The sequence below is a fragment of the Callionymus lyra genome, chromosome 13 (genome assembly GCF_982586985.1).
Source record: "Callionymus lyra chromosome 13, fCalLyr1.hap1.1, whole genome shotgun sequence".
Taxonomy (NCBI): domain Eukaryota; kingdom Metazoa; phylum Chordata; class Actinopteri; order Syngnathiformes; family Callionymidae; genus Callionymus; species Callionymus lyra.
The window spans coordinates 10866483-10938571 of NC_141830.1; the positions used below are offsets into that span (position 1 = coordinate 10866483).

At 38.0% G+C, this 72089-nt stretch overlaps 2 protein-coding genes across 2 annotated transcripts in view; one reads left to right on the forward strand and one right to left on the reverse strand.

Moving 5' to 3' along the window:
* Positions 1 to 549: 549 nt before the first annotated feature.
* kcnk3a (potassium channel, subfamily K, member 3a) lies at positions 550 to 41484 on the reverse strand. Its single transcript, XM_087806200.1, has 2 exons — positions 41154 to 41484; positions 550 to 3448 (listed from the first exon to the last, which is right to left on the reverse strand). The coding sequence occupies exons 1-2, from the start codon at positions 41434 to 41436 to the stop codon at positions 2538 to 2540; spliced, it is 1194 nt and encodes a 397-aa protein (XP_087662326.1). The 5' UTR covers positions 41437 to 41484; the 3' UTR covers positions 550 to 2537.
* Positions 41485 to 53975: 12491 nt separating this feature from the next.
* Positions 53976 to 72089, forward strand: part of enpp1 (ectonucleotide pyrophosphatase/phosphodiesterase 1) — a 21118-nt gene continuing 3004 nt past the window's right edge. The window contains exons 1-20 of the mRNA XM_087805996.1: positions 53976 to 54137; positions 58376 to 58442; positions 59870 to 59933; positions 61075 to 61172; positions 61237 to 61316; positions 62339 to 62458; positions 63119 to 63228; positions 63301 to 63366; positions 63456 to 63528; positions 65139 to 65247; positions 66072 to 66203; positions 66281 to 66312; positions 66387 to 66514; positions 67934 to 68003; positions 68062 to 68149; positions 68214 to 68395; positions 68464 to 68503; positions 69619 to 69779; positions 69850 to 69985; positions 71146 to 71220. Of these exons, the coding sequence (XP_087662122.1) occupies positions 54021 to 54137; positions 58376 to 58442; positions 59870 to 59933; positions 61075 to 61172; positions 61237 to 61316; positions 62339 to 62458; positions 63119 to 63228; positions 63301 to 63366; positions 63456 to 63528; positions 65139 to 65247; positions 66072 to 66203; positions 66281 to 66312; positions 66387 to 66514; positions 67934 to 68003; positions 68062 to 68149; positions 68214 to 68395; positions 68464 to 68503; positions 69619 to 69779; positions 69850 to 69985; positions 71146 to 71220 (1948 nt within the window). The 5' untranslated portion in view covers positions 53976 to 54020. The remainder of the gene's footprint in view (positions 54138 to 58375; positions 58443 to 59869; positions 59934 to 61074; positions 61173 to 61236; positions 61317 to 62338; positions 62459 to 63118; positions 63229 to 63300; positions 63367 to 63455; positions 63529 to 65138; positions 65248 to 66071; positions 66204 to 66280; positions 66313 to 66386; positions 66515 to 67933; positions 68004 to 68061; positions 68150 to 68213; positions 68396 to 68463; positions 68504 to 69618; positions 69780 to 69849; positions 69986 to 71145; positions 71221 to 72089) is intronic.

Consider the following 72089-nt stretch of genomic DNA (forward strand, 5'->3'; position numbering starts at 1 on the left):
TTTAATTTCTGGCTTAAAAAAGGTTTTTATAATATATAAAATAATGTCAGTTTTTCGTGAAGAAAGAACCTAAAAATAAATTTAAAAAGAATAAACAAATATTCACTTAAATACAGAAGAAATAATGATTAACAGGAGCTATAATGGAAACATAAAGTGAAAATAAAAAACAAGCATCTCTCGCTGTGTTGTTGAAAATGTCATTTTGTTTGGCGTAGCAACAGGAATCTCGAAGGGATCTGCTGTAATCATGTGATGGCAAATCAATAAGGAAAAGTGCTGCAAAATTACATCCAATCAGAGACCGGAAGACGCGTCTCTCGACATATGGCGGATTCGTGTTTCTTCCTCTGAGACCGACTCGCTGGAAACACGACACTGACGGAGTCGACCTGTCGATTAAACACTCAGGAGCCACAATTTAAATAAAGTTTATTTGATATTAAAGCAAATGGTTTTTTTCGACACAAACACACATCGAGACGAACATCAGAATGCTGCAGATGACTTGAGAATATTCCAGTGGGAACGATGTGAGTAGATCTTTTCCAAAATGAAACAAAGTCATCTTCAGATGAAGAATCATTACAACGGTTTAAAGAACCTCCGTTGGCGGAATCAACTGTGTCTCCTGAAGTGCATGAGGTACAAACATGGTCAGACAACACAGATGGTGTCGTTGTCAAACGGATCGATTGAAAAAGAAAAAGTCAGTGTCTTTAAGTTTGTATAAGGTGCAGCAGTGACGAGTCCGACCCTAAGAGTAGATCAAGCGACAAACAAAAATACAGAAAAGACGTCTGTGAGCGTTTGAACGCAACAATCAAACACGGAAAAAAAATGCTTTTCGAATGTCTTCAGAGATGGAAACACAAGCCCAAACAAACCTATAAACAAAATACTTTTAGATCCAGATAAATATCAGCTGTTTTGTTTTACTGTTGGCCAATAAATCTGGGATTAAAGTGAATTAATCTATGGATTAATCTTAATTGATCTACATCATTTAAAATGTAAATTCCTCCAAATGTAAAAAAAAAAGAAAAATAAACCGAAATACATTTTTTAATTATTAGAATGTAATTCGTTTGATTTGAGCTTGTAAATATGTATTTTTATTTAAGTATAAAAAAATTGAAATATTTATTGAAAAAATTCAATATCTAGAGAATGTGAAATATTATTTAAAGTATTAACTAACTAGCAACTGGTGATTTAAAAGGAAATAATCTATTTTAATCTACTATAGTCTTTTAAGAATTCACACCAGCAAGTTGCTGTACATTTTGCTTCAATAATTCAATATAACAACAACTCTTTGTGAAACTTCTCTTTCACACGTCTTGGGAATTGTGTCCATATTTTTGTTGAGCCAAGACAAAGTACATTAAAAGTTTTTTGGCCTAAAACTCTGAGCTTGACTCTGAACAGACACACACACAAGTCAAGACGGTCAAAATATTTCTTCTCTCAGTGAAAATACTCGAGTATGTACAAAGCTCCACTGATATGTTGCATGTGGACTGAAGCTCGTCGGATGAATAAATTATGTCTCTGAGGTGCTTTATATACAGCAAGACGACCCCCAAAACCTTGTCTCACAGTGAGTTCATCCCTTTTATAACCCGAGTAAAAACATGACTGTCCACAGTTCTTACTGAAGGTTGTTAAATCTCCAATCATTCCTTTGTTTTCCCGGCAGAAACGTCACCACTTCCACTCGCAGAGCGCTGATAGGAAAAGACAAAACAGATCATTTCCAGCGAGAGATTGTCACGTCGGTCACTTCAAGGCGACAGGACGGACGGATATCGCCGTGGCGACAAACGTGACGACGCTCGATACAACAATTTGCGTGTTTTTTTCACCGTCGATAATGTAAGAAAATTCCCCAATAACTGCCACTGATGCTGTTATTGTTGATGATGCGTTTGTACAACCTCGTTCAATCAAAAAATATCAAACTTTTTCATTGTCTAAAATAGATGTTTTTGGCATGGATGTGAAATGTAAAAAAAAAGGGATGGGATTTTTTTTTTTGTCCATAAACGACAAAAATCTTTGGTGAAGAAATTCAATATTTATATTGATGATATAATTGTCTGTGGTGCGTTCACGTGTGTTTTAAAAGTTCGTTAAAACAATTTTCATTCCATTTGATTCCATTCCATAAGTAGCTAAACATGCACGTCACTTCCTTCACGTCATATTGAGTGTTTCCTCTTCATTTATTTCAAGAGAGTATAAGTCAATTGAACTCTCATTGTCTCAAATGTAAGCATCACTGGTTTGACTTGAGATTTTGCAACTTGAATTGAAGAGTCTATTACTGTCTTGAATGCAGCACTGAACCAAACTTTTTTTTTAAGGACAGTGAGGCTGTCAAATTTACAACACGCGATCAGAGGTAGAAATCTGGGCAGTGACGGAAAGTTCGGGTCAGGCAGTCGGTCTCGTCTCGTCTCAAGAGTTCTGCTGCCTTTTCGGTGTTTTGGGCGGCTGCTACGGAAACAACCTTCATGTTTTTTTGTTTTTTTTTAAATGGAACTGCGTCGTTTATCTAGTCGTCTGTCCGTCATTATGCTGTGCAGACCCGTGGACACGGAGCTGATGCCCGAGTGGTGCTGGAGGCCGCAAACGCAGCCGTCGGAGTGCAGCGGGTTGGTGAAGGCCTCCCCCTGCTCCATGTAGGTGTCCGAGGACGAGAGGTCGCGGGGGATGATCATGGGGATGGAGTACTGCAGCTTCTCCCTGCTCTTGTACCACAGGCACGAGCACATGGACTGGAACTGGAGCACCTCGTTGTAAACGCTACGTAGGCCGCGGCTGGCCGGCCCGCCGCCGCTGCCGCCCACGGCGCCGCACCCGGACGGCGTGGAGGCGGCGGACGACGGGTCCACGGAGCAGTGGAAGTGTCCGCCCGCCTGCCCGTTGCGCGAGAGCAGCGCCCTCTGCTCGGCGTCGCGCTTCTCGTCCTCGGCGTTCATGGTCATGAAGCGGAGGACGACGAGGTTGAGGAAGGCGCCGATCACCGCCAGGCCCGTGAGGATGTAGATGAAGCTGAAGACCACGTAGTCCCGCTTCTTCTGGAGCGCCTCGTTGTTCTGGAGGGCCACGTAGTCCCCGAAGCCGATGGTGGTGAGGGTGATGAAGCAGTAGTAGAAGGCGTGGAAGAAGCTCCAGCCCTCGAAGTGATAGAAGGCCACGGCGCCGAGGAACAGCGTGCTCAGGCAGGAGATGGAGCCGATGATGACCATGTTGACCATGGAGACCTCGGTGCGCCTCATGCCCAGGCACTTCTTCAGCCGGTGGAGCAGGTACCTGACGCAGGTGTTGATGCGCTCGCCGACGCTCTGGAACATGACCAGCGTGAGCGGGATCCCCAGGAGGGCGTAGAGCATGCAGAACATCTTGCCCTCGCGAGTGCTGGGAGCGGCGTGGCCATACCCTGAGGAGGAGACGCAGAAGAAGCAGCAGGTTAGCCAGGCAGAACTAATTAACTCCACAGCAGAGAGGACCCGGGTCCCGCGGATCCTCCGGGCTCCGGCGATAGACCGACCTGGAATAGACAGATATAAACGATTTGCATGCTCCGAGCGTCCGCTCTGGTACCTTCGGAGACCCTTCATTTCACAGTGGCAGAATGCAATTGGAGATGCAGGGCGCTGTGGCGGCGGCGGCCGGTATTGATGCGGCAGTCGCGAGAGGAGAAGAGATGCTGAATAATTCATGGACGATTGTTCTCTGAGGAGTGGACCTGGCTAATGAGTACTTTTGTATATAATTAGCCGGCAACATTGTCCCAGATCAGATAAACAAGAGAGCGAGAGGCAGGGAAGCGATCTGGACGGGGGTTTTTTTGGAGAGTCCATCTCTTGTGCTTTTAAATGTTTGGGTAATTAGATCTCACTCTCATGTCTGCTGCTCTCCTCCGAGATGAACGAAAAACCGATAGTACTGATTAACATATATATTCCTTCTTCTGGTACATTGAAGATAAATCCACGTGTGAGCTGTGGAATCAGTCGGCACACGAGAAATATAGAACATGTCATTTGGAGAAAACGAAATAATGAACCTGTACAGATAAAGATAGGGGAAAAAAAGGGACTGAATATTGAACTTTCCAAGTAGGTTCTCATTCGTCCAGTGAAGGTTCCAAAATGAGGCAAGTGGACTATGTAGAGTTTTGGAAAGATGTTTCACCTCCTAACCTATAGGCTCTCTTTATTATGTCTCTCAGTTCGATGAACGTTTTAAGAATATTTCAACACCAGCAGTACTACAGTTTGGACTTGATGAAGGCCTCACAAATACAGGGATAGACCGGTTGAATGGATGGATGTTCAATAGATGATGGATGAAAGATAGATGGACGGTTGAATGAACTTATAATGGATGTATGGATTGATTATGTATTAATGATGGTTGAATGATGGATGGATGGGTGGGTGGGTTAAAGGATGAATGGATGATAGATGACAGATGATTAATAATGGATGTATGGATGACACATGATGCATTAATGATGGATGGATGATGAATATAGTCTTACTTCAACTGTATAGTGTCTTGAGATAACTTTGTTATGATAAGACACTTTAAATAAAATTGAATTGAATTGAATTGAATGGATGGTTGAATGAGCGATAGATGACAGATGAACTAATAATGGATGTATGGATGACACATGATGTATTAATGATGGATGGATGATGAATATAGTCTTACTTCAACTGTATAGTGTCTTGAGATAACTTTGTTATGATAAGACACTTTAAATAAAATTGAATTGAATTGAATTGAATGGATGGTTGAATGAGCGATAGATAACAGATGAACTAATAATGGATGTATGGATGACACATGATGTATTAATGATGGGTGGATGATAGATGGATGAGTGGGTGGGTTAAAGGATGGATGGATGATAGATGATGTATTAATGATGGGTGGATGATGAATGGATGGTTGAATGAATGGATGATGGATAAATGATAGATGACAGATGAACTAATAATGGATGTATGGATGACACATGATGTATTCATGATGGGTGGATGATAGATGGATGAGTGGGTGGGTTAAAGGATGGATGGATGATAGATGATGGGCAATAGATGATGGATGGATGTATTATTATTGATTAATGGTATCATTGATGGATAGTCGATTTATGATTGATCTATGGATTGATATCTACTGGATTGACGAATAATGAATGGATAATGGATGATAGATGGATGAATAATTTATAGTAGAATGGATGAATGTTGGATGTATGAAAGATGACAGGACATTAATAACGGAAACATGGATGATTGATGATGTTTTATGTATAGATGGATGGATGGATGGATGTATCATTGATGGATGGGTAGATGATCAATTGATGATTGATCTATGGATAAATGTATGACTACTGGATAGATAAATGGATGAAGGATAGATGGGTGAATGATTGATGGATGGATGATGGATGATTGAATGGCTCTAGGATGGATGGATGAATAATGGATGGTTACAATGATGGCTTGATGATGGATGCATGAATGAATGATTGATGGATGTGTGGGTGAAAGGACAGATGGATCTGAGATGTTGAGGGAAGAATGGATAGATGGATGAATGATTGATGGATGGATTGATGGTGGATAGAAAGATGAATGGACAGAACATGTAGTCACAAAGTCCTGAGATGTTTGAAGCACTTCTCCATGTCACAGGGCGAGTGTGAACTCTTGTTTTCTCTTCAATGTCCACTTCCGTCTCTTGTGTCCAGCAGTAAAAGCTCCACATCAATATGAGGAAACATCTCCCTCACATCTACTCTCGCCACTCGTCGACCCCGGCGGCGGAATAAAACGTGACGGACATTTAGAATGAAATCACTCTTCTGGCTGATTTAATTCCTCGTCTTCCGCCGCTATCGTCTCACCGGTGTGTGTGTGTGTGGTTCGACCATCTGTCCGTCTGAGGACAAATCTGTTTAAGACGGCGCTGGTGCTGAAACCGGAGCCGTTATCGCTGATATATATCTGTTGATGTCGGGAACGACGCGACCTCTCGGGCCTCAGACGTGGAGCTCGCCGACACTTTTAGCGCCACCAGGAGGTCGCGCTTTACAACTGTCTCGTCCCTTTTGTCGTCTATGGCCGCTGCGATTTATATTTCAAGACTTTTCAGGGAAACACAAACATCTTTGGAAAAGTTTGGGTAATTCTAAAAGAATAATCACAAACAAAATATTTTCTTTAGTGCTGGTGTGTAGGTGGAATTTATGAGGCAGAATCTCAACCTGAATAATCCATAACAGACCAATGGGTGATTTGGTAAGAAGCTCCAAAATATTCTACGTAAACTACAAATAGACCAACGACCTGAACCGACTTCTTAAACTCAAAGGACCAAACCTGGTAAACTGTAAAAGTTTAGAGTAGTCTATTAGGAATAGTCACAAAATAACTTTTAAGCTGTAGGAAATCAAGAGCTGGGAAATCCTACGTTGACTTGGATGTTGAAATTAGGATCTCCAAAATAAAATCCAAGGTAAATTAAGGTAAACCAGAACTGACTCTACGAAGACCATGATAGATTTAATCAGGTACAAAATACTTGTTCAATCAGGAAGCCCAAAATTGACTTGGTTACTTAGTCAGGCATAGTTTGGGTTTACCAATAATTCCAAATAAGGATTGGTAGACTAAGACATCTTAAAGACTGGACTAGTCTAGACTTGAACACCAGGATGTTTGGTGTTAACCAGGAGGTCCAAAAATAGAGGTGGTGGACTAGTTATAGACTGGTTATAATAAGTAAGACGATGAAGCCCTGATAAACCTTGTAAAATATTCCTGGAATAGAGATGGTGATAGAGGAAGTTGAAAAAAGACTTTACTGTTTCAAAATACTAGTCTTGTCCTTTATTCTAAACGATTAAAAAACACACTCAAAGACATGACATTTTATTGTTATTAATAAACCAATAATGACCAAATATACTTCGAACTGATCCAGTTGGTATCAACTGGTAAGTCTAAAGAAATGTGTCCAAAAAAGACATTTCAAATGAGACTAAAGAAAAAACTTGGTCTAAAAATACAGAGACTACCTTTAAAACTAGGAAATGAGTGAACTAATGAATCCAAATGGAGGCTGATGTGGAATAAAAAACAAACAAACAGATGAACATTCTCATCAGTGGAGTGGATGTTAACACGTATCCGTCCTCTGAATAACTCGTTTTCTCCTCATCGTCAGACTAAATGATGTCAGCGATGATGTCACCGCTCGTCTGGGACAGTCTCTCGTGGCGGAGCTGAGGGACCAAAGTGTCCTTGTATCATATCAACAACCTTCCAGGGTCAAAGTGAGCGTCTCGTCATAACATTTAACGACTGAGGCAAAGCGAGTTCATCACGATCGCTCAGTGCCGCGTCACAAGAATGAAAAGAAAGTGATCTCTCACCAAAATACTGATGCATGTTTCTTCATGAAGAATTCTGACAACATATTATGAGAATATATCCGTGCCATCAGAATATTACATTTTTGAATTTAACATATAAAAGGTTAACATTTTGACTTTGTTAGTGAAATGTTTTTAAGCATTGATTTGTGTTTTTTGAATAATTGAATTTAATCATTTTGATGTTGAAAGGTTGACTTTTTTTTTTATTGATCATTTATTTACAATAATCTGTCACTTGAAAGTTTATTTATTTCTTTAAAATAATTTAAGTAAACTATATGAATAACTTCATAATAAATGAATTATTTAAATGAGGTAAATTAATTTAAATAAATCAAAAATAAGTTATTTCAATAAAATATTTTTTAATTCTTAGCCTTTTAAATTCTATTATAAGCCAAAAAAATGATAATGGATTTAAACATCTATAAAAAAAATTAAAATGCCTCTTCCTTTTAAATTCAATATACAAATATTGGCACTATTATACCAAATGTGTATATTAAATTGAAAAGGCACAAAATATTTATTTTTTATTTTTTAATATTTAATTCCGATTGTTTTTTTTAAATCCAAGAATAAGAATTTCAATCTCTACGTGTAAAAAATAAAACATTAATTTGAAAAAAATATCAATTTTTTGATGAATTATTGATAGGAAAAAAAAACAACTTACAATATCGATTATTGAATTCAACTATTTAACAAATTACAATTCAATTTAAAAAAAACCAAACAACATTTCAAATTAAAAATGCAATATTTCAATTGTTAACTTCAACTATTCAACATTCCGAAGGCACTGATACACCTCCATATCTCTCCCCTGATGTTTAAAACTTTTGCAAGAAGTTATTTTAATAACAGATGTTATTGTCTGCCAATGCTTCGCACCCTGGAGATTAAACTCTGCGTCTGCACCTGCAGGGGGAAGTTCTCTATGAAAGACAATTTAAAGCTTCTCCTTGTCAGGTCCGAGCATCCTGGAGAGAATTATTCCTCGCAGGCTCATCCTTCACAGGCCAATGATGTGCTGCAGCGGGACGGAGGGCTCGGGTTCTGAACACACTCGACCCGCCTGTCAGGAAGCCTCAGCGGCGAGGAGGAGGACGTGGCGGGTGACCACGGCGACGGCGGCCTCTCGTCAACGACAGATGCCGACGCTGGAGGCGACAGGTCCAGCCGTCCCAGCACTAGGCAGGGAGAGCGAGGAGACCTGGTGCACTTGACGTGACACGAACCTTCTCCACACTCTGTTTACACGCATGTCAGTTTCTGCCACCACGTAAAAAAAGAAAAGTGCTGACTCACCCCTTTTGAAAAGGTTAAAAAGTGAGACCATGACAAGTCTGAAAGATTCAGTATTCATTCTACGTACAGTTTTCTTTGGAGATCTAGTATTTTACTTATCTGAAAATTGTAGGATTAATATTTAAGACATTAAAACATGCAGCACATCACATACAATTAACAGTTTTGACTTCTTAATATAGACAGCGAGAGCCTCCTAGTGGCAGTAGCAGTATGTAAGTAAGTAAGTAAGTAAGTAAGTAATTTTTATTTGTATAGCGCTTTTCCAGACCAGGGTCACAAAGCGCTTAAACAATCAAAACAATATTCAATAAAGTATATACTTTAAAGGTCAAGATAAAACTGATAACACAACAGGAGTTCCAGAAAATCAAGGAAAAGCCTGAACAAATAAAAACGTCTTAAGGTGTTTCTTGCCAATTGACATTGCCACAGATTGCCATCAGTGGCAGCGTGTCTCTGGCATCTCCTTGATTACCTCCAAGTTACCACCTTCCACTACCACTGGGAGGATCTCGGTGCTGCTATTTTTTCCAACCAAAACCCATGTCTGTCTTTTAGAACCTTCAACACCTCATTAAGCAAATGGAATCAGGTCAATCACGGTGATAAATTAAAACCTATTTTATTCCGATCAACCCTTCGTAATCCATATTACACGTTGTTTCTCGCACTCATTTTTCTGCTTCTAGAACCGTTAAGCTAACATCTGGCTAACAACGAACAAAGGTATATATATCTTCATTTTCATGGATGTCTTTTATGGTTTGTTTTTGATCAGGTTTGTTCCTTTTTTTGTAGTTGCTTATTAGAAAACACAACACAGGAATTTGTTGTGGCAACAGTACAAGATATAAAAATGAAATAAATTAAAAAGAGATTAATGATATAAAAATACAATAGATAAAAGTAAAATTACCAAACCAGGATTAGATAAAACTCACAAAAAAAGGGTTTTTTTTGCGTCATTCCGATTGAGTTATACACCTATTCTTAATTCCCTAGGGAAGCAATTAAGGTTGTTCACCTTGACTCGGTGACAACGCAAGGGATACCTCAAACACATTTGTTTTCAGGCCTTCGGGTCACCTTGACCCAAAGATAACACAAGGGTTACCATTGGCTATGTTTTCAAATGGCAAAGGTTTTTATAACTTTGTTCAATGTTAAAACAACAGTCAAAGCTCCATTATGCTGCCCCAGCGGTTTATCTTTAAGGCTAAATGTAGCAACATTTAAAGAGGTTTGAGTCCAAATACTAACTGTCAAATTTACCTTTTTTGAGAAGTTTGTATCGGGCGTGTGTCAACAGTAGCTGCATCATTTATAATAAACATAGTGTAACTGTTCTTGCCAAACAGAAATTGTTTTTTTTACACTTGCAGGATGTATTCAGAGTATCAATTGTGTATGTTTTAAGTGTAAACATAGGTTGAAAATTAACAACTAATAACAGTAGGTGTTGTGTGGTTGAGTTCGATTATCCGTAAAACAAGAAATCTACCAATGAAAACACATCCACGCACACCAGGGACGGAGATTACGAATCTCCGAACTGGATAAGAAATGAGGTGAAGCATTTTTTGACTGGCTGAAATTGAACTTGTAACCTCTAAACCTCTGATGCCTGCCACTCTTAGCACAATATTTCAATACATCCCACAGCCAGAAATGGAGGCACCGCCGCTAAAAAAAAAAAAAGACCAATCATTACATTTCCCGAGCGATTCTCATACAGTTTAATAGAACCTGAGAATAATTGTTGTGACACAGTGAGTTCACATTGGAAAGAGGCTTTAATGGGAACATTTGAGCAGGGCTGGCTTATAAACGTGGCACAGGTGCACTTCGCTCATCTGCATCTCTCTGCTTACTTTCATTAGAGAATGATCATTTGTAGGCACTTCAAAGCTTCCAAGAAATAAACACTGATATCCTCCACAGATCCTCAACAGCAGTCGGAGATTACATTCCAAGACTCCAAATGTTGCATTTTTCCAGCAACCCGTCAGTCATTACACAATTTTAATCCCCCCTGTATTGGTTTTTAGCAGATGAGGCTTAATTCGGTTCAGCGACACGTTAACCCTTCGCCGGGTTCAAAAATCATGCAGCACCCGCCGCCGCCCATCGCTCGGCGGTTCTGCCACTTGTCACGTTCACCTTCCACTCGGGTGATTGATGGCGCGCCGTGGAAGATGACAGGCGGTTTGTTTGTGCTGGCTGTAGAACAAAACGCCGCCACTAATGTCATCATTACACTGATTCATTAGGCGCGGATAAAAAAGCCCGCCTCGGAAATACATCAAAGAGTCACATAATGTGCCTGTTGAGGCTTCAGTTCTTCCGTCACTCAATTATATTTTCCATTGATTACCAGCCGCGGTTTGTTCTCAGCGCCGTCGACGGTTCATCAAGAGCATCACTTCAGAAGTGACGCAGCTTGAGTGTCGGTCGGGCTCTCGGTTTCGGAAAAAAATTAATAATTGAGGCGTCAAGCTATTGATTCAACTATTTAACAGTCATTAAAAACCAAAAAAGTGGAGATAAACGGAAGCGATAGTTTGTCTTGATATTTAGATGAAACAATTGTGCTTTGCATCTCTGAAACTGAAGCCTTCCAAATTTGGTCTTTTGAAAAAGCTTGTGGTTGAACGCCACGATTGTTTGGTTGAACTCATGTCCATCTTACCTCCATCCCTGATCGAACCTGGACACAAACCTTAAAACTACAAAGCTAGCTAGTGGTATACTTTATCAGAGCTAATACTTGAGTACTACTCAAAGCCTTGTCTCCAAAGAAATATATATATAAAAAAAAAAGGAAGAACATCGATAGACTGTTCAGTGAATATAGAGTTCAACTTCCTGGACTAACACATGTCCATATATCTCCCTCATGGAGCTGTACAATGACACCCTTCAGTCTAGTCCAACTCACAATCTCTCTAGGTTCTCCATCAGGTACTTGGTACTATAACGGCACCATTTCTGACATAACCAGGATCTAAAAGCCACAAAGATTTCTTAACCAGGCTGGAAAACGAGTTATATTCATAACTATATTCACCTTGTGATAGTGGTCTCGAACCCCCGTGTGAATGGATTCCTTTTCCGATGATGTGTTTAACCACCTCAGTGTCTTACCTTCACTATGTCTTTACGTACAGAGCTTCTCTTTTTCAACCTTCCTGTCTGTCCAGGCAAGGCTTCAGATGACATCAGTTCCAGTTTTCCCGAAATCCAAGCGTGGACCAGCTGTGTTAAATTGTCCAGCACCTGTTCCATCTGAAACATGGTCCCACAGCTGTGACTGATGCCAAAGAAACCCCACTCGAAGGAGGGCTGGACGAAGACTCTTGAGAGACTCATCATCGCACACCTGCTCCACTCACATCATGTTCTTTGATTTCTACGATTCTTTTAACACCATCCGGGCCACTCTGCTCATTGACAAGGTCATGCCGGTGTTGGACCAACTGACAAAGTGGACTTTGGTCTACATCAACCATCTTGTCACCTCCAGAAGTTCTCTGAAAACTCTGCTTTGGTCACTATCATCATCGTTGTGGACGTGATGATGTGTTCATGTCTTCTCTAATCGTTGTGATGAAGACTCATTATTCAAAATAATGAAACAACTTTTGACACGAGCAAGCTCTTGTCGACCTCTGGTAGGTTTGTACCTCGTCATCACTAATCCTTTTTTTTTTTTTTTTTCGGGGCAGGAGTCACATCATCGCTGCAACCTTCAGTTGAACGGCTCTACTGAGAGTAAGCTTCTTATCGCCCGCCTGCTGCCTGTTGAGTTTCACAATGGCTTCTGGGAGCTGCCGTGTGGAACTGGAATATGTAGCGTGAGACGGTTCTGGGGTGGGGGCTGCAGGGTCTGAATCTCTATGGATCCACCAGAACTTTCATAATTGCTTAGGTATAATTGAAGGATAGAACATATGTGTCTGCTAACACTGATGTGCATCACCACAGCAAGAGAAACTGAAACTCTCAGATATCTGCAGATAATCACAACCTGTGTAACACCAGAGGAAATTCAGCGTGAAATTTTCTCGGATTATTGAGGATTGAGAGAGAAAAACAAACGTGACTCTTTTACGAATGATTCTTATCGAAATGATCTACAAAGGGAATTTTTTTTCCATTAAAAAAAGCATCTTGGACTTCAGCACTTCCACATTACTATCGTCGGTGGGAAACTTTTCATGGATTTTAATATTCAGCCCAGCTAACATTAGCCGATCTTCAACAGTACACATTCTCAACTAGAAGAGCAACTAATGTGAAAACCAAACTCACGCTCACTCAAAAAAGCTGACTCACTCACATGTTTGATATGTTGAATTCTTGTCTCCAAGATGTGTAAGTCCCTCGTCATGACCATGTTTTGAAGTTATTCTCAGCGAACGAGAGGTTACGAGAGTGGAGTCCATTAAGACCAATGATAATGGCCAACTGTAGTCATGCCCCGCTTTGTTTACACAACGAGTGTCGTGTAGGTGGAGACTTCAGAGATTGATGACACACGGTGACAAACCTCAATGTGTGACCAATCACAGCTGAGTGGGTCTGGTTATTAATGAGATTTCATCTCCAGAAAAAAACAACATGTTTTCAGTGGGCGGGGCTTAAGATCAATAAAGAAAAGAGAGTTTTGTACAAACAGGCACACACTTATGAGTACAATAGAGTCCAACATATATTTAAGATACTTAAATCTACACGTTATTTTTCCTTTATTGATGTATCTCTCAACCCTTGCACTCTTTTAATGCATCCCCCCCCCCTCCCACTGCAAGAACTGACATTTAAGCAAGTGTTTTTTTTCGACTAAATAAATCATCTTGAAAAATACAGAAATTTAAAGATACAAAATGACATCTAAATGACTTGTTTTATATGTAGTATAAATGTAAATGTGCCAATGCCAAGACTTTTTATTTTAAGTTTCTAATTTTTTACTTTAGTCTCTTTAAATCTGACTTATTCTGGACATGTAAATCTGACTTAAATTGTAGTGTTATCAGACCATTTAGACTTACAACAAAACTGAAATACTAAATGATTTGACAAAAGTGTTGAAAAGACGCTGCTGATGATTTATTTTTACTATTTTCTGTTATTCTATTTTTTCGGGGATTGGCAAATTGGAAATATCTATTTTTATTGAATTCGATCGGATCAAAATCCAGATGAGCCCCTTAACCACTTTCATCAAAACAATTTCTCTGCACCTTTTTAGTATTTCTGACGACAGCGTTTCTGATTTAGTCATTTTCACCTCTTTGCATCAGATTCACTTGCACAGTGTGATCAGTATGCAGCTGATGACAACTGACTGGGATGAAAATGCTGCAGTGTCCAGACGACAGGTAGATTGGACTTTTTGTTTCAATATTTGGCTTCAACCTGAGGCGAATAAATGACTTCAGAAATTCAGGGAAAATGTTGTGTTCATTTTTAATTCCGTCATTGAGATGAAAGTGATTCTTTATATTTCTCCTCATTTTGCAGACGCTTTATCCGGTAGAGAAAAAAAAGACCTTGCCAAAGGGCTCTTGTGTTTACTGAACCCATGACTTGATTATATATTATTTGCTAACAGAAGAAAAAAAAGGAAATGCTTTTCTCGACCATTCTTGGCCCAGATGTGTCAAACTCAAGACACAGGTGCCACATCAGTCATTTCTTTTTCCCACCATTAAGTGAGTTTAATAGTCATGTTGATATTGTGGCATATACACATGCCAGTGTTCAACACAAGTTATGAAACGGAAATCATCAATTTCAACGACTATACAGAGACTTCCTGTTAGAGTTAAACTGATGTAAACAGAAATACATTTAATGGACAAGCACCGAGATAATACTTCCTTTTAAGGACAGTTTTGTAAATACACATTTAGTTTGGCTTATGAACTAGACTGCTTTAAGATAATGGCCCCATGGTTGCCTGGTTCTGTTGGCATGTTTCAACTTTTCATTTGGCAGCTTCCGAAGTAGAATTTTGCTGAAATTCTTATCATTGTGTTTTCAGTGAAATGGTTGTAGGGATTATGTCCTGAATTTACTGTTACTTGTCCTGCAACACAGACTATGTGTATAAGAAAGTTCAGAGTAGACTGTAGTTTCTGAGGAGGCTCCGATCATTTCAAATCTGAAGGAAGCTCCTCTGCATGTTCTACCAGTCTGTGGTGGCCAGTGTCCTGTTCTATGCTGTGGTGTGTTGGGGTGGAAATGTGTCCAAGAGGAGTGTCAACAGGTTGGACAGGTTGATCAGAATGGCTGGTTCTGTGGTTGGAATGAAGCTGGACTCACTGGTGACAGTTGCTGAGAGGAGATCATTGAACAAACTACTGTCCATCATGGATGGTGACAGTCATCCTCTGAACACTGTCATCAGAGAGCAGAGAAGCAGATGGAGCACAAATGCTCCTCCCATGATGCAACACTAATAGACTCAGGGACTCATTCATTCCATTGATATTAGGTTGTTTAATTCTGAGTTTAGGGGCAGGAGTGAAGTGAAAAGATGATTCTATTCTGTGTTTCTTTGTATCCTTTTCTTGTGTCATTTATCTTTGATCTATGTTCTATATACTTGGATTTATATTTTTGTTCTTTTTATGGCACTTTGTTCTTGTTCTAGTTTTTATAAAACTACGTCTACAACGTCTTTGTTGCTATGTGCTGGAAATCAATTTCCTGAAGGAGACCTCCAGAGGGATTCATAAAGTTTATCTATCTACATACTTGAGGAAAGAGGATGGCGTAGTGCTTCAACAAGAAGGTTTACTGATTTGAATCTCTAGGCAATCCTTTATTTAACCTGGTTCCCGCTCTAGATTTCCCATATCGCACATCCACTTTAACTTTCACTTGTGGTAATGTTCCAGTTGTGTTGGGAAATAAATAACCTACTGCTGAATCCATTAAAGAATTTTCCATTCATCATCCATTATTTCAACAAATATTGCCAGGAATAACTTCAGTTTGGATGTGAATCACAACACAAACATACTTTTCTGACGAGGTAAAATCCTTATCCGTAACGCTACGCCATCCCATGGTTCCTGGAAAAGCTACGGTGTTGTTATACCAGGGAATTCCAGTTTGACTTCCTAGAAATCTTTCATTGATGCCAGTTTAAATTTTGTTTAATGTCCAACTCAAGGAAGAGAAATATTCTCCCAGGGAAATCACTCTATAGAAGAGAAGTGGCTCGAACATTCTAGAAAATACCATTACCTTTTCTAGATATTCATAAAAAGAGAGGCATGATGCACGCTGTTCGGTGAAGTTATTGAGGGGATTTTTCCAGTTATAAATGGTTTGCATACAAATAGCAAAAGGACGAAGTCATTCTGAACCATTTCTGGAATCAGTGCTTGTGTGGAATGCAGACCTTTGACAGAAAACAGAGATCCCCCTTTTAACAAATACTTCTAGGGCACAACTTTTTCCCTGGTGAACCATCTGTATATTCACAAAGCACCAGCAGGGTTTTCGGTTCGTCTACCAGGAGAGCCAAGATTCCCAGAACCGTCTAGACTAAAGTAGTATTTTATATATCTGCGAGCATGCGTGTGTCCAGCAGCATTTAATAAAAAAAAAACTGCTATCACAATCATAGCGAGCCCTCAAACCATCACTCTATAATCTGACGAAGGGGGGAAGCTGAGACATCAGCGAATTGTAAAGAAGTTCAATTTCACGCATCATTTATTAAAAATGTCACCAAGAAAACAAACACGGAGCTATTATCATACTTCCTCAGTGGAAACACTTCAAACCGGAGGATTGATGAGCTTCGCAATCAACGTACGCCGGCTACAATTTATGGATGATGCTTTTAGATTTCCCTCAACACGGCTCGTGAGGAGTCGTTCACAGCCATCCAAGTGTATAAGACATAACAGAAGGATGCCAAGATCGAGAAAATGACAAGATTGAGAAATTAAAATGGCGTTTTGGCATCGTAAGCATGTCATCTTTGACATTATCATATTCCTAAAATATGTTGATTTAATCATTAATTTTCTCTAGATTCTCTAAACGTTTAAGACATTTTGTGGGATGGTCTACATCTGTTAGATGAGCTCTGTGGCATTAACTTGGGATAATTATTGATGCACAGCATCATAAACCTGTCATTGCTGACAATGGCATATGTACAACATGGCTTAAGTAATGTTGTTTTTATTAACAGTTTCGCAAAAAAAAATGCTACATTCAAAAGTGATAATATTTTGTGGTTTTTGTGAGTCCATCTTCTTAAAGAGATCTGAGGCAGTCATAGATCGTTACCAATGGAAAGTATTGCTTTATTGTATCTGAACTTGCCATTGCTTGACCACAGTATGTCGACAATGTTGTGTTAAAATGTCGTTACAAGATACGACAACTGTGTTTTATTATGAAAGACAGAGACGCCAAGACCTGCCCTTTGTGCAGCCTTCTGCAAGTAGCTAGATTTACACAAGAAGTACCAGAGTATTGAATTGGAAATTCAATTGGAAAATTGGAGAATTGGAAAATATAAGCGTTGAGGAATGTCAAGTGTGGCGGCGTAACACCAATAATAAATGAATAATTGACGAAAAAGTAAATATTATTTTCTGTTTGCATTGGGCTTCTCCTGGTTTCCTACCACAAAAAATCATAGAGAGTTGTGATAACCCTGACCCTAGCCCTAGCCCTAACCCTAACCCTAACCCTAACCCTAACCCTAACCCTAACCCTAACCCTAACCCTAACCCCTTAACACCCTAACCCCTTAACGCCCTAACCCTAGCCTTAACCCCTTAACACCCTAACTCTAACCCTAACCCTAACCTTAGAGCTAGCCCTAACCCCTTAACCCCCTAACCCTAACCCGAACACCCTATGTTAATTGATTGATTAAATAGTTGTCCAAAGGTGTTAATGGCTGTGTGTCTCTGTGTGCCCTGGGACACACAAAACACCCCAAAAAGCTTAATTTAAATCACTTTTTGAGTGGATAAAAACTTTATTCATTTAGAAATAAGAGAGAAACTACTTTCATGACATCATTATTGGTTATTTGTTTATCAAGTGTCTTTACTGTTGCTTTGTGTCTTGTGTAAGGGAGGTGGTCTCATATTTAGCATCATATTTAAGAGTGTAAATGTTTGTCAACTTAGCAACCTAGCTAACATTCTTGCGCTCACATATGAATAAATTCTAATGTATTTGGTGTTTTAAAGTGTATGTGACTCAGATATTTTGGGGAACTTTCCTATCATGAAGTGGAAAAGTCATTTCAACCTAGAGTAACTTTTGGAAATGGATTTGTGCGTTATTAATCCGAGAGCTTCGGGGCCGCTTTGGACTTTATCTATTTTTCTATCAGCGTTGTTGAAGATTAAGGGAAACATTTGGTTCAATTTAACAATTTTTTCCCAGCCTGCCTCAGTGGCAGTTAGCTTTCATCTCCATCTGGTGCGACGCGAGACATCCAACTCACGTACGCTCGCAGAGTGTCAAGCTTTTCCTTCAAAGGAAAAGTTTTATGACCATAGTTAATTTTCCACACCAAGTCCACTCTCACGGAGGAAGAAGAGTCACTTGCCATTTTCTCGTCGCAGACGCCTCAAACTCTGAATGACCCTGTGATTGTTTATCTAGGCAGTGCTGCTCCCCAAACCTCCTTCCATTACTGCGCCCAGAAACTGACCCTTCAGAGGTTATTCTAGGGGAACGACTCTAACCAGGATATGAAATGGACATAGAGCATTCCTTCGTTAAATTATATAAAAACAAAAAAAATCTGTAATATTTCAAATAAATTGCTTGTTTAAATATTTAGTTAGTTAGTTGGTTAAGGTCCCTAGATAAATACGTTTAAGTATATTGAAGGAGAGAAGGATGGAGATGGAAAGAACTTCTGTGGTGAGTCCTTATATGTCCGTCATTGTGAATAAAGAGCTGAGCCAAAAGATAAAGCTCTTCTTTCTTTTATTTCTGGACTGGACTTTCAGATAAAGGGCAGCAAATGTGTTGATATAAGTGTTTCTTAAATAGATGTTGGACTCTATTGTACTCGTAAGTATGTGTCTGTTTGTACAAAACTCTCTTTTTATTGAAATATTTACATTAGAAAATGTGTTTAATCTACGCCTGCTGGAAACTCTTTTTTCTGGATATTTAATCTTGTTTACCATAACCAAACCCACTCAGCTGCGATAGGCCACGCATGGAGGCTAGTCACCGTGCGTCATTAGTCCCGGAAGTCTCCACCACCGAGGGCCACGTTGTATAAACAAAGGGGGGCGGGATTACAGCTGGCTCGAGGAGGAGTGAAGCCATTATTACATCATATTGGACTCTCGTAACCACTCGTTCGCCCAGATTTCAGACAGGGGAGAACGTTATAAAGTGGTAAGTTCTAAACATGGTCATGATGAAGGACTTACTGCATCTTGTAGAGGAAGACTTTAACATTTGAAACATGTGAGTGAGTCAATATTGTTGGGTTTGCCCTTTAATATACTGCAGTAGACATTTTTAAGCTGGAAATTCTTACCCAGAGAACAAAATTAAAACCAACTTTCAATCAGATGTGTTATTGTTGTGTTGTATCTCAGGCCCACACTCTTTCAATCCCTAACAGATGTGTCTCTTATTTCAGCCGGCTAGCTTAGAACATTTGTTAGCACTATTCAAACTTTGATTGATCACAGGAAGTGAGAAAATAGACGTTTAATTGATATATACAACAGTTTTAAAAGGTAATAAAATGCTTTTATGTTGTGACTCTGATTCCCTTCCTTCCATGCTTTTGCTGACTCTCACTTCCTGTTCTCTTTCTCTATTTTTGTGTCATTTTATTTTCAACCACTAAGCTTTAACCCTTGCCAATGAACTCAAAACTCTGGAAATCCAGTATAACGCTTAACTTGTTTTGCTCAATGGCGCGGATCCGTTCTTTCATGTCAACTAAACTAGCTGAGCTGGGCACTTCCTTGAAGAAACTTAATATGAAGTTAAATAGCTGATCAAAAAGCCAAAACCAACAAATCATTGTCCTTAAAACGGGGTTAACAGAAGGTCCAAAAGTGGAGTATTTGGGTCATGTCCGAGTGTGGGAAACAGATGTGAAGTGGCGCTCTGACGCAGGAAACATCCATCAGACACCATGTGATGTAAGAGGAGGACGACACAGTGGCAGTGTTCGTCTGTGTTCGCTCTAACTCCAGGCTCAGGATCAGGCCCTGAGGAGGACAAGCTCACAGCTGAGGCCCAAATAATAAAGTGTCAACATCCCCGTTTGATTTAGAAGCTGTGCGCTCTGACTTCATCCTCCTCTGATTTCACGAAACACTCGATTCCCAAACCTGATGCTCACTTTCCTTTTTAGGGGATACGAGCGGAAACATTGGCAGGCAGCAGTTTCCATGAGGTCAGTGAGTGCAGCATTCCAGATGGAGTGTGAGATCTGTGGGAGCCAGATAATTAAATAAAGCAGGTGATTTATGTACCTGATGCACCTTCAACACACACTTGTTTTCACAAGAATAGTCCACAGAACAGCTGAAACACAGACTCCAAAACAGAAATATAGTTTGCTACGGGTTTTTGATGCAAATGAGTGGATTTTAAAATGTTTCAGACGACAAGAGGAAGGAGTGAAGATGACTGAGTGTACGGTATCGGCCCCTTAGGCATTTGTTAATGGGCAGCACAGGAAGTCACAATCATGTATATCATTTTTTCTTGATTATTACTGTATGGATGTGTTTTAGTATGAAAAGGTTCGGAATTTGTTTTCTGAAATAACTTACCTAAAAGAAATAAACATGTAACCAATCAAAGTTAGTGAAAAACAAAGGTTCTATGATTTGTTTTCACTGTTTTAATCTAAATGTTGGTCCGTGAATTAAAGGCCAACATGGAACAGATTTCTAAAGTAAAATAACATCTAATATTCTGTAAGAAATGTATCTTATTAATGGTTCAAAAAACAAAAATTCATATATGTATCACGATACAGGTGAAATGATACAATAAGTATACAATACGTATCATGATACAGGTGAAACAATATGATACATATCACGATATATGTATAATGATATGATACTTGTCACGATAAAGGTGCAACGATTTGATACGTATCACTATACTGGTGGAACGATACGATACATATCACGATACAAGTTCAATGATACTATACGTATCATGATAAAGGTGCAACGATACTATATGTAGCACAGTACAGGTGCAGCGATTCGATACGTATCACAATACATGTGAAACGATACGATACGTATCACAATAAAGGTGCAATGATACAATACGTATCACAATACATATGAAACGATACGATACGTATCACGATAAAGGTGCAATGATACAATACGTATCACAATACATGTGAAACGATACGATACGTATCACGATAAAGGTGCAATGATACAATACGTATCACAATACATGTGAAACGATACGATACGTATCACGATAAAGGTGCAATGATACAATACGCATCATGGTACAGGTGAAACGATACAATACGTATCACGATATATGTATAACGATTCAATCCGTATCACGATACAAGTACAATGATACTATAGGTATCACAGTACAAGTGCAACGATTCGATACGTATCACAATACATGTGAAACGATACGATACGTATCACGATAAAGGTGCAATGATACAATACGCATCACGGTACAGGTGAAACGATACAATACGTATCACGATATATGTATAACGATTCAATCCGTATCACGATACAAGTACAGGTACTATAGGTATCATTGTACAAGCGCAACGATACAATACGTGTCATGATACAGGTGCAAATACACAATACGTATCATGATACAGGTGCAACGATAAAATACAATACAATAAACATCACAATACAGGTGAAACAATACGATACGTGTCACGATAAAGGTGCAATGATGAGATGCATATTATGATACAGGTTCAACAATACGTATCACAATACAGGAGCAATGATAGATATATATATTGTGATACTTTTGGAACAATGATAAATTGGGTTTCTTTTAAATAATGTAATTTCAGAAAAAAAAACCTCTCATAGTAAACACACAATGTTGATGTTACATCAGCCTATTGAATTAAAAAAGAAGGATCTGTATTTGTCTTTTACAAGAGAAGAAATACAAGCAAAATACAGAAACTATTTGCATGTTTATTATTAGTTGAAATGGAAAGGACAAGCTCGGGGACACAGATCAGTTTTTTTGAGTATTGTTTTGATTGTTTAAGCGCTTTGTGACCCTGGTCTCGAAAAGCGCTATATAAATAAATATTACTTACTTACTTACTTGCATTGTTGTACCAAATAACCTCAGATGTGAGGGTAAATAAATACTTCTTAATTCATTAACCTCATTCAGTTTTCATCAGACCACAGACCTTGAGTTTGTCGTGGTTTTCCATTTCTTTGGCAGAGCAGCAGCCGCAACTTGGGTGACAGACGTATCAGTTCCAGCACCACAAGTGAGCCACGAGGGCGCGGGGGAGAAAGCCGGGGCGCCGAGGAAATGCCAAACTGCAATTTGAAGAAGTTTCTTCAGGGAACAGATGCTCTTTCTGCGAGCGTGACCCTCGCAGGAAGGCTGCCAGAGCTCTCACCGCCAGGAACAACAATATCCAGTCATCACAGATCCAAAGCTGAGAGTGGAAATGAATTCCTGAGCATGACTGAGAAATTAATGCTGCAGCTGCGGATCAGGCGTGCAGATGTTGCAGGGTTGCTGCTGACACGGGTTCAAAGCCTTTATTAGTCGGTCCTCGCACTTCTTCGATCGCAAAACCAACATTCTGTCAACAAGTAAATATTGCATAGGTAAATTCTGTTTATTAGAATCGACATAATTATTAATTATACTTCTAATAAAACTATGTAAGAAAGAGAACAGTTTTTTTTCCAGTACAGCCGGTATTTTATGTCACTCAGAGTCTTATTTATATTTGTTTTATTCTGTCCTAATAAGCATTTATTTTATCAACAAAACCACTAGATTATGTTGCAATTATTAAGTAATTCCACTGTTCATTTTTCCAGGTTCATGTCAATAGTTAACTCCATATACAAATATATACATTTATATGAATAAACAGGATTATATTTTTTATTAAGATAACGATTTCCTTTATTAGTCTCAGGTGGGTTGATTTACAGCAACAAAAACAAAAGACAACACACAATTCAATTGGATTAACGTATAAATAATATTTAATACTAATAATAATTATTAATTAAATAATCACAGTACAAAGTGTCTTATTTATTTATTTTTTATTCTTTCCTAATAAGCATTTATTCAAAATTATATTGAAATTATTAGGTAAAATAATAACAATTCTACTGTTCATATTCCAGGTTCATGTCAATAATTGTTATATTTGACCCTTTTAAAAATATCAATATTTGAGTCCAAAGTAATTTGGATTTTTGTTTTTAAAGCATATTAAAATTAGATTATAGTCATAATCATTAAATATCAATAGTATTACTAATTTGTCTTCTTCTTCTACATAATTGTTTTTGCTTTCCTCCCCTGTAAATTAACAAAAATAAAAGTATATAAATATATTTTCAACATCTCTTAACTCATCATTACTCAAGGTTTTTAATCATATTAGAGATGAGTCAATGAAAGAACCTCCGTCTGATCCGTCAAGGACGATTGAAGGACGCGCTGACCATCGTTAAGAAAAAACCGTCAGCGATGACAAACGCTCCTGAAGATGACGAACACGCTTTTGTGCGCCGGAAACTTTGACGAGCCGAGGATGACAAAGAGTATCCGTTGACCAGAACGAAACACTGATAACGACCTTCGTGCGAGTCATGTGACGTTTAAACGAATCCCAGATGTTCGCAGGAAAAGGAACGATACATCTACGAAAGCTTGAAGGAGAAAATTCGAGGATGAAGAGATGATAAGAAAACACAAAAGTCAGTGAAAGGAGTAGAAAAAACTAATCTTAAGAACCAAACTCCAGTTAGGTCCCTGTAGGTTCACTTGACCTTCTATACAAAATGAGATGGAGAGGGAGGCAGCAGAAAGAGGGGGATAGAATAAGTTAAACGTATCTGGGGTCAATCACCAAAGTATTAAGGGGTGGTGAAGAAGTGAGTGCAGGCAGGGTGGAACAGGTGAGAAACAACCACTAGACTCCGTAGTAGTAACTGTCATGATTGATTGATTGATTGATTGATTGATTGATGTTCCTTCATTCCTCCTCTCATAGGGACATACGACACACAACAAATATACAAATAAAAAAGCAATTAAATAATAGCAATAATAATAAATAAAACAAAAAATAATAACGTACAAATAATACTGATGAATAAAACATTGTAAATAATTCAAAATATATCAACAACAATTAACATGTATAACGACTGGTACTTCATTTTTATTTTTTGATTCACACACACACTAAAGAAGTAAAGATATATATACAGTATATATATATATATATATTTTATTAAAAGCGCTGTACGTTTTAGTTCTTTCAAATGTTTAATTCTAGATTAAATGTCGCTGCCATCAGAATTTGAATTTAAAATGTCAAACTAGTTTATTGATTTACTGATTTTTCCCCAAATATATATACAGTTTATATGTATTTAATAATTTATAGATTAAATAAATTCAATAATTCGTTTTAGATTCTCATACCAATACAAATACAAATCTATAAATTCAATATTTTTTAATTCGTAGCCTTTAAATAAATAACATTTTAGTGCAGTACTATTTATGTATTGTGAGCTGCCACTATTTTACCAACATTTTTATATTGAACTCCAAATGTATTTCACTCAGATTCAGACGGAGACGCTGATGTCGACCACAGGGCGTGACTCGAGCTTATTATTTAGATTCTCCTCAATGTTGACACTGCTACGACGCTGATGCAAGACCACATTCCACAATTTTCTTTCATATCATGTGATGTTTTTGTGGCAGCACCTGCCGGCGTCACTCGACTCCGATTCATGCTCACGTCCCGAAATGACAGTGAGGTCAACAGAACAAACATATCTATTCGCTCGACCCGAGGCGTCCTTTCGTCCAGACAACAAGCTTGAGCCGCCTCTGTCCTTCATGTTTCTACACTGAGTCCTTCCTGGATGACTGAGCTGCTGTTTCTAAGAAAAAGTCCAGACACCGAAGAGAAAAAAAAGAAGAATAAAGAAATATGTGATATTATCTCACACCTGGACAAGAGATCTGATGTCTTTGTTCGATGTCGCTGGTCGTCCACATAACATCTGACAACTACATGGATGGATCGTGTTACTGAACACCTGCAGGTGGAAATCAACATTTCTTTGTCACAACGATCTCAGCTGCAGCGTCGAATTAAAGAACAAATATCAGGACAATATAAACAAATCAAATACTGAGGTCGAGTCGTGCATGAATGTGAATTTGTTTAATCTCTTATTTAATATTGTAAAAATTGCAATTATTATTTTCTTATGCTTAATTGGATTCAGAAAATCTACTGTTATTTTAGTTAAAAACTCTTAACAACTCATGTATTTATATATATGCAACTATAAGGCCCATAAATGACCATCTATCCTCCCTTGCTCCCCTCTTTTCAACCTTGGGGTTATTTGGTAAAACAATATAATGTTTATTTTTCAGTTAGCTTTGCGATGACCTACTACTGTGTTTCAGGACATAAGTATGGAGGAGTATGAAGGAGTATGGGGGAGTATGAAGGAGCATAGAGGAGTATGGAGGAGTATGAAGGAGTATGGGGGAGTATGAAGGGGTATGGGGGAGTATGAAGGAGCACAAAGGAGTATAGAGGAGTATGGAGGAGTATGAAAGAGTATGGATGAGTATAGAGAAGTATGAAGGACTATGGAGGAGTATGGAGGAGCACAGAGGAATATGAAGGGGTATGGAGGAGTATAGAGGAGTATGAAGGAGTATGTATAAGTAAAGAGAAGTATGGAGGAGTATGGAAAAGCATGGAGGAGCGTGGAGGATTTTGAAGCAGTATGGAGAAGTATGAAGGAGTATGGAGGAGTATGGAGGAGTATAAAGTAGTATGGAGGAGTATGGAGAAGTATAAAGAAGAATGGGGGAGTACAGAGGAGTATGGAGGAGTATAAAGGAGTATGGAGGAGTACGGAGGAGTATGGAGGAGTATGAAGGAGTATGGAGGAGTACGGAGGAGTATGGAGGAGTATAAAGGAGTATGGAGGAGTACAGAGGAGTATGGAGGAGTATAAAGGAGTATGGAGGAGTACGGAGGAGTATGGAGGAGTATGAAGGAGTATGGAGGAGTACGGAGGAGTATGAAGGAGTATGAAGGAGTATGGACGAGTACGGAGGAGTATGGAGGAGTATAAAGGAGTATGGAGGAGTATAAAGGCGTATGGAGGAGTATGGAGGAGTATTGAGTAGTATGGAGGAGTATTGAGGAGAATGAAGGAGTATTGAGGAGTATGAAGGAGTATGGAGGAGTATTGAGGAGTATAGAGGAGTACAAAAGAGTATGGAAGAGTATTGAGAAGTATTCAGGAGTATGGAGGAGTATTGAGGAGTATGGAGGAGTATTGAGGAGTATGAAGGAGTATGGAGGAGTATAGAGGAGTACAAAAGAGTATGGAAGAGTATTGAGGAGTATTGAGGAGTATGGAGGAGTATGGAGGAGTATGGAGGAGTATTGAGGAGTATAGAGGAGTACAAAAGAGTATGGAAGAGTATTGAGGAGTATTGAGGAGTATGGAGGAGTATGAAGGAGTATAGAGGAGTACAAAAGAGTATGGAAGAGTATTGAGGAGTATTGAGGAGTATGGAGGAGTATAGAGGAGTACAAAAGAGTATGGAAGAGTATTGAGGAGTATTGAGGAGTATGGAGGAGTATGAAGGAGTATGGAGGAGTATTGAGGAGTATAGAGGAGTACAAAAGAGTATTGAGGAGTATTGAGGAGTATGGAGGAGTATGAAGGAGTATGGAGGAGTATTGAGGAGTATAGAGGAGTACAAAAGAGTATGGAAGAGTATTGAGGAGTATGAAGGAGTATAGAGGAGTATAAAGGAGTATGGAGTAGACCTTGTCTTGTGAGCGGCTGCTGAATCCAGTCGTGGATCTCATTAAGGTGTTCGTCCATCTCTCCTCGTCAGGATCACATTATCGATTACGGACCAGGGAAAGCTGAGATGATCAAATTAGAGCGACCTTCATCCTACTCATGACCTTGTGGTTCTGCTCTGCGTCCCTGTCCAGTCACCTCTGAGGAGGAAGTGCTGCCCGGGGGCGCCCCATATGTCTCCCCAAATCAAGCATCTGTCTCAGTTCCTCTGACTCTCAGCCGCCTTCAAGAATCAGGATATAATCGCAAATACAAACTGCAACATTTCCAGCTCGACTATCTTTTTGTGTCTAGTGTTTATACAGTATTTGTTTGTTTGTGTTGTTTATTTTTGTGTTTCTGACCACCTGTGTCTGTATGTTGGCGCTGTGTGTACTGTCTGTGTGTGGCTGTATGTGTGTGTGTGTCTGTATGTTTGCTTTAGTATGAGTGTGTGTAGGTGTGTGTGTGTGCGTGTGCATATTTGTGTCTTTTTAATCTTCCAATATATCTTGTAGTCTTTGACCGAATCAATTCATTCCATCACCTGAGGGACAATTTCTTGTTTCTTCCTGCGTCATCGTCAAACCAAAGAATCTTTCCCCTCGAAGCTCGAGTCTATTTCGCTCACACTTCCTCCGTGACGCGGTGCCAACGTCATCTCTTTATTTATTCACGCTCAACTTATCGACGTGTCAAACCTCGCGGTGCCGTGTCTGATAAACTCTCTATTCCAGGCATTGTTCCCCCAATTATCGCTCACAACTCTTCCTTTTGCAGGTCGGACAAGTGGGATTTCTTTTCCGAGCTTCATGCTGCATTTATGAGCTTCACCCGAGGGCCCGACCATGATTTGTGTCTCTGCAGGTTTTTGTTTAACTTCAGATGAAAAGTTAAGAGTCAGATTCCCGTCTGAAGTGAGAGAGAACGAAGCCACGAATGTTCACTTGTTCGCTTGATTCATTGTTACCTGAAATGTTTACAACCCAAAATAGTTTTTACCTGTTGGCTCCAATTATCTCAATTGTTTGTGTTTGTCCTCTTTAACCAAACACAATTCAGTTTAACTTTTACAATTGACATGTATAGTCTTCTTTCCTTATCTTATCTTAAACACGTCTTTATATGTAATTAAGGAAGAACGCCAGTGTCATAAAAATATGGAAAAAATTGAGTTTAACATGTTGAGACATTGAATTTTGTTGTTGTTTATTTGTTTTAACTTGACTTAAGACTTCAGTTCAGTCATTTGTATACTTATTTTATTTTTATTCAATAATTAAGATTCAACAATTTCTATAAGAGGTTAAATTTGTTTGCATTTTTAATATTTGAATCTAAAAAAATGCAAGGTTATTAACATGACGATGTCACATGATCATCTGCGCATCGCATGATTGGCTCAAAGTTTGATCGAGTAACTCTGTATTCTTTCACTAATGTCTGTTGATTCTATTACACCAACATTTTGGGAATGAATTGAAAAGGCTACGAATTAAAAACAAAAATTTAATTTAGGTGTTAGACTTGCCAATTTTGGAAGTTATTGAATTCTATCCAAAACACAGAAAAACTGAAGAAGCAAAATAGTTTTTTAAACAAAGTTTGTGTGTTTTTTTTATTTTTTATTATCCTTGAATCACAGCCGAATACCTCAAATGTGAATGAAATATTCAATCCACTCAACATCTTGTTCTCCCCGTGGATAATTCAATGTGTATTTAGCGGGAGGCATCAGATGAAGAAGTGCGTGAATCACTACTGAAATATTAATGTGCGGCCGTGTTTTGTTTAGCGAGTCAGGCACTCGTTCAACTTTCCATGGAGTCAGCCGAGAACCAAACAGACGTGGAATAAGTAAACACTGGCTGGTCATGTGACCCGGCTTCCATCTTCTCTCAGAGAACATCAACACTCTCCTGAGTTTTAAAATCCACATGAAGATGAAGGTCAGAGTTCAGGGCAGTGGAGCAGAAAAAAAAACTGCTGACATAAGCAATATTTTTTTTATATTCACCAAGAGACATGTTTACAATTTGTATTTGCTGAACCAGGGACGCCTGCAGCCGACGTCACAATGTCCAAATGCATGTTTCTTTGATTAAATGTAGACATTTAAGTATTTATAGTTTGTTCTAAAATACAATCCAACACAAGGGTCTAATTATTTCCGCCTCCCTGTTCTCTACTGAGTCTCAATTCAATCACTAAGGGAAAATGTTGGTAAAAGAATGTGCTATTTTCCTTCATCAGTGGTTTAAAACGATCCAAAAGAAAAAAAAAATTCAAATATATAGTTTAATTAGGTTTAAATAATGGGCCTATAAAATAATAGGTTATACTGATGAACACATGGAAGTAGATCGGTGGAATATTGAATATTGAATTTAACATTTGAAAGCTTGAAACTTGGATTGTTTTACTTTTTTTTTAAATAATTGAATTCAATAATTTCTGTTTTTATTGAATAACTTAATTTAACAAATTGTACATCGAAAGATTTGATTTGTTGCCGGTTTTTTAAAACAATTGAATAAAAAATTGGAATATTTTCCAAATTATTTAATATGTTTTTATACACTGTTTAATATTAGTATTTTAATGAATTATAAAAAAAGAAGTTTAAATTTAAAACGTTGGTATAATAGTGCCGCTATGATTGGCTGTCTTGTGTCACTATTATACCAACATTTGTATTAAAAATGAAAAAAAATATTACATTTACAATAGTTTAAATTAGAATATCAATATCTATGTGTGTATAATAATTTGAGAACATGTTTTAAAAGATGTAATTCAACAACTTAAAAAAGGAAAAATGCAACCCTTTAATATATAAATTATATAAATTAATTATTTAAAATATCTTATTTAATGCAAAAGAAAAGTTTCAACATTAAATTGTTATTAATGGATTAATAATTCAATGTAATAATATTTAACTATGTTATTGTTTTACTTGAAAAGCATGAAAGCTAAAAATAATGAACTTTTCTACTCCAGGATGATCCACCGCAGTCAAATAGTTACACACTTCAATCCCACTGATGACAAAACGTGATCGGACATGTAGTCGTGACCACAATCCACGATACTGTGGAAGCTTTTTAATATTCCGAGACGATCCGGGAGAAATCAAGCGCTCGCAGAAACCGACAGAAGTCCATCTGCTGGTGACATTTCTCTGTTTTCTTTGAACATGCATATGGGAAAATTCAAAAGCTTGTCATGTGTGACCTTCAGAAATAACTACACGTGTGTTCAAATGAGATTTTTTGCATGACGGCGGCTCAGTCATCTGATAAATTCATCGGAATTCCGCGGTGTCCGTTTTTTTCCTCTGTCTCTGGAGGACGCAGGAAGTGATGCGTCGCCGAGCGAGTGGAGCTGAAGATTCAACTGACAAACGTTCCAGATCGATCAACTTTTACGGCTGATTTGTGTCGTTGGCTTGTGGGTTTTTTAAGTCTTTTTTGATGGACTTCGAATCTCTCAAGCTACTATGCGTATATTACATACAGAAGATACATAGACGCTGGATCGACCATGACGGCTTGTTTTAACATCTCTGCTCTACTCTGAGTCTCTGGAAAACGACAGTTTGATTGACGACACATGGGTTAACACAGTCCAAGATGTTCTCTGACCAGAGGAGTTCAATTTGTCACGACCTGAACATCATTTTCAAAACAACAAGGTATGCAAGATAAAATCCCTTTGAGATATTTGGGCGGCTTCAACTGCACATTTTCATTGTGGCAAGACAGGATTCTACTCAGAGTCTGGCAGGAAAAAACTGTAAGAAAAGTCAAACCTCCGACAGATCACAGTGTCACTTGAATATCAATGAACGAGATCAGAGTTAAACTATAAAAGTCTCCATGAAGGGATGTTTGTACGGCTCTTTGCTTTTGTTTATTTAATAAAAATATAACTTATTGGAATTACAAGGAGGTCGGGTTTTAAACTTTCGTCTGGTTTTTATTTCTACGTAGCTTGAAATAAACGGTTTATTTAAGGTTCCCTGATAACATCACTGGAGAAAGAGCTTGTAAATGTTTTTTTTTTATTAATCTTTTACTTTTTTAAAACCTTATTCATATCTTTATATTGTAAAATGTATCGATTTAAAAAAAAAAATGTATACACAATAAAATACAATATTTGACATTATAATTATCTTCTAGTTTGTATGATTACTTTATATAACCTTCACTTAATTTAATCTTTTTTTTCCTGAATGTCTTTCTTCCTTTCATTTCATTGTTTATTCCTAGAATTACTTTTCATCTTTGCGATTGTGTATTATAAAGACAATATTATCTGACAGTATATACCGGTCCTGATAATAAAGGATCGATATCTAGTACCAGGTTGGCAGTGATTCTTACTTGAAAACCTTCATTTAAAAGTTGGATAAAAGATTAATTTAACATGTGTTTAGTGTCTAAAGGGTTCTTTTATGATTTCTGACTCATGTGCATGGGATTGAGTTTCAAAATAAAAGTGACAATAAGACGTTTAAATATATTTTGGTGAAGAAAAAAAAAAGGTTGTTGGATTATTTAAGCATCGATATTATTTTAAAAGTTATCAGTTATTAACATATCGGATAAAAATGACAAGCGCTACAATGAGCGCCGTGTTGTCCTCTGACAGGACCAGGGACTTTTAAAAAATGGTCTAGGGACTGGTTTCCAAAGACTGGTCCTCAAAAGTACCAGCCAGCTCCTCACTACTGGTCCTACACCGACATCATCGATTAGTATGAACCGGTTGAACACATCTGGTCTATTTTTTTTTTCTCTCTTTTCAGCGCCTCTCTAATGCCACTTTACGATCGGCGTCGGCCCAAATGATGTGCCGGTGCCGCCGGAGCGAGCGAGCTGGAGACGCTTCAGCTTTTCTGATCCAAGACTCTCTTAATGTGATGGAGGAGCGCCGCTTTCAAACCATGCAGCGGATTTTCAGCGCTCCACTGAGTCGAGAGGCGAGAAGCCAAAACCATTATACGGGATGTGACTCACAACAGAGGGAAGAAATCATGACAGAGCTCAGGAATATTTAGCCAACAGCGAACACATGTGAGGACCGGGGACGACATGAGGCTGCATGTTTTAAACAAAAGGTCAAAATGCTTTTGACTCGTGTCCCATCCATGTAAGTGACTTTACTTGACTTTCCCCAGAGACTCTCTCGTCCCGCAGTTCACCACACATGGTGGTGTGTTGTCCCTCTGCTTAAACGCTGATATCATATCCACCAGAGCGGTGAGGCACTAGCTAGCGGTGCCTCCTAGCACGAGGGTTGTGGGTTAAAAACTCACCTCAGTCAACTCAGAGTGAACCCGATTGTGGTCGTTCCAATGATAAGGGGATACACTGCACCTTCATTGGCATATTTTTTTTTTACCATTATATTATTTAGCTGCGATAAAATCTCATCATTCATTTCATCGTGTGAACAGATCAACATAAATAACAAAAAGATAAAATCAAGAAAATGAAACAAGTTGAAAAATACCCGATACACAACTAAATTACGTGGAAAAAGTAAATTAAAAAACATTTTATACACTCGATTAAAATTGTATTTTATTGCCCAAATGTAAAAAGACTGGGTTAATACAAAACCAAATATAAATTATCCCTCAAAAAACATTGAGTGTCAAAAACTGAGGCCTGTTACGAAAAAAGGATCAGGAAAAATGTACATTCATTTTCATCAATGACTAAATAAAGAATAAAAAACATTCTCCATTTCTTAGTCCATGTATTCTTGTATAGAATCCCTGCAGCCATATCTGCAAAGTTACACATACACACGGTATGAGTTTCCACTGTGATCCAGATGCAACATTCTTTTGGTGTAAAATCTGATTTGTTAAAATACTCTTTCCAGAAAGAAAAGTTTATTTTACTGCAGGATATGTGACAACTGGATCTGCTCGCCTTTATAGACACATCTTTAATTTGTATCATTTATTTGTTTGCATTAAATGTATTCATTTGTTTGATTTTGTGATACAAAGCTCAACATGAATAAAAATGGACAAAAGTTACCAAATTATGAAAATATAATTAAACTTTTACACTACGTTAAAGTCAATATGATTGAATATACTATAGAAATGTAAATACACTGGTTTAACACAAAATCATGCTTGAATTAATTGTCAAAAACTGTGATATAACAGGGGTATTACTAACATTTCTTTAAAAAACATATATATATACAGTAAATGATAAAATGATTTTCTTTAAAAACACGAACCCCCCCATAAAACCTACTTTTTTTTTATTTAAGTGCTAACTATATGTCTACTTTAACTGAAGCCTTTAATTTTGAGCAACATGTTTCTGAACCCACTCATCAAAAAGGCCACATTTTAGACTTAGTTTTTACTCTTGGCCTGAACATTTCTAATGTATCTGTACATGATGTCCATCTGAGTGATCATTCTCTTGTCTTGTTTAACCTGGACTTCATCCCTGAACCTAAGCCTTTGAAAGTTAGGTCTCAGAGGCGTGTCATCTCAGCCGATACTGCAGACAGTTTTTCTGCTATGTTTGACCGTCTTTCCTTTGATGACTGCCCAGACGTGGACAGTTTGATTCACTGTTTCACTGGTCATTGTGTTGAAATACTGGATCAAGTGGCACCTGTTAAATCGAACTTGAAAATTCTGAAAAAACGGTGCCCTTGGACAAATGAAGATCTCCTGAGTCTGAAGAGACTTTGTCGAAAGACTGAGCGTCTCTGGAAGTCTACTAAACTTGAGGTGCACAGACTTCACCTCAGGGATCTGTTGACTTCTTACAATGAGATGGTAGAAACTGCTAGATCTGATTACATCAGAAAACTGGTAGCAGCAAATAGGAAAAACCCCAAAGTTTTGTTTGACACGATTAATTCTCTCGTGTCTCCTGCTCCTCAAATCACGCCTGTCTTCTGTGAAGCTGACAGCAATGCATTGTTGAGATTTTTCATTGACAAAATTAAATTGATCAAAGAGAAAATCTCTCCCCCTTTGTTTGGAACCCCTACTGTCTCTGAGCCCATCTCCTCCTCTTGGTCCTCCTTCACTGCTGTATCTTTGGGTGATATTTCAGCACTAGTGAACAAGATGAAACCCTCCTCTTGCTCAGATGACGTCCTTCCTTGTAGGCTTTTTATCAAAGTATTTGATGTAATTGGCCTCTGGGTTACCAATATGGTGAACCTCTCCCTTTCCACAGGGGTTTTTCCCAATGCATTTAAACATGCCATTGTGGAGCCTCTGCTCAAAAAACCAGGCTTAGACCCAACTGACCTCAGTAATTTCAGGCCTATTTCTAAGCTCCCTTTCTTGTCCAAGATCTTGGAGAAGGTGGTGTCTGAGCAGCTGTCTTTGTTCCTGGATCAGAGCGACATCCATGAGAAGTTTCAGTCTGGCTTCCGTAAACATCACTCTACGGAGACAGCTTTATTGAAAGTGTCCAGTGACATCATGATGTCGGCTGACTCGGGTAAATTCACTGTTCTGGTTCTCTTGGATCTGTCCTCAGCCTTTGACACAGTTGATCACCAGATCCTGCTGAGAAGACTGAGGGATGAAGTGGGACTGTCTGGGTCTGTGTTAGAATGGTTCTCATCTTACCTTTCTGGGCGCATTAGTGTATCTGCCAATCAAATGAGGTCTGAATCGGCAGATCTGTTGTGTGGAGTCCCTCAAGGTTCTGTTCTGGGTCCTTTATTGTTTTTGCTGTACTTGATTCCCCTCGGTAAAATCATTCAGAGATTTCCAGATGTTTCTTATCACATTTTTGCTGATGACATCCAGCTCTACTGCTCTTTTGACCCAACTGAGCCCCAAAGGCTGAACAGCTTAGTCAATTGTTTGCTAGAAATCAAACAATGGCTGAGTGAAAACACTCTACAGCTAAATGTGGACAAAACTGAAACTCTGGTGATTGCTCCTGATGATAAGATTCCAGGATTGAGTCAGTACTTGGGTGACTTAGGTCAGTCTGTCAAACTGAGCCTGAGAAACCTGGGTGTTGTATTTGATAAAGACATGTCTCTTGTTCGACACTGCAGAAAACTGACCAGAAACTGTTTCCTTCAACTGAGAAAAATCTCTAAACTTAGGAAAATGTTGTCGGAACATGATCTGGAGCTTGTAATCCATGCGTTTGTTTCTTCTTGTCTGGACTATTGTAACAGTTTGTTTTCATGTCTTAACAAGAAGGATCTGTCTCGCCTGCAGTTGATCCAGAACTCTGCAGCGAGAATTCTGACCCGCTCAAGTAGGAGAACTCACATCTCTCCGATCCTTAAAACTCTTCACTGGCTTCCAGTTTCTTTCAGGATCAACTTAAAATTCTGGTTCTTACTTTTAGATCTATTCATGGTCAGGCTCCTCCTTACATCACTGATCTGATCCAGCCTTACACCCCAGCTCGGGCTCTGAGGTCTGTGGATCAGAATCTACTTATGGTTCCTCGCACACGGCTCAGGACCAGAGGAGAGAAATCTTTTCAGGCTGTTGCTCCTAAGCTTTGGAACGATCTTCCTCTCTCTTTGCGCTTGATGGATCTACTGACTCCTTTAAGAAACACCTTAAGACGTTTCTATTTGTTCAGGCTTTTCCTTGAATTTCTCGAACTCCTGTGTTGTTCTCAGTATTATCTTGATCTTTAAAGTATGTACTTTTTTGAGTATTGTTTTGATTGTCTAAGCGCTTTGTGACCCTGGTCTCGAAAAGCGCTATATAAATAAATATTACTTACTTACTTACTATGTCTAGAATCACTGCAGTCATGTCTGCACAATTACACATACACACAGTTTGACCTGCAACATTCACTGAAAAATCAGATTTGGTAAGAAAAAAAGTAAAAAGAGGGGTGTTTGATCGCACATGAAAATGTGCCAACTGGAGCTCTTTTGATGAATCAGCATTTTAGTCCGAACCATGTGTACTTCTGTGGCTCTCGGATGTATCAGACTCCACTCTGGGTTCCATTCCTCAAACGCTCTGGCCTTGATTAAAAAGCTCCGTGTCGTATTTGCTTTCATCAAACGTCAAACGCCACATCAGATAACAGACGGAGGATATGAACCTACAGACATGTTTCCACGAGACGTGACCTTGACCCGCAGATCAGAAGACCTCCCGGTGGTCTACCAGCTCCAGTCCATGCGGGCAGTTGATCTTCGCGCCGCTGCCTCGCCTAAAGATCGTCCGATTCTCTCGCTGACGTTCGCCTCCATGCCTCGCCCGCGGTGGGCCAGTAAACAAACAACTTCTTCTTCGCTTATGTGAAATTATTAGTGCAGCTCATTTGGTCGACGTCGCTGCAGGACGTTCCTCTCTTGCTTTTATCGTCGACAGCTCGATATCTTCACACAGATCACTCAAGTTTGAGGAGTGATTTATCTCCAAGTGTCCGTCACATGACTTTGAATGATGTTTGATAATTGTATTTGTTTGATAATGACAATTGTATAAATATTTAGTATTAAACTGTAGTAAAATTTTCAGAGTGAAATAAGTGAATAATTATTTTGAAGAGAATATAAATCTTCTCCAAACGAGAACCACGACTAAACCAAACCCAGAAATCAAATTAAAAAGGGGGATTTTATTTTTCAATTGGTACAATACGATTATTCTCTTTCTGCTCCTTTATTTGATTATGGTCGAAGCCTTGAAGCCACTGCTCATAACTCAGGTTACATTTATAATTGTGTTACGATAACTGGATTATTTACAACGTAGCGTCAATGAAATCACGATGTTGGATTTTCTCATGTCTATGAGATCATTTTAAATAATATACAAATATATTTAAGGAAGCATTTGTGTGTTAAACCATTATTAATAATTGAATGAAATTATAATTTTGTTTTTATATTTATTATTATTAAATTACAGCTTAATGTGAGACATGAGGGATAAACAGTAATGAATTAAAAATAAATCGAAATATAATTAAAAAAATAAATACAGAATTAATAAGTTGAATATGTATTTTGAGCTGCATGTACTTTGGATTTAAAAAGAAAATGAAATACTCATAAATAAACAAATAAATTAAAATTGTATTAATAAAATGTAAGTTCTGGTGTATTTAAAATAACAGGTATGCACTTCATTAAATACAAATGAAAATGTTAACTGTAATATTATTATTGATTCATTTAATTATTGATTAAGTAAACAAATTAAAGTTTGTATAATTATTAACATGTTGACTTGAGTTTTGACAGTAATTAAGAAAACTCTAAAAACAAGACACTGAAAAGCGAACCTCTCATCCGTCACGAGCCGCGGTGACTTTATCTACTGTAAGTCATGGCTGCAGGGTGTCGGTTGAACGCCACGGAACAGGCGAGCGCTAATGTTTTGAGCCAGCAGGCCAACGGAACAGCACAGCTCTGGTGTTCTCATGAAAAGTTAACGACAAGATTCAGGGCTTATCGTCGTGCTCGGAGAGGACTCGGGGTTCATTATTACAGGCCGGGGGGTTGGGTTAGTCTGCGATTAGTGTTCCATATCTGATAGGGTTACAAACCACAGGTCAGCACCGACAACTGTCCCGGTCACTGGATACATGAGGCGGTGGACATGAAGCTGGTGTGTTTGTTTGGTTGTTCGCCGTTAAAACTCTTGTCCGGGTCCAGATACGATCTGAATACGTGTCTCGGTTAGAAACTTCCATCTGTATCATTCCTAGTCTTCAACTTCTAAAAGTCCTGGTCTTCAACTTCTAATAGTCCTGGTCTTTAACTTCTAACAGTCCTGGCCTTCAACTTCTAACAGTCCTGGATTTCAACTTCTAACATTCCTGGCCTTCAACTTCTAATAGACCTGGTCTTCAACCTCCAATAGTCCTGGTCTTTAACTTCTAACAGTCCTGGCCTTCAACTTCTAACAGTCCTGGATTTCAACTTCTATTAGTCCTGGTCTTCAACTTCTAGCAGTCCTGGTCTTCAACTTCTAATAGACCTGGTCTTCAACCTCCAATAGTCCTGGTCTTCAACATCTAACAGACCTGATCTTCAACATCTAATATTCCTGCTCTTCAACTTCTAACAGTCCTGGTCTTCGACTTCTAACAGTCCTGGTCTTCACCTTCTAACAGACCTGATCTTCAACATCTAATAGTCCTGCTCTTCAACTTCTAACAGTCCTGGTCTTCGACTTCTAACAGTCCTGGTCTTCACCTTCTAACAGTCCTGGTCTTCAGACTATTAGTCCTGGACGTCAACTTCTAACAGTCCTGGTCTTCAACTTCTAATAGACCTGGTCTTCAACCTCCAATAGTCCTGGTCTTCAACTTCAAACAGCCCTGGTCTTCAACTTCTAACAGACCTGATCTTCAACATCTAATAGTCCTGGTCTTCAACTTCTAAGAGTCCTGGTCTTCAACTTCTAACAGTCCTGGTCTTCAGACTATTAGTCCTGGTCTTTAACTTCTAACAGTCCTGGTCTTCACCTTCTAACAGACCTGATCTTCAACATCTAATAGTCCTGCTCTTCAACTTCTAACAGTCCTGGTCTTCGACTTCTAACAGTCCTTGTCTTCACCTTCTAACAGTCCTGGTCTTCAACTTCAAATAGACCTGGTCTTCAACCTCCAATAGTCCTGGTCTTCAACATCTAACAGACCTGATCTTCAACATCTAATATTCCTGCTCTTCAACTTCTAACAGTCCTGGTCTTCGACTTCTAACAGTCCTGGTCTTCACCTTCTAACAGACCTGATCTTCAACATCTAATAGTCCTGCTCTTCAACTTCTAACAGTCCTGGTCTTCGACTTCTAACAGTCCTGGTCTTCACCTTCTAACAGTCCTGGTCTTCAGACTATTAGTCCTGGACGTCAACTTCTAACAGTCCTGGTCTTCAACTTCTAATAGACCTGGTCTTCAACCTCCAATAGTCCTGGTCTTCAACTTCAAACAGTCCTGGTCTTCAACTTCTAACAGACCTGATCTTCAACATCTAATAGTCCTGGTCTTCAACTTCTAAGAGTCCTGGTCTTCAACTTCTAACAGTCCTGGTCTTCAGACTATTAGTCCTGGTCTTCAACTTCTAACAGTCCTGGTCTTCACCTTCTAACAGACCTGATCTTCAACATCTAATAGTCCTGCTCTTCAACTTCTAACAGTCCTGGTCTTCGACTTCTAACAGTCCTGGTCTTCACCTTCTAACAGTCCTGGTCTTCAGACTATTAGTCCTGGACGTCAACTTCAAACAGTCCTGGTCTTCAACTTCTAATAGACCTGGTCTTCAACCTCCAATAGTCCTGGTCTTCAACTTCAAACAGTCCTGGTCTTCAACTTCTAACAGACCTGATCTTCAACATCTAATAGTCCTGGTCTTCAACTTCTAAGAGTCCTGGTCTTCAACTTCTAAGAGTCCTGGTCTTCAACTTCTAACAGTCCTGGTCTTCAGACTATTAGTCCTGGTCTTTAACTTCTAACAGTCCTGGTCTTCAACTTCTAACAGTCCTGGTCTTCACCTTCTAACAGTCCTGGTCTTCAGACTATTAGTCCGAGCAACAGTGGTGAGAAAACCTCCTTTTAAAAAGCACAACCCTCGAGCAGAACAGGACTCAAGAAGAGAAACATGGGGGTGGAGAGAGAAGGCGAGGTTATGATCAATGTTTGATTCAGTGAAGGTTATTATGCTTCATAACAATAGTTCAGCAGGAACTTTAATCAAACGTAAACAGTAAAAAACACATCCAGACAGTCTTGAATCTTTCAAAAACGTCTCATTACTGTAACACCTTGTTCTGCTCTGAGCCTGCACAACGTCACATGACATCATCATGAATATGACTTAATTGAGAGTGTCTGCTCCAATCTAGATCGGATAGTTACCTGAGGCTGTCTTTACTCTGTGGCGTTTCCATAGCAACCAATTAAACTCCACAAACAAGTCAATTAGCAGCTCCGTAATATCAGCAGATGGTTATTTAAAGCAGCATCATAACACCGTCAGAGACATCTTCCCTTTAATGGATCCAATAATATAAATATTATAAATAATAGTGATGGTATTATTGACGCACCAGAGAGACGGAAAGCTTTACGCTGCTATATTTTAATTTAATTTTGTAAAATTGAAAACATGAACAAATTCAAAAATGTATTTTTTATAAAAGAAATAATACACAAATAATACTGACAGAACATTTAGAAAGCTGTGATTCATCTTGGGAACAAAATGCTAAAAAGAAACATACATATTTTTGCCATTTTGTATTACTCTTATTATTTTATCAAATCATTATCATGAAATTATTATCTAATAGACAAAAAAAAAAATTCTAAGGATATAATGAACTTGTTTCCTGTTTATATGATTCATGTTTTAATAAAATAATAATCGAAGTAATAACGATTAATCTTTTAAATACAAATAGATTTAAAGCAAAAAGGGCAAAATTACATAAGTAAGACATACAGTACATAATACAACACTTAATGTTAACGGAAACGTGCTGATGAAACAGTATGTTTTAGATTAACAAAAAATTAAATTGAAATAAAAAAGACAAGAATAATAATCATAACTTGAATAATAAATTCAGGTTGGAAATGGTTTTTAATGGTATAGTTTAGTTTCAAAATAATAACAATATTAACATTATATCTTAATTAACTGTACTACACTAAATTTGCATGAACTTAATACATTAAATCAAAACCAACTTCTCTATTATCAATGTAGTGGACAGTAATATTTCTGCAGATGGTTTATGTCCGAATAATTCTCTCAATCTTGGTCAAAATGTAAATTTAAATTGAGCGAAAAAAAACGGCAATAAGTTCAATGAAATGTGTCGCCACGTTCTAAAAATGACTATATAAACGCAAACTAGAAGATGCTTGTGTTGTTGCGACTGTTTTGTACTGAAACCGAACTGATCCGCCCTCCCTGTCCATGACTGGGACACATTGTCCATGAACGCATCACTAGTTTCCTTTTTTCAATCTCCATATACTTTTAGACTTTTTTTTAAAAATTTTATAATAAGTTTGAGGTGACGCCATAAATGACCAGAATCTGAAAAAGTTTTTGATGTTAACTATTAAACTAGTATTTGGAATGAAAATATTTTCTTTTTTTTTTAAGGAGATGAAGTGACTTCGCATCCGTGACGTCATTACCTCCGCTTGACTTCACAAGAAGTTGCGCAGAGAGACATAAAAAAAAACAAAGTTTCGCTCTTACCTATGGTGGTAATTACGGTAATGGCGAAGTAAAAAGAGCCGGTGAACTTCCACTGGAATCCGGCTTTGTGCGGCTTGAGCTCCAGGACCACCTTCTCCAGCTTCTCGAAGTCGTCGTTGCTCAGGTTGAAGTTGTCCAGGAGCCTGGACCTCCTCAGGCTCAGCTCCTTCTTCTGGCTGGTCTCCTCGTCGGACTCCAGCGCGTCGAAGATCGCGGCGCCCACCACCAGGTAGGTCAGGGTGCACACGATGAGGGCGAGGGTCCGCACGTTCTGCCTCTTCATGGTGCTCGCTGTCAGGGGGAGAGGCGGCTGGAGGGCGAGGGTCTGGAGGACGGGGAGCTGGGCTGGCTCATGGCTGAGCTGCTCTGGTGGATCTGAGGACTTTTGAGGAGCTGTTCGTTCAGCACCAGCCCCGCCCACCGCAGGGATCCCCCCCCCCCCCCGCCCCCCACCTCACCGCCCCCACCCCTGGTGACGTCACCCGAGACGTCACAGGTGGACGCGTGCCCTGAAGTCACAACAAGATTGTCAACGAACACATTTGTCTTTATATGTTCGAGTCACGTTTTTTTCTATAGTGTATTGTTTGTTGCAACAATACAATCATCCTGTTGAACGTTTGTTTTTAAGTTGTTTTAACTAGTTTTTAACCCTTTTTATTAATCTCAGGGTCAAAGAGGCACAGAGACAAAACAACATTTGTTTTCAGACCTTCGGGTCACTTTGACCCTGAGCTCTACAATTTATTTATCTATATATATATTTTTTTTTATTATTAATTATTATTATTATTATTATTATTATTATAAGTCATAGTAGTAGTAGTATTGTTAACTTGCTGTATTCCCTTAAAATCTACTACTTATCGATGTTCTTACATTATTAATATTATTATTAATAATTGTTTACTACTATTTTTTAAAGAGGTGTTATTTATTTATGATTTTTATTTATTATTATTATTTGCGTTAATTATGATTGTAAACTTGTTAATATGTATTATTAGTCATTTATTTTTATAATATTATCATTATTATAATTATAATTAGAATGGTTATAATTATTATTAATATCATAGGTTATGATTGTTAACTTTATTTTTCCCTTAAGATATACTATTTATTCATCATTTTTCTATATTATTATTATGATGATGATTATTATTATTACTATCATTATAGTTTTATATTGTTGACTTGCTTTTTCCCTTAAGATATAATATTTATTCTACACTTTTCTATATTATTATAATTATTGTGATGATTATTATTATTATTATCAATATAGTTTTATATTGTTGTTGTTGACTTGCTCCCATTAAGATCTACTTTTTTTTTTTTCTGTGTTTGTTATTTTTGTTTATTCAACAATTAAATATCATTTATTTATTAATATTGTATTAATGTTGTTTCAATAAACGTTGATTTGGTGAGTGTTCTTTTTATTATTTATTTCATCTCTCAAAAGCAATTGTTCCACAGATGACTCCTAAAGTTAATAAATAAATATGTAATTTACTGTCGCTCTGATGTGGTTTGATGTGTTTCAGGTACCTCAGACAACACAATGGATACCACAAACACATTTGTTTTCAGGCCTCCAAGTCAACTTGACCCCCAGATAAGACAAGGGTCAAAGGCTTTAAATTAAAATGTGATGTTAATTGTGTTTTTTAATGTTATGCTTTTCACAGTTCAGAGGTAGAAAACAAGCTTAACTAACTTGACGGACCTGCAGCATCTGTTCAAACTTGCGCGTCGACTCCGTGGCTCGAATCAAAGGCCGATTGATCCGGTTCAATCTTAAGTTGCTCACCGTGAGCCGATCCCAAAAATAGCTCAGGCTTCGATAAACAGGTCAGCGGAGTCGAGCGTGACAGAGCCGGAGTGTAAATCCTCCAATCATACGTTGAAGTGCCGCCAGCTTGGCTGTGGATCAATACGTCAATGGATCCATGAGTGAATCGTGTGGCCTTTGAGACCCGATCTGTGGAGTGTAAAGAGCAGCATCGACGGACCTTCCTTCGCTCCGACCATACATACCAGATGAGATACTGTCACATGTGAAGGAAACCAGGCGAGAATTCATGATTTTTATTCAAGTGTTTCATCCTGGCCATGCTTTACACTGTCAATCAGAGCACACGGAACGTGTAGGTTTACTCCACCTTCCTCTTGAATTATCGTTTAAAAAAGCTTTAGTCGTCAGTGTGTTCTGAAGTGGTCCTCGTTGTTCAGGAGATGTAGTTGATGGTTCTGACCCATCGCACCAGCCCTGTCAATCATTAATGCCATTCAAGATGGCTGCCGCTCCTCATCTCTGAGGTGTCTCCTGAAAGTTTCACCAATAAAACTCTAAATATCTAAAAAAAAATCAATTCCTGTAAGTAGAAGTTTTGCTTTCATCCAAAACTTGAGAATAAAGGAGATCAACTTCCCATGTGGCATTTAGATAAATATAATAATATATAAATATAGTGTTACATTTCTAGAAAGAAATCCTTCAAATCAAATGATATAAGCCTTTTTTCATGTAAATTCGTGAATACATGTTTAAATATTGTTAGAAATATAGTTAAAATCAAAATGAATATGAAACAAATAAATTCAATATAATTGATTGATTGACATTCCTTTATCCTTCATATATTCGTTATCATTAATTGGGAATTTTTGTTGCCGTTTCACATATAAAAATGTAATAATAATGAATAAAACATTATAAATAACAAGACAATAACCAGTTATAGAAGTACAGACAACGGGGGCAAATATCTACTTAATAAGAATATAATAATAATAATGGATACCAACATGTTTTTAAAGGTTTGTGTTCCTGATGATTCTCCCGAGGCTCCATCTTCAGCCGCTCTGTGGTTGTTATTTCGTGCTCAGACACAAAAGTGACATTTCCAGCCGCGGCACCGAGGAAGACTCGTCCTCACTCATCTCTTATCGTATCAATCCACTCTTAGATCTCGTCTCCCTCGGCGAGGCTCGAGGCGGATTCATTCAAATAAACATGACGTTTTATGGTGCTTTCCAGTGTCAGGTGTGTGTGGACCACGTGTGGAACCGCAGCTGTGGTCGTCTGGTTGTGTCCATGTGATCATCGGAGTCGAGGCTGGACCGTCATGTACAGTGAGAGTCTCTGCGACTGTAGACGTCGATGGTCGTCCTCCTGCGGTCTCATGTTGTGGCCTCTGAAGGCTGAGTAAACATTACTGGAGAGCACGTTACATAATCTGATGATCCGAGGACATCAAGGCGATGCCACAGAGACGGATTCCCACCCGAACCCTCCCTCGACTCCTCACCCGGCCTCCTCTCTAGCAGCAAAGCATCCTGGGAGGCCTGGCCTTCAGCAGCATACATCTCATTACATGAAGTTCAACACGACCCGCAGCTTCCTGCTGACATTCAATTAAAGCGTTTTCTTTTCACCATCGTTGGCTCTTCCTTCACACTCCCCCTGCTGCTGTGTGGTTACAGCTTGATGATCGTCTGCTCCTCACACACCTGTGAGATGATGATGACGATGATGAAGATGATGAAGATGATGATGATGAAGATGAAGATAAAGATGAAGATGAAGATGAAGATGAAGATGAAGATGAAGATGAAGAAGAAGATGAAGATGAAGATGAAGATGAAGATGAAGATGAAGAAGATGATGAAGAAGATGATGATGATGATGATGATGATGAAGATGAAGATGAAGATGAAGATGAAGATGAAGATGAAGATGATGATGAAGATGATGATGATGATGATGATGATGATGAAGATGAAGATGAAGATGAAGATAAAGATGAAGAAGAAGATGAAGATGAAGATGAAGATGAAGATGAAGATGAAGATGAAGATGATGATGATGATGATGATGATGATGAAGAAGATGATGATGATGATGATGCTGATGATGAAGATGATGATGATGAAGTAGAAGATGATGATGATGATGATGATGATGATGATGATGATGATGATGATGATGATGAAGATGATGATGATGATGAAGATGATGATGATGATGATGAAGTAGAAGATGATGATGATGACGACGATGAAGAAGATGATGATGACGATGATGAAGTAGAAGATGATGATGATGATGATGATGATGATGATGATGATGATGAAGATGATGAAGAAGATGATGACGATGATGAAGAAGATGATGAAGAAGATGATGATGATGATGATGATGATGAAGATGATGATGACGATGATGAAGTAGAAGATGATGATGATGATGATGACGACGATGAAGAAGATGATGATGACGATGATGAAGAAGATGATGAAGAAGATGATGATGATGATGATGATGATGATTATGATGATTATGATTATGATTATGATGAAGATGAAGATGAAGATGAAGATGAAGATGAAGATGATGATGATGATGATGATGACGATGACGATGACGACAACGACGACGACGACGATGACGATGACGATGACGATGACGATGACGATGACGATGACGACGACGACGTCGACGACGATGAAGATGAAGATGAAGATGAAGATGAAGATGAAGACGAAGACGAAGACGAAGACGAAGACGAAGACGAAGACGAAGACGAAGATGATGATGATGATGAAGATGATTACAGATGTTGAGGCATGAGGAGGACCTGAGCCACAGGGTGCTTGAAGAACACGTCCATCAAGACGGCAGCAGGCGAGAGCTTCACCACTTAAGCGTGTGAAGCTATAATTATAAAAGACGACAAGATCGACAGAACATTTTCAAAGTAGCACTCGAGCCTATAGAGTGTGTCACACAGCACAGCGTTGTTGCCACGGTTACGCACTGTCATCAAAAAACTTCTCCTTGAAACCCTCGGTCTGGTTGACTTTCACATGTGTGACACGGACCCGTCGTCCTGTCAGGGTCTGTAACCGGCAGTGTCACATGTCCGTGGCATGACATAACTGGTGTCTCTATGAATATTTCAGCAGCCATGGCTGGCCTGTCAACAGCTTCTTTATTCCCGTCGACGCACCATAAACATTGACAGCGTGAGCCTCGTTAGAACCCGAGGTGGGAAAGGTCAGCGGCAGGTTCTCATGGATCGATCCGGCTCAGGACGGATGGTTTAAATGACTTCCATGATAAATCACTGGCAGCGACGACTGCAGGGGAGGAGAATAGAATCGTGACACGATGTAGAAACAACATTGTTGTCGACCGTTTGTGTCGCCTCTTGTGCTCAGCAATGAAACAAGAGGGTTCTTCTAAACCGAGTGTTACATTGGATCAAGTTGGAGTCGTGAACTTTGACACTTTTTTAACACAATCAGAAGCAGAAAAAGTTCAACACAACCAAAAAAACTTTGCACCAGCAACACACCTACTTTATGGATGGTGCCAACAAAACTGTAAACTCCCACGATGCATTTCTTCACACTTCTCCATTAGGTGGCGGTGGATGAATTGCTACAATACTGTATTTAAATTCAATTTGTATGTTCTTGTGTCAAAAGTGATCGACAGCTGTGATTGGCTGGCTGGGCGGCAAAGCATTATGGGATCCGTTCCAGCCACCGTTACTTAGGGGGTTGTTGGGAGGGATGACGCCTCGTGTGCAATGTCGTGTTTGGTCGATTTAAAGATGAAATGGTCACGACTTTCATTTAATCCTTGTCTTATCTGAGGGTCAAGTTGACCCAGAGGCCCAAAAACAAATGTGTTAAGGCTTGAGAAACACATGTGTCTTACCTTGACCCTGAGATAACACAATGGATTAAAAAACTCAAATTAATTTTCTAATCATTTTCGACATTCAAGAAAGATGGTAAATTTACCAAAAAAAAATCTACTAAAATTACACCTTGAAAAGAAATATTTACTGAGGACTAAAAAATGTTAATCTTTCCGGCAATAATTCATTAGCAATAAAAATGTTTTATTTATTAATTTATTTGTGCTTTCAATATTTTTGCCTTAATACGATCTAAATACATTCCTGGTGTTTTAAAAGAGTCATTATTTTATATTAACCGTAGAGAAACATAAACCAGAAAAGCACTCAGAAAGCACATACCTCTTCCAAGGAGCTCATTTTAACCAATAATTCATACAAGCCAATAATTCTAATTAAATATATAAAGGATTCATCGACAACTGATTTCACTGTATTTATTAAATAACTGTATCAGATAAGTTGAGTGTAAAAATGATATCTTAATTAATTGTATAAAACTTAACTAACCTAACAATTATTACTGTAAAAACCTTCAATAATTAAACTTTCCCTGCGTTTTATTTCTTCAGTTGAGGTTGTTCCGGCATCTTGTTAGGTATCCCTTGAGAGGTGGGTGGAGGCCCCGGGGCAGACGCTCAGATGACATATGTGTTTATGATTGTGTAGTTCATGTATCAGTAGCAAAAAGAAACCAAAAACAGTGCGTCTGGTGGATGTGATTGATGGTGTGTGCGGCGTCCTGCCGCGCTTCACAGCCGCAGTAATGAGACTGTTAATAGCTTCTCGAGCTCCAGCTGAGTTTCACGTCTTTTTGTCACTCAAAGTGTTTACGTTTCTCATTTGTGGCTCATTTCAAAGAAGATGGGAAACAGGGAATCCCTCGAGTCTGAGTGGAATCATGTCCCTGAGGTCTGCTCGTCAATAGTTGTCGGGTTGAATCTGGTCGAACACACGTCGTCTCCAGCTACATGTCTGAACTACACAAGCATGTATTTTTGTGCATGTTCAATACATACATTCAATAATGTGTCATTCTTTTTTATTCACACCTTTTGTTTTTTAATAATATACAGTATATTATAGATTATTACAACTTTTCGTGACAGCAAGAAGACAGAGACAGCACAAGGCATACCACAAACGCATTCGTTTTTCAGGCCTCCGGGTCATCTTGACCCAGAGATAACCCAAGAAATACTACAAATGCATTTGTTTTTCAGGCCGTCAAGTGATCTTGACCCAGAGATAACCCAAGAGATACTACAATGTATTCGTTTTTCAGGCTTCCAGGTCAATTTGACCCAGAGATAGCACAAGGGATAGCACAAACTGCTTGTTTTTCAGGGCTCCAGGTCACTGTGACCCAGAGATTACACAAGGGATAGCACAAACGCATTCATTATTCAGGCCTCCGGGTCATCTTGACCCAGAGATAACCCAAGAAATACTACAAATGCATTTGTTTTTCAGGCCGTCGAGTGATCTTGACCCAGAGATAACCCAAGAGATACTACAATGTATTCGTTTTTCAGGCTTCCGGGTCAATTTGACCCAGAGATAGCACAAGGGATAGCACAAACTGCTTGTTTTTCAGGGCTCCAGGTCACTGTGACCCAGAGATTACAAAAGGGATAGCACAAACGCATTCGTTATTCAGGCCTCCGGGTCATCTTGACCCAGAGATAACCCAAGAAATACTACAAATGCATTTGTTTTTCAGGCCGTCGAGTGATCTTGACCCAGAGATAACCCAAGAGATACTACAATGTATTCGTTTTTCAGGCTTCCGGGTCAATTTGACCCAGAGATAGCACAAGGGATAGCACAAACTGCTTGTTTTTCAGGGCTCCAGGTCACTGTGACCCATAGATTACACAAGGGATAGCACAATCGCATTCGTTTTTGGGCCTCCGGGTCATCTTGACCCAGAGATAACCCAAGAGATACTACAATGTATTCGTTTTTCAGGCTTCCGGGTCACTGTGACCCAGAGATTACGCAAGGGATAGCCAAAACGGATTGGTTTTCGGGCCTCCAGGTCACCTTGACCAAGGGATAGCACAAACATGGCTTGTTTTTCAGGGCTCCGGGTCACTTTGACCTAAAGATTACACAAGGGATAGCACAAATACATTTGTTTTTGGGCCTCCGGGTTGCATTGACCCAGAGATTACACAAGGGATAGCACAAATACATTTGTTTTTGGGCCTCCGGGTCACTTTGACCCAGAGATAACACAAGGGATAAATGGTTAATATTTGATCATTTTTTTTAAATAATTGAATTCAATCAGTTCTATATTAAAACATTTAAAATGTTTTTACTAATTAAATAATTGTAATAATCTCATATTGAAAGGTTGCATTTTTTGAAATATAATATAATAAAATTACAATATTTTGTAAATGAATCATTTGTTTTTCATTTGTAATTCCATTCATTAAAAAGTTGTACAAGTTTTAAACAGTTGAAATGTGTTGTATTGAATATTGTGATGCCTTTGATAAACGTCTCTACAGGTGCAGAAACAAAAGCTCTTGTTAAATCCTAATTGAGTTCATCGTACTCTGGTCACATTCCTTCTTCACTCAATCTGGAGAAAATCACTTCCAACAACAGCGGCTGTTGCTCTTTGCAGGAATAATTGATAAAGTGACGACGTGGCACTAAAAGCAGAGGCGGCTCCGGAGGACGACTCGTGCGACACGAGCGAAACCGGGTTTATCTTCTCGCCTCCTCTCGGCAGATACATGTGTACATTATGTATTTATACGGGTGTAAACATCTGTGGCGAACACTTGTGCCGGGATGTCCTCTTCGAAGAAATGTTTCCCCCCGGACTCGAATCTTTCCATTGTTAGTGGAACTTCACAAGATGTTTGAAGGCAGAGACGGACGGTTTGTTTGGCTCCCTGGCGGCCGGGGTCAGAGGTCAGGACGTGGAGGGAGGACGGCACCAGACCGATCATGGATGTTTGACAGTTGGAGAGATTCTGAGGAGTCACGACCAGAAAAAAAACGTGATTACAACGTGGGAAGAGTTTTTTGGAAGACGGGTGTGTATTTATAAAGCAGCAGGATGTCGTCGGTGCCGCGGCTTCACTGCCAGGAGAATAAATCCTGCTCGGTCCGGTTTCCTCCCACAGTCTCTGAACATACAGGGGTTGATAATAATAATAATTATAATAATAATAATTCTTTTTCTTCTCTTTAAATATATACATCTATAAAAAAGTGCTACAATTTTATTTTCACATTACATTTATTCTATTTTAATTTTTACGACACAATTAGTAGCAACAAAGCCAACAACATGCATGTGGACAAGAGGTTAAGGGTTAAAAGATGAATATATTTCATTTCTTTTGAAGATATTATAATGTATACTTCAACATTATTTTCTTACTTGTCACATTTATGACGTTATTATTATTCCGTAGAAAAGTTGAATACCACAAATTATGTAAATATTAAAATAAGCATTCTAAAAATGTGGTGTGTACAAAACATACACTTTATTTATATACTTGTTATTTTATTGTTATTATTATTATTGTTATCATTGTTCTTTTTATTATTTTATTATTATTGTGGTTATTATCGTTCTTGTTATTGTTGTTGTTATTATTTTATTACTGTTATTATTATTATTATCTCTCTATCTCTCCATCCATCCATCCATCCATCCATCCATCCATCCATCCATCCATCCATCCATCCATCCATCCATCCATCCATCCATCCATCCATCCATCCATTCATCCATCCATCCATCCATCCATCCATCCATCCATCCATCCATCCATCCATCCATTCATCCATCCATCCAACCATCCATCCATCCATCCATCCATCCATCCATCCATCCATCCATCCATCCATCCATCCATCCATCCATCCATCCATCCATCCATCCATCCATCCATCCAACCATCCATCCATCCATCCATCCATCCATCCATCCATCCATCCATCCATCCAACCATCCATCTACCATCCATCCATCCATCCATCCTACCATCCATCTACCATCCATCCACCCATCCATCCATCCATCCATCCATCCATCCATCCAACCATCCATCCATCCATCCATCCATCCATCCATCCATCCATCCATCCATCCATCCATTCATCCATACATCCATACATCCATACATCCATACATCCATACATCCATCCATCCATCCCTCCCTCCCTCCCTCCCTCAATCCATCCATCCATCTATCCATATCCATCTATCTATCTTTTATTATTGTTGTTGTTATTTTAAATATCATCATAGTATATTCCATAAATAAAATATATCATATATTCTGACATCTATTATATAATTTTGAAATTATTTTTAAACTTTTTAAAAGTAAAGCTGCTGATTCAGGCCCGTACATGTTCAAAGATGATAAACGTAAGATGGACGCGTGGAGAAGACAGACAGGAGAGTCGACCAATCATGTGACGAGATGAAGTACGTGAGGAGGATCAGCACAGGTCAGCACTTGCTGTGAAGAAACAATTGATCAGATCTGACAAGTATCTTAGAGGTCACGACCCTTATACTAAAGTCCTGCACGTGAACCTGGGGTGTCTCCAACACTTTGGTAAATATAAAAATGGTAAATAGTTCTGATGGATTGAGTGTCGGGTCGCGGGTGAAAATGCTGCAGGGATGTGACCCATGTGCAGATCCAGGCTGACAGAGATCTCGCGCTGAAGATTTGAGGAGAATGTGGCGTGGATTGAGCGAGGGATGAATAATACAGAGCAGATTTACATGCACCTTCAGTCGGGGGACATATTGCTGTCAGCTGATGAATTCTTTAAACACACCTAGTGCTGCTCTGGCAGATCCATTATTTATCCATCAGGTCTCCATCCACTGCCTTCAAAGTGCTGCTGGGGTCTTCAGGGGGGACATGTCGGCTCAACTAGACTGAATTATAACATTCTACATTTGATCTCCAGTTAAAATTATATCATATTTCTTGAACGGTGCAGCTGCAGTACAACTTTCAGGAGTTTCAGGAGATTTGTTTCAAAACGGGACTCTTGTTAAGAGGTCAAAGGTGAACAAAAGTTCACCTTGGGATGTAATAGCACCAAAAACACTTGAATTTAGGTTTTGTTTTTTCATTTTAGGTGATGTTTTTGTGTTCTTGTGCAGCACTATGTGTCAACAGTTTTTTTTAAATCGCTCTATAAATAAAGTTGAGTTCAGTTGATCCACGTTAACCAAAATCAAGACCCTTAGACCAGCTAAGAAAACCCTTAACCAGCAGAGTTCAAACTTATAAAGTGAACGCATTCAGAGGTTCAAATCATAAAGAATCCATTTGTATATATATATATATATATATATATATATATATATATATATATATATAGTGTCAAAATATTGTGTCAGAGTTTTGAATTTAACATTGAAAATATGAAAACTTGTCAGGTTGAATTGAGTTTAAAATACTTTCAAAATGTCTCTTTCAATATTTGAGTCCAATTTGCAGATGAGTGTAAACCATCCAGTTGAGTTGAGTCCAGCTGGAGACACACACGTGCGTCACACACACACACACACACAGATGTAACCATGTCGTGTGGAACACACACATGTAGCAGAGAGAACATCCTCGGGATGTTTGTTCATTCTTGTCAGAGGTCAGTGGATCCAGAGTCCTGCAATTATCACACACTGAGACTGGACCGGACCTCACACAGCTGGAACGTCTCTGCTGCTCAGTACCAGCGGATACATTCCATGTGACGTTGGTTTTTTTTTTACACGCATGTGGCGGAGAGTCTTAATAGAGCAACACAAGTGTCACATGTTGGTTGAATATTTAGAGTTTCTGACGATTTCAGAATCTATTTGACTTTTAATACGGTTTGAAAAGCGTTTTATTTTCATGATAAACTCAGAATAATTGCTGTCGTCGACATTAGTTCCACATTTCAAGAAAATGCAACGACATCTCCATCTTGTGGACACAATTTGAAAATGCAATAACTTTCAAAAATACTCTCCGTCTACTTTGCCACATTTTTTTTTCATATTTGTTGTACATTAGACACAACATTGAAACTATCATTCTATAATAAAGTTGTGTGCTTAGTATTTAAAAGTAAAATTCAACCAGTTGTTTCCTACAGTGATCCATCTATTCCGTTTATCTTTTTCTCAAACTATTCTAAAGAAATTAAATACACATTTTTGATATGCGAGGGTAGATTAGGTTTAAATTTAAAAAGAGAATCGGTTATTGCACGTATTTGTGATTTATTTTTACTTGCATTTTTTTTTCTTCCAAAATTATTTCTCATTTAAAGATACAGGTAAGTTTTGAACGTATTACTTTATAAAGTTCTCCCCCGTATGAAATATCAGCGAACAAGAGGTTATGAGAGCAGATATAACATAATAGTCCAGTAAGCCGTAATCACGACCCGCCTTGTTCATACAACCAGTCCCTCGGAGGTGGAGACTTCCTGGGTTGATGACGCGCAGTGACAAACCTCCATACTTTAGCAATGGCAGCAGAGTGGGTTTGGTTACGGTAAACACGATTTAATCTCCAGAAAGATTATGCCATTTTTAGATGGGCGTGGTTTAAGCACATTTTCTAATGTAAATATTTCAATAAAAAGAGTTTTGTATAAACACATACAGATGATACAATAGAGTCCAACATCTATTTAAGACACACTTAAGTCGCCCCTTTAAGTGCAAAAGTAAATGTTGATATCATGAGCTATAAAACAAAAGTATTTCAACGTATATAATTCGGATTAGACATTAAAGATTTCAGTTATTACCCTAGAATGTCCCATCTCGACGATTTTTTCAAACCAGCCACCAGGGGGCAGCAGCGACCAGGCAGTTAAAAAGTCACGGAAAACGGAAAAGTTGAACAAAAAAATCCATAAATAAATATATTTAAAAATGTAAGTGCGGTATATAAATTCAATCCATGGTCGGTTACTTTATAAGTCATTCGTGATAAAAACTGAATCAACCCTCCTCCAGAGCGATAAAACGAGGCGGTGCTTGACTCTCCCTCCGAGCTCCAGACCCCCGCCCGCTGACCCGTCTCTCCCGGACTCTCTCCCGGACTCTCTGCTGGGACTCTCTGCTGGGACTCTTCTCGGCAGCATGGACGCGGCTAAAGAGGAGCAGTTATCGGGGGAGGCAGTGTTTGGACCCTCCGAGCTGGAGACTGGAAGCGCGCAGAAGAAGCAGAAGAGCAAGTATTGTAAAGTCCTGACTGTGGTGCGTTCACGGACTTTAATTTCATAACTAGTCATGTAGATCTGAAATACATGTAATAACAGTTAAAAGGTTATATATATATTTAAAAACATATGAACAAATGTCTGAATGTTCTTAAGTCTCTTGCTGTATACTTTCAATTGTTTAATGGACTTTTAATTACTATATATTTACCAGACTTTGGAACTAAATCTTATAAAAATCGTCCTTTTCTTATAAACATAATATGTTGAAACTGTCTAGTCAACGTCATCTTATCCCTCGTGTCGTAAAAACATCTTGTCCCTGCAGTGTTTCAATATCTTCCCTCGTCTCAACTGTCAAGACTGTCTCATGTAAACATGGAAACTCAATGTTTGCATTTCACTGTCAGAAGCCAAAAATGTCTTCGCTGTGGCGAGGAGGAGATTTGGAGCGAAGCCTTATGAGCTGTTGACTCATAGTCGTTTTTAAGAGGAATTTAAGATGCGTTAAGATGAACTTAACACAGGGATCATGGACTCTATGAAAGCTAAGAGGCAGAGGACACCCTGGAAAGTCCACCAGTGCATCACACATTCAAACACATTACCGCACACTAGTGTATAAAGACATTACAAAAATTCAGTTTTCTCTAAAGTGAATCATTTTGCTGTCGAGGGAAAGTCCCAAAATGGCAGCAACAGTTCTCTCGCCCCACACCGTGTTCTCACGAGGCCGTAAAAGTGGGTTCAAGTCCGGGTCTCTGGGGTTTGCGATGGCGGCTATGTCGTGAAAAGATACTTCTGTGTCGCTGTGTTACGAAGAACCGTCGCGACTGGATGGGTTGTTTTTTTTTAAGGCGTCTAAAACCGCAGGGAATTATTTTTAGCTCCTGGAGAAGCTCTGAGCCAATGAAACACACATGTGACAGATGTCGCACATCTGCTGGCGATTATCAAGAAGTTCAACCGTTGGTTCCGTTCCGGGAGGAAACTTCGCCGCCTGGACCTGAGGATGTGTGTTTCTGCCGACCCGCCGTCGATGTCTTTCAGGCTCAGGTCGATGTTTTTACAAACGACTAGACGGTCATTTATGCGATGGATGATCTTCCTGAGAGTCGTTGACGCTTCCTGGACTCAGCGCCCTGGAGGTGCTTCGTGTCCCTCTGGTCATGGTCCAGCCTTGACCCAAGACCAACAGATTACGCCTTGAATGTCTTAACATATGTCCAGGAGAGCTTGAGCTCAGTTTCCTGAGTGTTTGAACATGTTTGTAACTCTTCGTGTTCGCTAAATACAAACATACGGAGCTACAAAACTTAGTGGGAGGCACTCATTACAGCACAATCCTCCCTTATGGAGCCAAAACAACAGTGAACTCCCACAATGCATTTCTATACACCACTCTGATTAGTGACAAATATTCGCTGTAAAACTGCATTTAAATTCCATGCTGCTACGTCGAAACGATCGACATCTGTGATGGGTTGGCTGGGCGGCAAAGCATTATGGGTGCTGTTCAGGTCATTATTCAGAGGTATAGCAACACGTATACAATGCTAGTTGTTAATATCAACCTTGTTCATCTACTCATCACAGTTATTCATATTTTCTTGTTATACGAATGCAGGTTTTTGAGTCAATAAACTGTAAATGTTAGAAACAATTTGTGAATGTTATAGATATATAACCTATATATATATAAAGAAGGAAGGTGAATAGTCAATAGTGAAAAAATCTAAAGGTCAATATTTCAAATATTTTGTTTCCTTCAGGGTTTTTTAAAAACGTAACTCCGTATGTCTGAAAGTTGACAAAACAAACCTTCATTTCTGAAATCTAAAGTCTGTGTAAAGTCAATAAACTTTTTGGAATGTTGAAGAATAACAGAAATATTCAAGCCAAATGTCCATTCACCTTTTAAAGCAGTAATAAGTTAGACAGAAAATGTTTTTCTGGCTCCCCCCAATCCTCGAAAAGTGTAACTGCAATATCGTGGAACCTCCGTTGTCACACGCCGCATAGAATTTGTTTAAAGAAGCGAGATAAAGGCTATTGTTGTTTAAGTTTTTGGTTTTATATTCTTGTAAATCCTCTCACAGTACTTCACATGGAAACATTGTTCCACTGCTCTAGAGCAGGCTGGTTGTTGTTGGTCACTTAAATACAGAAAAAATAAAACCTACTTTATTTAAAACAGTAAAATCAGAGTAAAAACTCCAAAAAAAAAATGCTCAAAATGACAGTCATTTACTCCGGTATGTCTGGACTAAACTGGATTTATCATTTTTGGCCTTATTTGTCCGCAAATATTAAACAAGTTACATCTTTTTAAAAGTGGAAAGTCCTTCTTTTAGCCATTAGCAGCTTCTGCGTCAGTTTTCGTAATCTGTCGCAATTGAAAATGTCGTCCTTTTTTGAAAAGCATGTGAAAGGGACAAGAACATATATAATTTAATTTAAATAACTTATTCTCAACTCAATTACTTATGGTGCCTGGCTTTTGCATTTTTCATTTAAAAAAATATTTTGGCAATGTTGAATCCTTGGGCAACGCCAGGTACTTGAGATAGTATTTTAAATATTTAAAAGAAACATTTGGACTCAGGATCAACAGAAACAAAAAAATTAAAGTCTGGATTATTGGGTGTCAGTATCAGTTAAGACCTAATAAGTAAGAATTCAGATTTTGATCTAAATGTTTCTTTCAGCCTCATATTGCACAACACTCAGCTGGGAATCGAGCCAAGCACTCGTATAAATGCAGTTGAACCTCTCAGACTTGGCAAGTGATCCGTCCCTGACCTCTCCTTGTCACCAGCGATAATAAGACAAACGCAGCATATCATCCGAGCCACAACGGAATTAGGTCAGTGCTCCCAGATTAACAGAATCACCTCTCGAGGACTTTCTAACTTCTTCTTCTTGAATCTTCTTCGACGCTCGCCCAGAAGCCGCCGAGGCTCAGGGCTTGAAAGAAAACCTCTCTCTGTAAAGCAGCCACGTAAACCGCTGCGAGCCTGATTTGGGCGTCGCTCGCTCTCATGCGATGACGGAACATCTGTGGACCTCCCTCCTGAAATGAAGCCGAGTCAGCAGCTCTCGGACGCCCCTCTAATTAGCCATCTTCGCCCCCGCCGAGCAGCCAATCGCGGAGCAGCAGCTCAATTACAGAGAAACGGTTAGAAAAGGTTGGAGTTTAATCGCCACGTCCCAGCAGTGACACGAAACATTGCATAGAGTCTCTTTAAAAATCACATTTATACTGCAGACTTTTGAATTGTAAAGGTCAATTTAAGTGTAAACTCTCTTGACCTTGTTTTAACTTCATAAAGTTCTCCCCGGCCTGAAATCTCAGCGAACTAGAGGTTACGAGAGCGGAGTCCATTATGACGTAATAATGGCTTCACTCCTCCTCCAGGCACCTGTAGTCACGCCCCGCTTTGTTTATACAACGAGTCCCTTGGAGATGGAGACTTCCGGGATCGATGACGCGCAGTGACTAACCTTGATGTTTATCTTTCCATAAATAGCATTGTTGAACTTTATTTGTGTATAACTGTAGTTCTGATTTGTCTCTATAGTAACATTATAATGTCTTCTTAGATGTGTATTTGTTGTTGTTTGTAAAACTTTATTTCCTTATCCCAGGACATCCCTGAAGTTTTCTTTTTTTTTAAATATATTTATTATTATATTTGTTTTAATAAAAGTTATAATCTTAAAAAAAAAAAACTTTGTTAGTGTAAAACCAATTAGAGATGATCAATAAATATTGATTAGAGAATGGATTAATTTTCTGTTATTGGTGTGTAATGACTTCTGGAGTTGTAATCGCTGCCAACAAAATCATTAAAAATGGATTAAATTAACTAATCAAAGTTACACATAGTTGTTTTTTTGTATCTTTACTGCATTGCTGTGGAATCTCAGCTCATAACTGTTCATCATAAATAGATGCTGACAATACAGAATTTTTAAAATATATCAACAAATGACCATTTTTACTTCACTTAATGGCCAATTTTTCTTTTGGCAAAAATATTTAGTGTAAATGAAGCTAATAAAAGTTGTATTAACACCTGAAGTTAAAAGTTCATGACCATAGATTCATCCACTAGAACAATTGTTAATGTTTTTTGTTTTTAGCAAAAATGTCACATTTTCTCATTTAAACTTAAGTCCTTTCATAACAGCCTGGAGCAATAAATCCTCGATCGAATCTTCCAACTATACTTTTGTTCTTTCAAGTCCAGTCATAACAAGTGTGTGTTTCAGGTGCTTGTTTGTCTGCTGATCATCATCCTGGTGGTCGCTCTCTCCTTGAGGAACACACATGGAAACGGTAGGTTGGGATTTTTCACCTGTTCCACCCCGTCTGCACTCTCCTCTTCACCTCCTGTCTATTTTTCTGTGGATGATTGACGTTGAAGGTCAGCTCACCGAGTTTCTGCTGAAGTGTTTTCCAACCTCAACGCCACAGAAATAAACCTAGTGACGAGTTGAAAAAGCAAACTCACTGACGGAAGCGTCTCGTCCGAGCGGTGACATGAGGCTCAGGTTACAGGAGAGTCTGTGGTTCTGAGGACGAGAGGATGTGTTTACGTTCAAGTTCCTCAAGCTGCAGATTCAGACTCAACGACTTCAGTGTCTGTAACAGTCTGTAAAGTCTTTGTTCTAAAGCGTCGCGCCAAAACAGCCCTCTTCCATTTTGGGGGGCTGCGGTGGCGACTGTGGGCAGCCGTCCCAGTGCAGGGTGGGGTTCCTCGCCCTGGTATTTCCCTTTAACTTACACTCACGTCTACTGGAGGAAGAGCTAGTTTTCCCTCAATTAAGGATATTCTGATCAAATGACTTCATCTGAATTGACAGATATAAAAATTTGTGTTGAATCAAATCATTTTGGAAATGAAATACTCAAACATACACTAACATTAACTTTTTTCCCTTTAAATCCTATTAAATTGTTTCTTTTTTTTCCTCAATTTGTTATCTAACTAACATTTATTTAAATCATTTTAAATATTAAAATGATGATTTATTTATTGTCTCAAAAATGATTACTACTTAATATGAAAATTAAATAAAAGAAAAGTTGAGATTCTTTTCCTCTTTTAAAACAAGGAACATGATCAGAAAATGGAATTCGTTTTTTTTCTTTTTGATATTTAATTTAGGTAATAATCAGAATTCCCAGAATTTGTGTTCCAAAAAATAAATAAATAAAACCATACATTTTTGAGGAGTAAAAAATTGTTTTTTTTTACAAAATATGTTCAAAATTGTATGGTTTTATTATTTATTTTGACATATTTTGAAACATCTGTAATTAATGTAAATAGAATCACTATATTGTATTTAACCGACAATTTAAAATATAAAAAAAATAATAATAATTATCCTTTGCAATGATTATATATATTCATTATTCGTCAGTAATGCATCATAAAATATCTTGTACCAGAAGCTTAAACAAAAGTATTACAATTAAAATGAAAAATGAAAAAATAAAACCAGAAGGTTCAGTAGCCGTGAGTGCTTCCTCACAATCTTCCCCTAAAGTTCTCACACGTATCTGTCAGACTGATACAACATTCCGGTCGGATCCAGGGTCCGACAGTCGGCGCTGTGAAAACGCTGAGAGCGGCTTTTTCTGTGGATTATTAACCACATGAGGACCAGACACACAGCATCATCGTGTTTCTTTAGAAACAAGATTAAATTAGATTAAAAAGGGATTCTTTAACAAAGTATTCCTGCTGTGTGTTGCAGGAGACGGAGGTTCTTGGCTCCAGGAGGCCCTCGAGGAACTGGACGAGCCTCAGTGTCCGTCCGGGTGAGTCGCCTGGTGATTTAGTTTGAACTCATCCAAACGTGTTTCAACCTCGGCTTCTGGACCTCGAGCTTGACCCCAAAGGCTCATAATTAAAGTCAGCATTCCGTGGATGTTGGTTCTGACCCGGAGTCAAGTAGATTTTTTTAGTTTTTTTTGTTAAGTCTGCACAAGTGGTTGCTGTTGTTTTTGTCGGAAACAAAAAGGAGCGCCTGAGTGGAAACAGCAGTAATGAGTCACCACATGTGTAATGGTGTCCTCAGACTCACTCGTTACACAAAATTGTTTGGCTCCAGATATATTTAAAGCTTATTATGCTCAACATCAATCTTCTCTTTCTTTTATCGCCAAGGGTTCCTTCTGGAGACTCTGGTTTCCTCCCAAAGTATTCATTTCAATTGGGGAAGATATATGAAGAATATATTAGCTCTATATATTAGCTCCATGTGACCCTGGCTTGTTGGGAAATTACTTCACATGTTTATGAATAAAAAGCAGAAAAATAAATAAAAGAAAAACTATAATTAGACTTAAATAATAAAACACTTAAATCTAACAAATATAAACATTAAATTAATCTATTTTGACTTTTATCATCATCAACTCTTTAACTTCAGATGCTTTATCAATGTTTTATTCCCTTTATTTTCCCTTTAATGTCATTTAACATATGACAGACAATTACAAAACAATTTATTTCAATAAATATATATATTTCTTAACTAGTTTTTTAAGGGTCTAACTTTATTAACGGAGGAGAAAAATATCCTAGAATAAGAAGAAAAAAGATCATCTTTATAGCATATTTATGACGTTGAAATACATATTTATATGATGTGTTTTTTTTAAATAAAAACACATATTTAACATTGATACACAAAGAAAAACTAGTTCAAATGTTATAAGAATGTTGAGCTTGAAGTGACAGTTCAAACAGATTGATTTTGTTTTAATTCATCACATTAAATCTGTTGAAATACTGAAGAGATTCTATTGGTGTTTGCTCTCAGAGACTCACTCTGTAGTTTCTGTTTGTGGTTTCATGTGTCAGTGGCTCTGGATGAAAGAGCAGCTTTGTGTCCTCGTTCTCCCGCTTTCTAACCCCGTCCTTGAACGCATCACCGCATCTCTCCCTGTCTCTCAGTTTCTCCAGGTCTCCTCTGGTCCTGGTGTCTCTGGACGGGTTCAGGTCCCGGTACTTGACCGACCACAGCGCACACATCCCCGTCATCAACAAGCTCCGTACGCAGCATCGATGTCGTGGTTGTTTTTCTCTTCAGACGTGGATTAAAAGTATGTTTCGCAGGAGAGTTCGGAACCACGACGCCACACATGAGGCCGGTGTATCCCACCAAGACCTTCCCCAGTCACTACAGCATCGCCACCGTGAGTATATTATAAAAATTCAATTTGAAAACTCAAAAAAAGCCTAAAAGAAAGTAACCTTTTACCAAGAATCTTGTTTTTTAAATAATTAAATTCAATAATTTCTATATTACATTTTTTTTTTTAATTATTGAACTCATAAATGTTTGTGTTTAAATGTTATAATATACTGTATATATTTAAATCATTTTATAAAAAATATTTTAAAATTAAAGAATCTATTTCAACAGTTTAATTTTCTAATTCCAATAATTAAATCCAAATTAAATATATTAATTTTCCATATTCTTTTATGTTATAATAACGTGACATATATATTATAATATTTTTATATTCAATTTAAAAGACTACATATTAAAAACAACATCATTGGAATTTGAATATCAAACTGTAAAAAAAATCATTAATTGTATATTATTCAGTTCATTTTGTATTCAACCTTTCAAATGTTGGATTCAATAATTAAAAAAAACAGTAAATGTACTGTATATATATTATTTGATTCGATATTTCAAAAATAACACTTCAATGACTAAAAAACAACAACCTTTAAGTAAAACATTGGGTTTAAAAGTGTTTAATTCAACCATTTCAAGATTTTGATTTTCTTCCATACATCCAATAATAAGAAGACTATCTGAGAAGAGTTTTTATTAAAAGTTGTTACGAGGCCACTTAACAGAAAAACAAACTAAACTAATGTTCATGCCTAACAGGTATAAATACACATAATACTTCCACAATATAAACAGGACCAACTTATATACAAGTATTGCAGTTGATCCCAAAAAACACCATATGAAAACACTAAAGTCCTGACGTCTCAAAATCATCTTTTAGTTCTCAGTGAAACCTGTAGAGAAAAGTAACTTAGGCTCAGTTTTGAATAAAGTCAACGAGCGGCACCAGCAGCTCAGAACCGTGTGCTGTTTTGGAAAGAGGAACTGGAGCAGAACTGAGCCGATTACGAATTCACACTTGACCTCTAAAACTGATCCCAAAATCTGTCGCCCGCGGTGCAGGGTCTGTACCCGGAATCTCACGGCATCGTCGACAACAAGATGTACGACGTCGCCTGGAACGCCTTCTTCAGCCAGAAGACCGAAGAGAAGTACAATCCTCGCTGGTATCAGGGAGAACCTGTGAGTGGATCGATGGAGAACACACTCTTTGTGACACCTAGCATGCTAACACGTTAGCTTGGCTAAAAGGTCCTGCAACATAATAAAGATGGCCGCCTCTTAGGGGAACAGTTCAGATCAAATTCAGATTCTGATAAACGTTACATCGAAAAATAAAGACTTGTCGAAAACATCACGTTTGAGTTTTTAACATAGATTTATAGAATCATAATAACTCATATTTAATACGTTTCTGTTTTAACCAGATATGAACAACAGCATTTTAGTAACAAATTAAAAATTAAAATTAAAAATTAGACACTGTCCTAAAAAAAGGAACTTCATTTAATCAAATAGTATTTTTCTTTTCTTTTTTTTAAATGTATTTTTCTGTGTATTATACACCCAAACTCATACGAGATTGCATTTTATTTTGTTGGAAAATATAGTTAAAAAACGCAATTTTCATGAAAGCTTTTTAATGTAAAAGCTTTTTTTTCTTTACCATAAAATGAAGTGGAACCTAATTTAATAATCCAAGATGGATGATTTACTGTCCAGCTTTGCATCCAGACTTTCAATCCGACTAAGTGCGTCTCCACGTCAGAGCTGTCATCGATTGCTCATGTCTGGACGCAGCAAAACCATGATCTGATATTGTTCACAATGACTTCCCCTCAGATCTGGATCACCGCCCGACGCCACAAGTTAAAAGCGGGGACGTACTTCTGGCCCGGTTCTGACGTACCCATCAACGGAACCTTCCCGTATCTGTACAAGAAGTTCGATAAGTCAGTGATGAAAGGAGTGGGTTTCTTGAGAATCCTCGTGGTCATAATGTTATGGTACCTTCCCTGAAACAGGAGTGTCACGTTCGAGCAGAGGGTGTCGACCATCCTTCAGTGGCTCAGCCTGCCTCAGGGAGAAAGGTGATCAGTTCATTTTCTCCTTTTTTTTAACATTTGAAAGAAACGTGTTCTGTCAACAAAGGCGTGTTCATGTGTCGCCTCTCATCCAGGCCCGACTTCTACACCATGTACTTCGACGAACCGGACCACACCGGTCATTATCACGGACCTGAGAGCAGCAAGGTTTGAAACCAGCACAGAAATCTTTCTCTGCTAACAATGTTATATATTAAAAAAAAAGGAACTATGAAGTTAGACTTTGTGTTTGGAAAATGCTGACTAAGACTTTTTAGCTCCGTCATTAATGAGTAATATCGTCCTCGTGAAGCTGTTCCTCATGTGTCAGCAGTGATTCAGTACCATCAGAATATTGAATATACTTATACTACTTATTTACATTAGTAGTAGTACTTATACTAATACTTATACTTACACTTATACTACTAGTTATACTTATACTACTTATTTACTTATATTTTTACTAATAATTATACTACTGCTTTTACTAGTTATACTTATACTACTGCTTTTACTAGTTATACTTATACTACTAATTGTACTCAACTTTTACTAATAATTGTACTACTACTTTTACTAGTTATACTTATACTACTAATTGTACTTATACTTTTAATAATAATTATACTACTACTTTTACTAGTTATACTTATACTACTAATTGTACTCAACTTTTACTAATAATTGTACTACTACTTTTACTAGTTATACTTATACTACTAATTGTACTTATACTTTTACTAATAATTATACTAGTACTTTTACTAGTTATACTTATACTACTAATTTTGCTTATACTTTTACTAATAATTATACTAGTACTTTTACTAGTTATACTTATACTACTAATTATTCTTATACTTTTACTAATATTATACTACTACTTTTACTAGTTATACTTGTACTACTAATTGTACTTATACTTTTAATAATAATCATACTACTACTTTTACTAGTTATACTACTAATTGTGTTTATACTTTTAATAATAATTGTACTACTACTTTTACTAGTTATACTTATACTATTAATTCTTATTATACTTTTACAAATATTATACTACTACTTTTACTACTTATACTTATACTACTATTATACTATTACTAATTATGCTTATACTTGTGAAAAAAATGTATATTAAAAGGTTGGATTTTTAATAAACTGCATATAAATAATTGTATTTAAAAAATGTAATATTATCAAAATGAGTTTTTCTTTTTTTTACACATAGAGTTTGATATTCTAGTTCAAATCATACTAAAATAAACCTGTTAAATCTAATATTTTTTAATGAATATCCTTTTAAATTCAATATAAAAATGTTGCTATAATACTGCCAACAGATAATACCAAAAGAGTACAGAACTACTTGATCAAACCTTGAGCCAATCATGGTGACACTATTATACCAACTATTTTATATTGAATTGAATCAATTGAATTGAAATGAATTACAAAATATTGAAACGAGAATTTTTTTAATTTTTATTATTGATATTTTAATATCAAATTCTATTTGTAAAAAGAAAGAAAAAACGATCAGTACAGACATTTTTTAATTCAATTAATTAGATTCTTAGAAATATATATTGCTATGAAAAAATATAAAGTGTCAGCATTCGACCATTCAATATTCTTCAATAGGAGGACCTGCTGGAAAGGTGGCGAGAGTAGAGGATGGTTAAAAGAGCACATAACTATGTGTGGGTCACAGTTGAGTGGGCGTAAGATTGTAACCCTAGTTCTTCATGATGGAGCTGCTGATGTCCCCACAGATCGTCGAGGCCCTACAGAAGGTGGACCGGATTCTGGGTCAACTGATGGACGGCCTGAAAGCCAAGAACCTGCACAAGTGTGTCAATGTCATGATCACGTCGGACCACGGTGAGACAAGGTCATTTATCTGGTTGAAACCTGAGGATATGGAAGTGTATGAGTGCCAGAATACTCAGTTTGAATTCAACATTTCCAATGTTGATTTTTTTCATTTTTTTATGTATTGTTGAAATGTTGGTTTTTATAAGCATTTTTTTAACCTTTACAATGAATTAAATAATAACTACATGAAAGGTAGAATTAGTTTCTTATAGATTTGAATTCTCTTTAACAATAATTACATTTTAATATTTTCTAAATGTATGCATATTTTCACAGGTAGATGTTGATATTCTTATTCCAATAATTCCAAAATACATTTTAAAATGCCAATGTTTATATTATATATGGAATTGAAAAGTCTACATGTGTAAAGAAATATATTTAAATTTTAAAATGTATTTTTGAATTGTTGGAATTAAAATTAACAAGCTCTATGTGTAAAACAAAAACATTAATTAAAAAAAAAATTCTAATTCAATTAGTGAAAAAGAAAATTCTACTTTTTAAAAATACACATTATTGAATTATTCAAAATAATTATTCAATGCCTAACGAAATTAAAAAATGTAAAGTTTAAATGTAGAATATTCAATATTGTGATGCCACTGATTTACTTCCATACAAAAACATATAACTTGCCTTCTGGCTCAGCTTTTTCTTCATTTAAAAATAAATTTAAGTATTTTTTAAACTGATTTCAAAATACTCAATTGGTTAGTTTGTTTCTTTTTCCTCAAGTTCAGTGACGTCCGACAAATCCAGACATTTCTAATCCTCGTTCCATCGACTCGTTCGGTCTTTTTAAGTCCAGTTTTGATGCTTCACCGCAGGCATGGAGGAGGCGTCCTGCGAGAAGGCGGCGTTCGTCTCTTCCTACCAGAGCGACACCGAAGACTTCGACGTCATCCAGGGTCCGGCCGCTCGCATCCGACCCAAGCGCCTCCCCGAGGACTTCCACTCCTGTGAGTTCCCCCCCCCTGAAAGGTGACGACCCGGTCCGGCCTCCGCTCGTGACCTGAACCCCTCTCTGTCTCCACAGTCGACTACGAGGGTCTGCTGAGGAACCTGTCGGTATGCAGCGTCTCTCAGAGGCGGATGTTAGCTTGTGTCGCCCAGAGGGTTGATTCTGGTGGTCTGTTCTGAAGTGCAGGACCCCCGACCAGCCCATGAGGCCGTACCTCAAAGAGCACCTGCCCAAGAGGCTGCACTTCGCCAAACACAGACGCATCGAGAGAGGACACCTGTACATGAGGTCCGGCTGGCAGGCCGCCATGTGAGTCACTTCCTGTCTCGGTTCTATTGATCTTTGACTCAAGATCGGGTCATTTCCTGTTCACTGGAAATTCCATTACTGACTCTTGCAAATATTTTTACTCCCCCTTAACTCGTGTTTATCTCAAGAGTCTTTTAACATTTTCATGACTTTAACACTCCATTACTGCGAGGATTTGATCTCAAATAAACTGATGAAAAAATAGCTCAATTTTAATCTAATTTATGTTTGATCTGTCTCATGGCAGCACAGCTTCACCTCTGGGCTTTTTCCAATTATTCAATCTGGCAATTGATAAGTCAATATTCAGGTGTTAGTAAAGCTTCAAACGGTCGGGAGTGAAGTTGAAACTAATGTTGCACCTTTTTCTTTTTACCTCACACTCCCTCTCAATGAACTCATCCCTCCCCCTTTATTAAATAAATAAAAAAAAAAAAATTTTTGATATTCTAATTCCAATAATTCAAAATAAAAATGTCTAAATTCAATATTTTTTTTAATTCATAGCCTTTTCAATTGTTGGTATGATGCCACTAAAGGTCTACTGGAATAATAATATTATAATATTACTAAATATCACACATTTTTTTTGACTCGTGTTTATCTCAAGACTCTTTTAACTAGTGATGGTCTGACGAAGCTTCATGAAGCAGTGTCATTATCTTCAGTTGAATCTTTTTTACTTTTCAGTATGTTTTTTTTTTTTAAACATAGATTTTCATATTCTATTTCCAGTCATTAAAAATAAATAAATCTAAATTGATTTTTTTTTTCATTTGTAGTCTTTAAATTCAATTTCAAAATGGAATTTTTGTGAATTTTTGTCGCTTTGATGAATTGACGAATCAGCGCTTTGACGTCGGTCATGTGATCGTCGCATGATTGGCTGAAAGTAGCTTGTTGCTCTTTTCAATTTAAAAACATGTTAAAATCAACATTTGAAATGTTAAAATCAACCATGGAATCTTGTGATCAAATATTGACAGCTTAAATTCATTTTTGTGTTGCAATTAAACTTCCAGGCCGCTAGATGGCAGCAGTCATTATGTCCTCCCTAGCTGGCGTAACAAAAAACAAATACTGCGAGATCCCGGTCATGACTGAGGACGAGAGGATACAGTTGACTTCAGCAGTCTGTGTTCAACTCAGACCCACATGAGCGACAGGATGCGTTTAAAATAAAGTTATACCGAACCTAACTCAGCATCAACTAATGTGTGAAACGAGACAAAAGTCCACATGTTTAGCCAGACGTCTCACGGTTCTTCAGAACGGTGGTTCAGGAACCACGTAATCACTCAACAATTGCTTCAAGCTGCAGGAGTTTAACGCTCGACTGGCACAGAATCCATTTCCTGTTTGGTAAAGAGAGAGTGGTCCTTTGGGATCCATCTTGAAACGTCTGTTTGTTCACCTCAGGAATGAGAAGGAGGTGAAATACTGCCGAGGAGGATTCCACGGATCCGATAATCTCTTCCCCAACATGCAGGTGAGTCGAGCGCCGTTGTTCGAATCTACTTTCGTCCGATTGAAACGATTTCTTTCAGGGAATCTTTGTGGGCTTCGGTCCCGGATTCAAGAACAAAACTTCCGTCCCTCCTTTCGAGAGCATCGAACTGTACAACCTGATGTGTGGTGAGTCCGACCCGCCAACATCTCACCAGAAATCTCTCCAACTCTCTTTACTTTCCTCGCCCAGACCTTCTCGGAATCGCTCCGGCTCCCAACAACGGCACCCACGGCAGCCTGAACCACCTCCTGAGGAGGCCGGTCCACTTCCCGGTTCATCCGGCGCAGCTGTCCTACTCCAGGTGTCAACCGGGCGTCAACAATCCCGACGACCCCCTGAACTGTTCGTGTGCTCACCAGACCCAGGACATGGTTCGTCCCCATGTGACACAGTTGATGTCACTTCATGTCATTAAAGTCTAATATACGTGTATTTGCAGCAGCAGGAGGCAAACACAGTATTACTGACGTCAACTGAGAGTGAGTATTTTTCAATAGTACTATTTTACAATTACTTACTTCATTTTCTTGTTGCAGAAGTATAAGAATATTGATTTATTATTGTTTTTTATTATGTTGTTTTTAAGCTTGTTTTATGATTTAATTCAATAATTTCTATATTTAAAGATTGTTTTGTTTGTGTTTCTGTTATATAAACATGTGAAAGTTTCATTTAAAAGGATTTAAAATGGTGATTTTAACCCTTTTGTTATCTCTGGGTCACGGTGACCCGAAGGCCCGAAACACAAATATGTTTGAGGTATCCCTTGTGTTGTCTCTGCGATAACATGGAGTAAACAAATGGATTTTTTTTTAATTTTTGGAATTAGAATATTTAACTTTATGTGTAGAAAAGAATTAATTTGCGTTTGTTCTATTATACCAACATTTTTATATTGAATTAAAATCGTACAGTTTTAAACAGTTTCAATATAGAACATGTCTTTTTTTAATCATTGGAATTAGAAAATCAAACTGCACGTGAAAATAATTATTAATTCAATTTTTGGATATTATTTTTTTATTTGAATAAAAACTTGTTAACCTTTAAATATAGAAATAATTAAATTAAATTGTTCAAAATACCCCAAAAAAAACTACATTTCAAAAAAGGAAATCCAAAGCTTCAACATATACTTCATTACTGAAAGCGATCTCTGCTTCTTATGGTGAAAGACTTGGGACACCCTGGAAAGGACTCCAGTCCATCACACTGTTGAGAAATGTTATTCACAACGACAAACCTATTTGTCTTGTCTGTGGCCTTGTGGGAGGAAACCAGAGCACTTCAAGACACGATCAGACCAGTCCAAAACATTATGACCACCAGCTTAATATTGACCCTTGTGTGGTCTCTGGGTCAAGGTCAACGACCTGCATGGCATCCATAAATACATATGCAGTGGTGGAGGTCGTTGACTTTGACCCAGAGCCAAAACAAGGGGTAAAACAAACACATTCGGGTCACCTTGACCCTGAGATAGCACAAGGGTTAAAGGCCACAGTTTTGGTAATTCATGGATCTTCTTTTGGGGGGAATATTGATGAACAAATATACTAAAAAAAACTATTTTTGAATTTATTTTCCTTCCCAGATGATGAAGTGAAGCTGCGTCATCTCCACCATCCCAGCGGCGTCCCTGCAGTCGTCCAGCCCGACGTCCTCTTCTGTCTTCTCTACCAGCAAGACTTCCTGAACGGCTACAGCCTCCAGCTGAAGATGCCTCTGTGGGTGTCGTACTCCCTTCCGCCCACGGTGAGGAAAATCTTTCCCGTCCGATCGCCGGGACGATGAGTCGACACCCAAACATTTAATTTTCTCCCAGACCTCGGCGAGACGTCTCTCGGCAGGCGAGGAGGAGGATTGTGTTCGCGCTGACGTCCGCATACCAGCGCATGCTAGCCCGCTGTGTCGCTACACAGACAACCAGACGCTGAACTATGGCCTCATGCATCCGCCCTGTAAGTGTCTGTAAGAGCGCCTCCTGCTGGGTGATGAACTGTGATTCACCTTCGTTTCTTATTCAAAGTATCTATTTTTTATAGGATTTTGACAGATGTTTGACCAAAGATATAATTGGGAAATGCACATCAAATGCTAAAATTAAATAAACATAGAAAAACTCTTGACCCTTGTATTGTCTCTGGGTCAAGTTTCAATTTTTATTACTTTTTAATGTAGTCTGTGCTTTGGAGTTCAATTTAATATGATTATTTTTCTTCTTTACACTATTAAGGCACATAGAAATAAGGGTGTAAGAAAATAATGAAACAGTTAAATATTGCAATATATTTTTTTAATAATACCGTATCAACATTCAACAGCAATTCATCAATTTAAAAAAAAGAAACAGCTTTAAAAAATATTTTATATTCTCATCATAGTTTTTCTATGGTTCATATTTTTATAAAGTGTGTATATAACAATTTTCTTCATTAACATTTAACTTTCAAAAATTGACAGTGTTTTCTGTTGAAATTAAAATTCCGGCCGCTAGATGGCAGCAGTCATTATGTCATAATATTGGACATATTTTGGTTTCAAAACAAATGAAAGCAGTTACGACTTCGTCAAGAGTCATGTGGTCTGTAAATACTACAACACCAGAGTCAAGTACTCGACAATACTACAAATATATCTTTGTTCCTACAGTATCAAAATTTATGATTTTGTTTTCCTTGTATCGTGTTACGTATCATGTAGCTTCTTTAAAGAGGTTTCAAAGCTTTGTTTTAATTGTTTCAAAGATTGTTTACTCATTTATAAGATGTCATCTTTTTCACATTCGTTCTCATGTTTCTTGTTATGATTATTTGTGCTTTAAAACTACAGTAGTGGGCTTTGCATCAAAACTTTGAAACCGGGCTTCTAAACGTCTTCAAAAACTTTTTTTTCCTAAATTGGAAGTTTTGCTCATTTTTCAGGCCTTCAAAACAGGTGTTTAGTGTTTACATGGAAAAAAATGAAATCTTTTCTTTAAACTATTATTTTTCCTACTTTTTTCTGTTTTAGTTAACGTATCCAAAACAAGCTTCAGTGTCACTGTCTTATATTAATAATTATATAAGTAAATCCAGACGTCACAACTGAAATAATCTGAATTACTCTGTTTGTCACACAGATCTCAGCAGTGATGGACATGTGACCGACTCTCTACTCACCAGTAACATGGTGTTGATGTATCCTGCATTTAAAGGTGAGTGAGAAACAAAGAGTAAAAGTAATTGAGATAGAATTCAATAATAGTTGCCTTTGCAATATGTAGTATTTCAATCATTCCAGGAAGTCACATGACTCACTGTTGCCTGTTTCCAAATCCCTGATGACAAACTGAAATATAGTCTTTTGACTTAATCAGATCACACAAAGAGCTGTGTTTAGAAACAAGTAAAGGATCAGACATTTTTCTCACACTAGATCAGTCGATGCCTTTGCTCTCAGCCCACCCACACCAGGACTCAACAGAGCTGCGTTTATGTGGGAGACCAGCAGACACAAGACGTACATGTGCCTCCCCCTAGTGGATAGAAAACGTCACAATTTATTTTTTAATTTTATTTAGTTATCGTTGGCGATTACCTTATATTTTGCACATTTTGTTGTAAAAACATATTCAATATAGTGTTGGGAGGAAATCAGTCGTTTATTTCCTTTAGTTAACTTTCACCGGAAGTCTAATTTCAAACCGGAAGTGCTATCTTTTTTACTTTTTTGATCACTCTTCAACTTAAAAAATAATATAAATTGAATTCTAACTTGAAATGTGTGATTTATAAACCTTAATTAAGGTTTTAAAAGGCCCAAACTTTTTTTTTTAATTGTAAAAGTTAAACATTTTAAAATGCCACAGAAGCTTTTCATAACAGGAGACCATGAGTTAACTGAAAACACTAGAAAGTGAAGCTCACTGTCCATGTTCATTTATTTTCCCGTCTTTCCAAAAAGTTCTCAATGTCTTTGTTGTTTTTTTCAATCATCTCATGTGGCACCCCTGATTTAAGGTGTAGCTATGAGCGCCTCAAGTGGTAAAAAGGATGTATTACAACCTGCATTCACAAGACAACA

Coding starts and splice junctions, on each gene's coding strand:
- kcnk3a (XM_087806200.1), bottom strand. CDS start 41,436: ATGAAGAGGCAGAACGTGCGGACCCTCGCCCTCATCGTGTGCACCCTG. Junction 3,449..41,153: donor TACCGTAATTACCACCATAG/GTAAGAGCGAAA, acceptor TCTCCTCCTCAG/GGTATGGCCACGCCGCTCCC.